The sequence below is a fragment of the Patiria miniata genome, unplaced genomic scaffold (genome assembly GCF_015706575.1).
Source record: "Patiria miniata isolate m_02_andy unplaced genomic scaffold, ASM1570657v1 HiC_scaffold_5, whole genome shotgun sequence".
NCBI lineage: Eukaryota > Metazoa > Echinodermata > Asteroidea > Valvatida > Asterinidae > Patiria > Patiria miniata.
The window spans coordinates 11964067-12025014 of NW_024037072.1; the positions used below are offsets into that span (position 1 = coordinate 11964067).

The following is a 60948-nucleotide window of genomic DNA, read 5'->3' on the forward strand; positions in this document are numbered from 1 at the left end:
AAATATCTTTTTTTCATGGGGCTTAAATTATTTACATTTATAAATATCGTACGGAAGTGCAATTATTGGAAAGGGATAGAGCAGTTTTGGATTACACTCAACCCCCTGTCCTCTCAGCTTCTTCCTTTTCGAGGAAACACTTGGCTGTAACAACTTGTTTGCCAATTACAGCCTTTGAGTAAACCCGGCACATTTGTTTCATGTGGATACACCCGACTTTGCCTTTTGCAGATCCTCCCGCTTTTAGCGCAAGTAGCCTGCCTCCAATCAGCCCGGACAAACATCCAATTTGCAGTGGAGCAATTTGCCGGCACCCATCCCGTTGCCATGGATACTGTCCTCCGGCAGGTGGCCTCATTGCCATGTCCAGCAGTAGGTGAGTTTTAATTGCGAAGGCCGTGCCCACAGGTGCACAAACGAGTAAATATACTGTGTAAACGTTACAGATCATTTTCAAAGAACCTCACATGCATGTTGTGACAATCAAAAAGATAAATTAATAAGAAAGCTTACTCTACAGTGAAAACAGCACAGGAAAAAAAGCTGTGAAATCCTGTTTTTCTTCCTAAAAGATGACTTATCTCAGTGTAGAGTTGGATAGATTCTCATCCGAGTGTGTTTGTGATTTGATTTTAAAAGTTACCACAGTGAAAATGAGAATTTGCAGGTATCTTTTTCATTTTCCAAATTGAGATTTAAGGTAAGGTGCTGTCAGTGCAGGTACTATATTCCTTCCCCCACATGTCAAAAGGTACTTGGGATGTTTTAACCAAACTGGATAAAATCTCAGTTCTGTTCTTTTTTAATGCAATATTTTGCTGACACATCTTGCCTTTGTTGTCATTTTTTCTTCTTCAAAGTTCAGGCAGTAGCATGACTGAGGGTCACTTCAATTGAAATGTAAAGACACACCTCTCTCATAAAATATGAAGGAAAAAACAGGCATTCTTGTACAGATGCAATTGTGACTAACTACAAGTGAAATTTTCCCCCTGATTTGTGTGTTTGTGTAAAGCAATTGGTTTTTGTCATGTCACAGTTATTATTCAACATCCCAATGTTAAATGCCATGTCACCCCCAGTGGGGGCCATTGGAATTTTATTGCCTACAACATTTTAGTATTGATGCCTGCCATCACCTTCATCAAAAGGCGATTCCGGATTCTGACAAATTACAAAAACCGTCTGTGTCTCATGACCTCATCCGTGGTCATGTGACAAGGAAAATAAACTTGCCTCACAGGTGTTTGGGTGCACACATCAACTGAGCTTGCACAACAAACACAGAGGTGTATTTTATGGCTCGTATTTGATGACATGAGTCGACCAATGAAGCATCAGGCATTATAGAGGTGTGATAAAAGGTTAGACATCAGTTTCGAGCAAACATTATTTCGTTCTCGGAGGCATGCTCATAAATTGTCCCCAGCCCGGCACGAAATTAAATTATTTAACGTGGCAAGTGATGGATTTACTGTGCCAACTTTTATCGTGTGCACTTTTTACGTGATGTTTAGACAAAACGACGTATGGTATTGGGCCCGAGCAGAATCAAATACCTGCTGTAAATCTCCTAAATCCGCCTGCGAGCTGGCTTAAACTGCTGTTTTCATGTCAGCTCTTTGGGTTTTTTTCTTTCCTTCTTACATTTTGCACCTGCACACTGCCTACTTATCTATATGGGAAGTGAATGCATTAGTCATGTCATGTGCACTTTCTCATGGAATAACAATGTGGATCTTGGCACTCCCAACAAGAAGAGCCAAGAGCTTGGGCAGTGATTTGCAGGATCTTCTCTCGATGTCACGTCTTGGGCTTGGCATGTGTCAAGAAAGAGAGGAAGCTTGGAGTTTGAACCCCTGCACCCTCAGTGACAGACGGAAGGGGGGAACTGAGAGATTAAAGCATTCCCCCTCTCTTCCAAGTTTCTCTTCCAAAGTTTCTTATTTTTAGCGAGCAACACTATCCAAAGAAGTTTGAAACATTTCCTGGGATCTCTTCTTTCTCCCTCAAGTTTCGAAATTGAGGTGCCTAGAAAAATTGTATTTAGCCCTGCCCGATGCCATTAGAAAATGGAGAATTGCCAGGCAAAAGTTAGCAATTAGTGATTCTGTGAACTGCATGATGATGCTACTCTAAGTTCAATGAAAGATTCTTTTGCTATTGATGGAATGTCAGTCTGTATCCGCACCTGTAAACAGTAGAATTCTGGTTTCTGCAAAACAGAATGTACATATTTGTCTTGTTTCTATGTAAATGATTGCGGTCATCAATAATGAACGCTGTCCAACAGGCTTTAGAAATGATGATGGTAGTGGAATATGGATGATAATTTTAGTCACATACCCAAGTGTAGCCTTTAACTATAATCCATGCTGTCTGTAAACCAACCAGTCGGGTTTAAATTTAGACTCGTCATAATATACTTGGCAGGATATCTTCAATATTGATCAAGAGTGGGGATTAATTGGAGTAAAAGAAAGAAAGGGGAAGAGAGGAGGTCTGGAGGAAAGGATGAGGAAACACTGCAACGGGGGGAAAGATGATATGCCACGCTCGGCTTCACCCCCTTCGTTTTTTCTTGATTGTGTTTGTGAAGGCTCTGGGGAAGTGCTTCAATTTATTCCTGTCCGAGAGGCCTGGATGGTTCAAGGAAAACGTCAGCTGTATTGATTGCATCTTCATTTGGATATTGCGGCTTTGTTGCCACAGATCCAGTGCGCGGGTACACTGCAGGTGGCCACACGGGGCGTTGCTTTGCATATTCCGTGCGTCAGATTTGAACTTGAGCTTGCATGATAGATCTTACAGGATTGACACTAATTCTTGGCAATTACTGTCACGTAAACTACATTTATATCATGTTTATTGATGAACACATGATATAGGTGTCAATTCAGTACATAAGACCCTGCGTTTTTATTCATTGGCCGAATTACATATTTTTAGGGAGGTGATTTCTTTTTTTCAGCATTATATCCTGGTTTTTTTTAAATTTGATTTGGCAAATTACAAACATAAGCCATTACATTAGGTCTCTGATTAATCACTGGTCTATATCTTGGAGAAGGGTACAAATATAATATAATATTCAGATTAATTTGTAAACATGTAATTAACTACCGGTACACTTGTATCTCAAAGGAGTATATGGCTGCTTCTTTTTCTTCCAAACTGTACAAGTCTCATTAACAATCAAGTAAGGTGGTGCATCCCACTACTGACATGTATTTGCCCACATGCATGAGTAAGTGGCACCGTCCCTTTGCGACAGCCTTCCCCCTATCTTACTCCTTCAATCATCAAGTTACCGTGCAGGAAATGGCTGACTGGGATGAATAAGTGACGTGACTGTGCGCTGCTCGTGGCACCGCAGAGCAGAATCTCAAAGCTTTTGTCTTCTGTCTTGAGCTCAGAGTTGACTTGTTAACTAGCTGGATTGGGGGGGGGGGGGGGGAGGAGGCCTGTCCATCCCCATCCTCAACCCCCTAGCTGCTGAGTTGTGACATTAAGAGAGTTCATTTTGGCGATGTCAGGGTACCCATGCCAAGTTGGTGGTTAGTGAGTCTCCAACAGAAATCCGGACTGTACCATTGTATTTAAAAAAGAAATTAGGTTTACAAGCAATACCAGTGTATGTGTCTTCAGTGAAACTCTTTTCAAATACAAGACTTCAAATTTGCTGCCACTGGTATAAGTAATTTTATAATGCAAACTCCATTAAACTTGGCTGGTTCTTAAAGTTGGCTTAATATCTACATGTACTCGCATGCAGTGGCATATAGGGTGTTCTAAAAATGTGTACATGTCTATGGTTCAGGAAAAAAACACCTTCCAAGAATAAGTGTAATCTGACCTCACGCATTCTATATGTTATCGTACCAATATCATTTATTTTGTCTTATTTATGTTGAAAATATGACATATAATATTATATTGTACTGAATAATTCTATCTTTGCTGTCGTTCTGTTTTGTCTAACTCCAGATAATATGACAGATGTAGATCTTTGTTTTTTGTATGTCACTTGGAACAGTGAGTGCCGTCAGCCCTATTCAACATATCTTGAAGTGTAACCGTAGTAAATTGTTGTTCTTTCCTTGTCACTTTGGTTTTTTTTTGTCTTTTGATGTTTTCGGTTCATATACTTTCAATTTTTGGGGATTGCTCGCTCGCTAACTGGCTAGCTATCTTGCTTGCTGGGTGGCAGGCAGACAGCTTGTTGTTCACTCTTTTCTATGCTTCACTCTTTTCTATGCAGTAAACATCTATCAGGATTAGGCCCTAACTTTATGATCCGACATTGGAAGTGCACACATGGAGAAAGCGTACACAGTACACTGCAAAAACTGCAGTGTTAAATTTACACCATTGGTATCTATATAGGACCATCTGGTGTTAAATTTTACTGGTGTCCTTTATAGATACCGAATGATGTTAAATTAACACTACAGTTTTTGCAGTGTACTGCTGTTGATCTGGTGTGTGCAAGGGGCAAGGACTAATTACAGAGATGCCCCGTGATCAAAACTCGCACCTGTTAGCTATTTATCATATTCAAATCCTATTTATGACAGCATCTGCAAATGTCGCCGTGACGATGATGCGCGTGCAAGTTCACCCAGCTTTTGTTGGTATTTAAGTTATTGTGAGCTGTCAGCTGCAAGTTATGATTTACTCCCAGCCGTTAATCTTGTTATTCAAAGACCTGTCAATGGCACAGCCAACCAAGGATGACATATTAATGCAGCTTATGCAGCATTGATTACCCAAAAGACAAAGTCACGGTTGGCTTGCCGCGAGGTCATGTATTCAATTTGTTCGATCATTCATTCCATTGATGGGTTCTGAATGGCCTGAACGGCCACCCCATCCCGGATCATCAATTTAACTTGAAGGTTTTTTTTTTGGTGTGCCCTCAAGCGAACACACTGATGTGAATAATTCATACAAAAGATGTTGGATGACTTCATTTAGGTGCCATATATTTCACTTTCTACGTTGACGGCATACAAAAATATAATATGCCCCAAATGTCTGATAAGCCTTGAACGTGTAACAAACTGTTTTATGAGCTTTTTGTGTCATGTTAATGACAGGATGTTGAAGCTGAATAAGTGGAAAATATTATTTAATGAACGACTACTTTACCAAAATGTCAATAATTATTGTATGACGCTTGTAGTTTGTGACAAATTGCCAATTAAACAATGCTCCCGCTATCTTACTTTTTAAAAGTAATTTCCTGTAATTATGGGCAGAGTCCTCCAGCTCGCTCAATAGATGAATCCCAAATTATCACTGACGCAGAGGCTCTCCCTGCTAAGCCATTGTATGAATTGCGGACCTTTTCTTTTTCAATCCTATCAACAAAAGACAGCACTGTCTGAAATTCCTCTATTTGCTGCAATGCAATAATATAAAAAAAGGCTTTTGGCGCCGTATGCAAATTCTTGGCGTGGAATTAGGTTGGAGTGCACATCCACCGACCACAAGAGTTTAGCGGAACAACTTAAATCACCGATCTTTCAGCGACCATTAGGCCGGCAAATTGGCTTCATTAATGCCCCGTGGGACATCACACCTCACCCGGTAAACCTATCCCGGCACCTGTTGTGGGGGCCGGCCTGGAGGGGATTGAATTGACCCCATTCTCGGGTGATTGCCACCCCTGAGGGTACAGCAAGGGACCCGAGGGGCTGTCAATCATAGGAGGAGTTGAGGGGCAAGGGATTCGGGGGAAGGGGGGGGGGGGAATCAAAGGAAGAAAGAACCCCTGCAGCTCTTGTGCAGATCTGCCTCTTATCTCCACCTCTTAAGATGTCACTCATGATGGAGGAGGAAGATGTGATCGGGTTGTAGGGGAGAAAGGACTCTGGTGGCCAGGTTTAAACCAGAAATAAGTAATGGTGTGCAATACTGGGTCTCATTCTTTGGAACGAAGAAAACGCAGAAGACATAACAAGTAAATGTAGATTATAGGGTGGGTTAGATGCTCAGGAAGCTTCTAAATGTATCCCCGGTTCAACCTTTGCATCATTTGGTTTTAGGGAGACTTCACTTGAAAGTTGAAATAATTGGCTATCGTCATTTATCTCGTGTACTGAGCAGATGAATATTTCTTGTCTATTCCAACAAAAATCTTTTGAACACCCCCGGCTTTTTTGGTGCATGCCGATCCCGCCCATCATAGCTCTGGCAGTGCTGAGGACCAATGTCTACCGTTCTGACAACTGATGCCGTTTTTTCTCGTGTGTAGGTGCACAGACGTTTCTCTTGCAACATACATTTTTAAATAATGTGTTTTACGTGCTATTTTATAGTTTCAATTGCTGTTTTCCTAGCAATGAAAAAAGTTATTCGCTATTGAATGAGCCATGGAACGGGAAAAAAATCAGATGGTTGCAGACGTTAAAACGTTCCCCGTTAAAACAGACATACAAATTGAAAAGTCGTTAGGAGACAGAAATCCATTTTTTTTTAAAGTACGGGGTATGCAACTTTAACTATGCTTTAGAAAATTTATGGGCTTGAAATCTGACACTGAATTAGATAAACGCCCATACATTTTCTTTTCATGAGATTCTGTTATGGTGAATGCGAATGTCGTTTGAAAGGCAATATATTTTGCCGCACATTCAGTGTCATCTGGACACAAAACAGCCGTGCCCTATCTCTCACGAATGCATTGCATATCTTTTTTTCTCCCTCTCTCAAGCTTGTTCAGCTCTTTCTCATGTTCCGTTCTGCCAAGAGGAGATAACCTTTCCAACGCTCACGAAGCCATTATAATGCATGCATTGCAGAACCCATTTACTCGGTCGAGGAACCGCTGCAAACTTGACTTGCAGATCAGCATCCCAAGAGTGTCATGTATCTTATGCCGATGCTTTTAGTGTCTCTTTTTTCTCTCCTCGTATCTTGTATCCTTCTTCTTTTCTTCTTCCATGCCATCCCATACCCGCAGTGGACATGTTTTATTCATGTTTGCAGACACATACGAGAGCAAATCCCAAGAATTCATGTACTTTAGGATTTGTGAGTGCAATCGGCACATAGGTATTTCCATATCACACTGAGATGTCATTTTCCAGTCTGATTCGGAGTTCGATTTTGGACGGCCGTACTTCAGCTTCAACTCGGGCATGTCACGCGTTTTTGAGCAGAGAGGAATAAACTCCGGGAAAGTCTTCGCGCAAAATGTCAGGTTGAATCTCTTTCTGCCCTGAGACTTCTGTTTTATGAAAGGTTTAATCCCAGCTGTCTGTGGCACCGGCCTTGTCTGAAAGGCTCAAATTGATTCACCTCTCTGGGATCCTGGGGGAATTTAATTTGTGGCTTCCCATAGGTTTGGCGCTCAAGCACCACCTTAAAAGTCCCATACACCATGGGCAATTTCCTGAAATTGCAGTGATTGGAAGTTACGGCTCAAAAATATCGCTCTTGACGTACGGGGCAGGATAAAGCTAAAATATGCGTGGTATGTATCATATCGCAAGGTTATCTTAAGGTTTTGGAGACAACAGAAATGAAATTTTTTGTCCCCAAATGCTGTGACACACCCTTTGCAGTATCAGCTCTTTTTTGAAAGAAATAGGGCACAAGTTTACTGGAAATTTTCATAAAAGAAATACTGTGCTTTGAAATATCTTCATTGAATAACAAACAAGATATGACGTGCCACAAAACGATGGGGGCGCCATTATTATGTCGTTCTTCCAAACATGGCTTTATTTACAATTTGAATTTACCAAAGCAACTTTTTATATACGCTGGCTTTATAGACCCGTGCATGCGAGGATGATTTGTACTCGAAAAATGCGCCGTGGCCGCATTGGAATTCCAAACGACGCATGGCGTCTCCACCAGGTGTTGTCTGGCCCGTCACCTAGCCACGTGAAATGCCAATCACCGTGATTATACAAGAGGGACCCCCAGGGGAAATGTGTCTCACCAATCGGGTGTATCTCACCTCGACCAAAATGTCAGACGTGCTTTCCACCCTACCTTGCCGAAAATTTCGGTCAGACCATGGAGCTATATGTTTTATAGCTCCGTGGTCAGACGGTAAAATCCAAATCCAAACACAATTGCATATTCTTAATTGCGAGAGCGACTGACACCGAAATATTTGGATTGGAAAAGCTTTTGAACTTGTTTCCATTAATTACAATTATCCCGCAATTGCGAGACAATGATGGGCTTTCGAACTGTTCCCAAATTTGTTTGTGAAAACTAACTGAAGTTAATGATGTTCCATATTCTTTAAATTTCACAGTTCATTTTAGAATCATTTGGGCTTTCGTTCCTTTTCTTTGCATCTAGCCATCACGATGTTGCTCGTGGCATGACACTGATATGGTACAACAACATGTTTACGAGCAAAAAAAAGCTAACGAAACTGTTAATCAAAAGCTCTGCACCAGTCTGCTCTGGACCCTTTGGGAGTTGTACAAGTAATTACACCGTTCTTTGTTAAGAACTCAGTCACGAACAAAGCTTAGAGTTCCCCAGCGCCCCAGTTTAGAAGTCCACCCCGGGCATATATTGAAGAAAAAAAGAGCCCGTGGTTCAAGGAGTCTCTCAAGTCGAAATTTTAGTTTGATCCTTGCACTGAAAGAGGATTCGCTGCTTCGGTTCTGTATCAGCTTACCAAGAAACTAGTGTATATTTTGTTCTTCCGCCATAGTTGGCAAACCATATATACTAAAATCTGTGTTTGTTCGTGGGGGAATGCAAGTAATGGGTTTGAAGTTTGAACCCAGCAACGGCGGCCTCGTTCAGGATTTTCCTCCTAAATCCTCCATTGTGTCATCGCGCCAATTGCGAGAATTGCCGCGCACAATAACTGTACTTTGAATAGCGGGGAGGTGTGAAACTATGTGTAACACCTGAAAGAGTTTCTTTTGAGCAGGTGAATTGCCGGCACATAGTCGAGAGTCTTTTGATCCTCGGGCCATACCGGAATTCAGAGAGGTGGCTTTCGGGCGTGCTGGTTGTGCATGATGAGATTAAAAACCCGAACACTTGAATTGAATGCGGCAGAGAGAGAGAGAGAGTCTGTTTGTCACACCTGCTTGGCAGGGCTCTGTAAACACGACGAAAAGGATTGGAAAATAAGGCTGGTTGCTTATGCATATTTCCCCCCAAAATGTGGAGCGCCCTGGATGTTCCAGATATTGTAACGGTGTGTAACTCGTGCGATGGTATTTGTGGGTTCAACCCTGACGGGAACACGGTGTTTGTGTTCTCGGGCAAGACATTTTACTACAATTGCCTCTCTCCAACCAGACGTAGGCTTATACATTATAAACGGGTATCTGTGAGGGTAGTGGCCACAATGCGCTGCATACACTCAACCAAAAAAGAAAGTTCCCCCCCCCCGCTTCCAATATTTTTTTTGTCTAACTAAAAAACTACTGAGCACCTCTCGCTCAAATAACGACTAATTAGTACAGAAATTCCTTAGCAATCCAGCCATACTCTTTATTTGGCCCAAAACAGTAATAATGTGTACAAATTTATGTAATTTATGACAAATGGTACCGAAAACAGTTGCACTTTTGTATACCTGCAAGTTGTGGTTCACACTCACCTTGCACGTATACAAAAGTGCAACTTTTTTCCCGGCACCATTTGTCATAAATTGCATAATTTTGTACACATGTCACTGTTTTTATGGCTGGATTGCTACGGAATTTCTGTACTGATCAGTCGTAATTTGAGCAAATGTGCCCAGAAGTTGTTGAGTCAGACAAAAAAGTATTAGGGGGGGGGGGGACTTTTTTGGTTGAGTGGCTTTGCCTGGTGGACAGAGGTAATAATCATGAAGTGCTTAAATCGAGACTTTGGTGTGAAGCACTATAAAAGCATAGTGTTTAAAAAAAGAAGTACCAGATCATGAACCCAAATACACACCCGTGAGTGTTCAAGAATCGAGAGGCAACCATGCCCTCGGAGAGACACTTAGGTCTGTGGGATCATGTATTCTGCAAATCAGAGTCGTCAATATTCCGAAAACTTTTTTTGTTTTCTGTATAGGCGAACGTAAGTTTATCTTTATATCCCAACATTAAACACCACGGAATCCAAAGTGTCATTTCAGCTGCTCTATTCACACCCACAACAGGCACACAAAAATATAACATCCCTCTTGAACCGTTTTGCCCCTGTTCCTCCCGACCGTGTTTCTAGGGCAGCCCTCCGGCGAGAGACGGTAGAAGAAGGGGATCAAGAACCCGCCCGCGTAACCGGAGAAAAAGAAAGGCCCACACAACATGGATTTTTCCCCCTTGCAAAGAATTGGCGTTTTCTTGTTTAGATCCCTTATACAAGGAGCTACCGCTGCCTGCCAGCCGGCAAGCCAGCCCCTATTGAATTCGCCTATTGAGCGGGGTGTCTGATGGAGATGATTCATATTCATTCCGCGCGGTGTTATGAAAACGTGGGGCTACAGCTTGCAAGCTGAGGTTTCTATACAGCAGTGAATGCGACCGGAGAAGGGCTTCGGGCGTATGGGGCATTTTGTAGCCGCATAGCTCACGGTGACAATTCCGCATCCTCGTGAAAGTGATATCGTACTCCAGAAGCTGTCAAGAAACTTGACCACATTTTCACCGTGAAGCCTCGGTGTTGTTGCAGGCAGGCCCCGAGCAGCTGTCCTTAAGGCAAATTTCTCATTTCAGATGGCAAAGTCTTTACAGGAACACTGGAGAAGGCGAAAGAAAAAGAAGAAACACCGCATAGATTTTGTGAAATTGTACCCATTGCTGAGATGCTGCTCATTTTTTCCAACTGTATGCTTAATCCATTAGTCGTCTTATGTCCGTTGTAACTTATACCTCTTGTTTCGTAGAGATGGGTAACTTTTCAAATTGGTATTGGGGTGCAATGCATGGGAAAGATCTATACAATCTTCGCAATGATTTGCCGTTGAATTTCAAACAATATACAAAGTGATATAACATATAGTGTTTTATAGGCCTGTTATGTTTTCAGTTATTGTTAATTCTCTGAAGCGCTCACAGTGTCATTGATGGCATCCAGTGCATGTCTCACCCCTCCTCCAACAAAAAAAAGCTACAAAATTGCTGCCTCTGATTATTCGCGATTGAAAAATAAAATTGTTGCGGTTTAACAAACACGTAACGCAGCGACCTGCTGTGAAGTCAAGCCAAATCGTGCAAAAAAAAAACCCAGCTTGCTATTTTCCGCAAGATTGATACTTCCAATCAAGCTTACAGCTTTGGGCCCGTTCTCAGCTCCCGTCCGTTTCATTCTCTCCCTTCCCTCACCTTTCTGCTACAGGAATATGGTCCGGTACCTCGTTTGCAGCTCGCACCTCCATAGGTCCCTGGGGGTTTTCCATCTATAACTGGCTTACCTGGGAAACCGGCCGTTTGAATAGAAAATGTCCCATTTTCCGCTCGGCTTATGACGGGGTCTTTTATTAAGCAGGCAATCATTGGAGATTTGAGGGTTTTTTTTTCGCTCACAGAATAAACGGAGTTTTCACATAATCCGGATCAGTTAGCGGGATGAATGCGTGGGCGGCGTGTGCGCTAGTCAATAGATTTGTCTGGGTAAATAGCTGTCCAATTTCATTGTCAGTTCTATGATTTTAATAATAGTTACACGATCAGATTTATGCTGGTTTTGTATACTGTATTCACATTGTTTTTTTTTTTTAGTCATAGTGATTTTTTTTCAAATGAAATCAGTACTACATGCTCACGGTAACAAGATGCCAGGGAACGGTCATCCCCAAGTTGAACTCCTGCATTTAAAATTCACACTCAATGCCATAAAATCTGGCGACTATTATCACATGTACGTAGAGGTGTTGATGTGCCACGCCATTCACCCGCTACCACATCCCCTCTGGTATGTTGATGTAGCCGAGCCATTTGTCATCGATGCGGCACCGGCTGAAAAATATACACGATTATTATCCGCCGTTTGGCAATAATGCACATTCCCCGGACCGAGGCAATTACCAGGATTCTCAATCAGCAAGAAAAGGGCCGCACTTTGCCAGATGAGGCCGAAAGTTCCAAGTTGTATTTGTACATCGTTCGATGTGGTGTCGTTTTCCTACGTTCAGCTGACCATCATTTGGAGCTTTACATACGATAATAGACATCACTTGTTGGAGAAAATAAGATTCAGACGGCTGAAAACACAAGGCAGAGTGCGTGATCTTTTACGCATGCAGCTCTGTTGAATTAAACAATAACGAGTTAAGTTTGTTGAACACAATCCATTTGTCATATTTTGTTTTATAACAGGACTATATTGTAGGCCTATTAGTTACAACTTCGGTAAATAAAACATCAAATCCTGTTTTAAACAATCCAGTTATTATCTGCGTGACTTGCTTGACGCATTCATTATAAGAAAGTGCTGCAGCCTGCAGCAAACCCTAACAGTCAGGAATCCTCCATATGATTTTTCACACAATCCAAGTGCTGCAGCACAATTTCTGCATTACCAATACCGACAGTTTATAAAATCTGTATGCCATCCTGGCCAATGTATTGTAATCCACACGTTGCTGTGAGATTCAAACCCATATATAGTCGCACCCATCCTAGCCATTTGACAATACCCGGGCTTGGAGTCAGCTGGAAATTTTCAGGGAATAAATGTCCTGCAAACAAACAAAAAGGTATAGACATTGTAAATCGTCTCGTCATCGCCATACACACAGTAATTTAGAGAAAAGGGGCAGAAAGTAGTTAGCTTGGTCAAACTTGAATTAAAAAAAAATCGACATTTTCTCGAATACTCCGCGGGACCCTCTGTCGTTGCTGCTTACCTGAATACATTGGTACTGATGTGATTTTTATGACTAATCGCACACTGAGATGAAGTGTACACGAATTGATGTATGGACACTTGGGTCTCAAGTACCGCGGTCCCCTTCCACTGCTCGGCTGCCCGTCCAGGTAGAAATGTGGGGATGTTTATTCAATTTCAGCGAAAAGATTGATCCGTAATTACGATTGCGGACAAACAACGATCTCCAAAGTTTGATGGATGGATTTTCCGGGCCGTGTAGTGCAGTATAATTTGAATCTACCCGTATTTTATTAGATGGAGAACTGGAATTCATTTTGGTGCGTGTGGGTACAAGTGCCGCTAAATCTCCCGAATCTCCTGTACTACACGCAAATTTATTGTCATCGTAATAAGATCATGTGGTGTGGTGAATTCCATTCGGCTCAAGCTTAAAAAAAATTGTTGATTAACAAGCTCCTCAAGTTTTGGCATTTCTTAACTCAAAAGTCTAATTGGCAAAATATTATGAACTGGGGTTGTTTCACTTTATCCTCCCCAGGCAAATTTTCCGTAAATAAATTATTCCGGGCTGACTATAGTCTTTGACACGCTTTCCTCTGTTATTGCATGTCCAAAACAAAAGCTTCACACAGTTGTACCCCTGTGCCTTCGCATGCACTTAGGGTACAGTCTACATGTATAAACCTGGTCACCACAATGATCTGATTTGATTCTGTGAACGAGAAAGAGCCTCTATAAAGTGGTACCAAAGCTACCTTTTTAGGGATACCTTTAATGTTGCCTGCACCGCCTCTTCCGCTATCTGATTCAGTGCGATCAACTTTCTTTTGCTTGATCTAGTACTACATGCAGTTTAAACAAAGTCACGGATCCTTTTCGATGCATTTTGCCCAGATGATCCTGATATAGTGTTTGGAATAATGGAAACTCTTTGGGACCCAGAACATATCATAACGAATGTTAAGTTCGTAGCGGTCGTGACAAGGTGACGTCAAACAGGTAACAGTACACGGTTTTCTTGTAGCATTCTGGACCCATGCCATAGCCGGGTTCCGTGCATAGGGACTTCCGAGTATCAACCCATGCCTGGACGGTGTCGCCGTTAATACCATCGGCAGTTAATTTCTTGGCATTTTAATTACGGAACGCCGGTCGCGTCTGCGATTACCGTAACGTACACCGCAAGATGCCCCTGTGCCATGACACCAATCCACCCATGATCACCCCTCCACGGTGTCTCGAAAGCACTTCATGACCTAGCCTCGCAGCTCTCGGCCGGTTTCTTCTTTTCAGCCCTCTGTGCTCTGCACTATACCTCTACTCTTTTTCGTCGACATTCAGAACCCAGCATCGCATGCGATTTTACCCCATTGTCTGTTCCCCCAAAGGAAATTTCGGAGCGGCTTGAGCTTATCGCACGAGCATCAGCAAGATTTTGTTGGAGGAACGGGTGAACGTCTTTATTTCCGATGGGACCCGAGGTGTTTCTAACAGTACGTGACTGTTTCATGATAACAGACCTGGGTGTATCTCCAGTCTCTAATAAAATGTTAAATAGCTGTATATGGTATTGATTTGTTTATACGTACGAATCTCTGACCTATTAATGCTTGCCACATTACCCACAATTTTGTTTGGTCCACAATCTTAAGTCATGGTTTGTTTCGGATTGCAAATCTTCTTAATGTGGGTTTCAACCCCCGAAGCATCATAGTTGTACTTTCTTCTAAAAAGTTTGCTGCCGTTGGGGAACGTCATTAGCATTGATGACACAAGGAAGAGCCACGGTGCAACTTCTTGTGCCTATTACGATTTAGCAAAAAATGGGTCCCAGTATCATCAGAACATTTGGGTTCTTGGATCCTCGGCTTCGATACTTATTCGTTCATTGCTTCTGTGTGCTGGTAAGAAGGGTCAATGTGTACCTGTAATCACGGTAAAGAATATTTATAGTTAAAATATGTTTGATATCTTAATTAGTGAGAAGTGTCTCAAGTATGTCATTAAGTGCATTAAGTGAATTAACTTTCAGTGAATAGGGGTTTGAAAAAAGAAAAACCTGGTGGTTTAAAAAGAAGTCGAAATGGTGTATAAAGTGCTCGTGGCCCCAAAGTTACAATTTTGTGGCAAAACAGCAACTGGGGTTTGGATCTCGGTCATGGTGACTTCTATCTGGATATTGTGCAGTGGTGTGCACGGCAAACATTCGTCGGGTTGGGAAGTCGTGCACTATGACGTTCCCGATCGCCAAATGAGATAGCGAGCAATCTGAAGTAGTTAGAGAGGCTGCTCCTCGGTCTTTGATCTGCCTCAGATTCCATCTTCCCATCCTTGCCTGTTTTTGTGTGTGTGCTGGATGCAAAGGAGTATGCATGCAGGGAAGTATTCTTCGGAATAACTTTTTTGCTCTCTCTCCTCGATCTCCTCCGTGTCTCTGGGGCTTCTCCATGTCGCCGCATCGATTGTCATCGGCGAAGTAGTTTGTTGTCTCGTTGTACGTTTTCAAGATTTTGCAGATCAGTGTCTTTTAGCTGACAAACAATATGCTGTTGAACAACCAACTGTTTCAGATATCGACCCTTTCATCCTAGCCCATTTGGTGTCTTGAGTCAATTTATGCCTTAGTAAGCGACAGTGCCTAATAAAGCAAGTAATACGCATTCTGATTTTAGGGTTAATCTGTACGACCTTTTGCTTATCACTGCAGACATCTGCCGCTTGACCACCGATCTTTTTGGACTCGACTTGTCGATTGCAATGCCTTTGTGATAAAAAGCGAATACTGTTGCTTTGTTGAGTATGACTGTTGTGAGAGTTTTTGCCAAAGGCCCTACCTATGATAGTAGGGTCACTGTCCCGCTTATCAGTTGCATACTATAAAACTTGTAAACACAACATTTCGCCTCTAAATGTCAGACTAAACGTCTCATTTCAAAATCTGTTGATCATAAACTGCTCAGAAATATCTTTCTATGAATTAAGACAACACATTCCAACTTTTGAAGTGTTTATGCAACGTAGACACTGCAGGTGTGTTTCGGCAATAAACGTGTTCGCAGCGCCGGATAGACGTATCAAGCGATCCTGTCACATTGATACGACATCGTGTTTCACGTCAAACCAAACGGGAAAGATTATTCTCCTCGTATATTAACCACGTTTATGGTTTTGTTATTTTGTGAAACTCGGATCCGCTTGTATAAACATGGAGCAGACGCAGCACCTGTGCATCACCTGAATGTGAAAATAGTTGCAGTTCATTTTTAAGCTCTGGCGCGGAGCTTCTACATGTCACTTGGTGATCGGTCGGTCGGTCTGTCTGTCCCCAGAAAATTGATCAAATGTGCCCCTAAGTTTTCCCATAAAATACTACTACCAAATTTGAATTTTCAGGAAAAAAAACAAACAAAATAAATTAAATACTTAGGGCCTAAAAACAATTCGGAAAGATGTTTACAAAAAGTTTGTAAATGGAGGCAAAATGTGCAGTAATGTTATAATCACGTGGTATTTATCACAAATTGCTAAAATGTATAAATCTAAAGTATGGTGTTCCATATGTGCCATCGGCGTCGCATTTTTGCGCCCGCATTTTTAAGTTCTGGCATGCAGGGATTATTTTGATAGATTTCATGCAGTACTTTCATGCAAGACGGCCAGAGCTTATTGTGCACTCGCACTTGTTAAAAATCACATAGCAATGCACACACTCACAAATCTCAGAAATAGACATTCACCCTTCTCCTCCCAATACTAAATTTCTAAAACACAGTTGGTTAGTGACGTTAGTTAGTCCTACATTCTGCTGTTGTAATGTGAAAATAAATTAATTGGTATTACTCAACATCGTTTCGTTCGAAGATTAAAAATTGATGCTTCAAATGATTGCCTTGTGATCACAGAGCTGTAGCTCCATGTAGTGATGCCCTGATGCCTTTTCCTAGGAACATCAGTACAAGCTTTTGGTACAAAACTGTGCTCAGCTTTAACCTGCGTAGGAAGTACCATTAAATCCTCTCATAGCTTGCCGTATTATTTTATTACTTTGTCTCCATCGTCAAAGCTGTCAGTGCGAGGCCCGTTTACAGTCTCCCGATGAAGTCAATATGTGAACCACAAGAAGTTTATTTGATGTTTGTGTTCAGATCGAGTTGTAATAAAAGCGGTTGTGCGTGCCGCGCCCGAGGCGGCAATAATAACGTTGAGCATAGTCGTCCGCAGGTTGCTAATAATAATATGAGAACTTCAACGAGAAACGTGCGAAGACTTCAAAGAGGTCATCAGGCCGTTTCGGTCTTTTTTGGCGGGAGTCTTATGCATATTTTACGCGCCAAAACCTCACGCGGGAATCTCTGTGCATGCAATTCTGCACTGCGTGCCTTTTTACGGATGCGTTAGAGATGGTGTTGTAAACATGGGCAGAGGCGCTCGGGCATGTTGTTCGCTTTAAACGGGGAGATCTTCGGTTTGGACCCGAATGCGACCTGTCACAAACCGATGTTGTTTTCGAATGTCTTCTCGGATCTAATCCATCAACTCGTGAATATGGGGCAAACTGGCGTGCGCGGGGTTGGTTTTATTGATTAAATCTAGTTCGGATTCCATTAATCGTCAGGGATTGTCGCTGGGCTGCATCTCTGCCTGATGGTTAAAGTGAAGAGGGTGTTCTTTAGGGTGAAAATAATTCCGAATGAAAATACGCACCATGGGTTCTTAAACTCGGATATATGTAGCGCACACCCGGAAAAGCGGTAACCAAGCATAATAATGTGACTTTTAAATGGGTTTAATATTAATTGTTACTCTATGATTAAGACATATTTTGATCTCAGATGTTACCGTTCTGTCAAATTGAGCCGGCCCAGCAATGTTACACCAACGCAGGAAAATTCTTACAAAATTTAACGATATATGAAAAGGAAATCTGGAAAAGAACCCCATCATTCAAATTCTGTTGTTGTATTCAAGTCTTCTTCAATTCAATTCAAAATCTCGAGGAAATTGAGCGAAACGAGTCTCGCAAACAAACAGTCCTCGGTTTTACTCAGCTGGCGAATTATGCATGTAGACCTACGTGCATATTACACCCAGGATAGTATCTAAAGTGTTGGTGAATTAAAGCCCCTCCTTGCCGCAGGGTGTCCTCCATATGGCATGCGAATAGTAGGCAGTCGCATTAGCTCTTAGTACACTTGCACTTAAGGTGGGTGCTTGTACATAGCCACTGATGAAGTAACGCACGTGAGAGGATTGAAATTCGGATACTTTCCGAGGCAGGTTATACGCCCCGCGGGATGTGCGCCATCCTCAGGCTGTGAGTGTGTTGGTTATTGCCGCTACTGATGCATGGGGAGAAATGCAGGGACACCGTTTTGCCCCTGCACTGTTGCATTAGATGTGGGGCGATTCTGTTCATTGCCTTTCACCAATTAGGAAAGACATGTGGAAATGTTGCTACTTGGTATAAGGCTTGCCTCTCTGTTGATGTTTTCGCAACTTTGTTTTAACTTTTATTTATTATAATTGGAGACTGTATTTTTTAAATTTGTTTTACGATATGCACTGGAAAGTCCTTGCTTTGCATGATATTACATGAATGGTGCATAAGAAAAAAACAACATATTTTAAAGTACATCTTTGTTCCTTTGCAGTCCCGATGCACATTTACTTTTCCTTGATGCGATATACAGACAACAGGTACACCGCTCGTAAGATAAATGACACAGTACTACATTATCAAGTTGTCGCATCTCTCAACCAAGACATTTTGTATTCCCCTAGGATGGGAGAGGGTTGCTTTGTTGCTTTTTAATTTGCTTATTCTCGTACAATCTTGTACAACCAAACTAAAATATTTTCACTGGTGATTTTTTAGTATTGGCTTCCGGTATTGTCGCACCTTTAAAATGGCGACTGGTACAAGTCTAACGATCACCCCCGAGGTTCCTCTTCTCGTTCGATTGAGGTCTGCGGATACCTCAAAGTGATGAACAGCTACACGTTTCGTAATGTTCACTGAGGCACCGCCTAAAGTTGAACAACCTCCCTGCCATATGCACACATTGTCTTGTTTTCTTTAATAATGTAAATTTCTTCTCCTTTGCCGCAACTCGATCATCCCTCGGAGATCGGGTTCGTGGGGAGAAAACACCGTTGCACATTATTGCAGCGATGGACATGCTAGGAAAAAAGGTTAAACTGTTTATGCAAGCAAGTATGGCATAATCTGTTTCAGTATATGGGGGTTTTTTTTTGGGGGGGGGGTGCAACTATGTATTTGCACAAACTCTGTCCCAGCTGTAATGCATGTTTTTCTTGGCACATATCCCTAGGATGAACTGCGATCTCGTGATTGGCTGGCCGATGCTTTCTCAGCCTAGCCATGTTTTTGTTTCATCCTTTGAGATTATCTGCTAGTATATAGAAATATTAAAATTTGTCTCTGTTTTAAATGACCTGGGTGCTATGCAGAAAAAGAAAGAATAGGCCTCACTGATGTGAAAACTGCGTAAAAAATCACCACAGAAGCTTCGAAAGTATCATCGATAAAATAATAGAAGAAATGACGAAATTAGCATTGTATACATAGTGTGTCTGTTTTGTAATCATTTACATTTTTTTTAGTTCCGAGGAAAGGTCCTCAAACATTTTTTTCATCGAGATTGATCTGAAATTTGTTTGAGAAATCACTTGTATTGTCGTGAGACTTGTGCGCAGAAAGCTCTTATTCTACCCATGGAGGAATAAGAACACCGAAGTTATATATACATCTGCCAATTTCAGCCCCCCCCCCCCCAAAAAAAAACCCGGGAAAAAAAATCTATGCACTTGTTTTTGTGAGAGTTGGCAATTATTCGTACGCTTCGGTTAAAACCAAAAGTCTGAAAGAAATACCTCGTCTTTTTCGACTTCGAATCGAGGTCAAGAGTGCGTTCTAAAGGGGCGGCAAGTTGCACGTTGTTCTTCATCACATCAATAGACCTTATGCGTTATTACAGGTATCTTAGAGGGCGGGTGCCGTTTATTTTAATTTTGTTACAATGGACACAATAATTTACAAGGTTTACTCATGCCTATCCAGGCAATACGATATTATTGCCGCGTAACTCGTACGCCTTAACGCATGATGTGTATGCGACCTTTACCCGAAATCGCCTAGACGCTACCCTGCTGACAGGAATACCAAGTTAGAATAGTGTGGATGGGACATCACTCGGCCCTCTCTTGCGCAAGAAGTGATGTGGCTCTATACACGTGTGAAAATCTGTGCAATTCATCATGGAGTCAAGGGCGCCGTTTAGAGCAGCCGCTGACAAGTTGGGCGGTGGGGAGAACGTGTCGAAGGGTCGGCGTCTGCCTTTGCAACTACAAATTGGCGTCGTCAACTTTGTTTGACGGCTGCGTTGGTGTGTCTGGAGGCCAGGGTCAGGGCTGGGCGCCATCTTCGTTTATGGCATGAGGTTTGGGAGTTTAAAGGGACTAAATGGTGAAGTATTGCCTACCGATCTGATGCAAAGAAAATAAACTTTTCTATTTCATCGTCAAGATATTTGTTGTGTATTTGTAATGTTTCAAAAGACCAAGAAGTTTTCAGAAGCACGATATGCAACAGTTATAACTTTTTTTCACATCCCGATAGCAATAAGAGTATAATGTATATGAGAAGACGATTCTAACAGCAGTTCAAATTGGTTTATATCAGTGGGTTTTGTTTGTGTCGAAGAAGTAAGAAGAAATTATCTGCCAAGAAATTGAATCGGTTCAGAAAGTTAAGCTTTATGAGATCCCTGTTGTTACTGTGTCGGATATAATCAGTGTTTTGTCACTGCTTTCTAAAGTCCTTAAGCAGGAGTTATGATACTGATGTTGGCAACATGCTGAGTGCCAAAGATATGCCTTGAAAAGTCTTTGATGTCGGCCGGCCGACTACTTTATAGTCTTAATTGGTACCAATGCCATATAATCATCATGTTTTGGACTCGCGCATGGGCTGTCCCGTATCCCATTTCATGTGATTATCACTTCAGTCCAGATATCGGACATGCTCCATACTTCTCCTCACTCATAAGTCATGCAAGCTGTGAAATACAATCTTCGATTGTTGAAGCGTGCGTGTAAGCCTAATGGGTTAATGTTAGCCAGTGTCTGCGATAAATATCTGCGCCAACTGATGGAAAAACACTCGGCAACATCTGAAAAACAGATTTTCTGTTGTGATATCCATCAAGTGTATAGGAAAGCTGCGCTGTCGATGTACGCATTTTTAAGGCCAGTGGGCGTGTGGGCTGTCTACCACGTAAACCATCGTGTTGGGACCTAGTTTCCATTCATCTCACTAGCGCCTTCACCGATGGGTTTTGACAGCTGAGGTCAGTGTGATTTACCCATCAGATATCGAAATGATGTAGTTTACACGTTGCGTCGTGTAGCTACATGTGTTCTCGTAATTACAGTCTGCACAAGGCGAGACACCAAGTTCACTTCCACTGTGAAAGGTATACTCAATGGCGTAGGACGACAACGTGAATTTCGTCGGAGTTCACAATACTGATTGACAACTGAATGTGAGAACCGAAAGATGTTATTTACGAAACAATCCAATGTGTTTGAACTCAAACTTTGTTAATTGCCCTTGTCATCGAAACGTTCACGGTAAGAAACTAAGAAAGAAAAAAATAGACATATCAAGCCTAGTAGAGCTGGCCCCTGAGAGCACCCAATTCTATTCTGTTGATTCAGTATGGCTATTCAGTGCCACTCTTAAAACAGATTGGTTAAAATAACCAATATTGGTTAAAATGTGTACAACCAATCCGATTGGTTGGAAACATATCAATCAATTTTTGGTTATTTCAACCAATGATTGGTTATGTTAACCAATCTGTTTTTAGAGTGATGGAAGTCTTTTCAAGCATCAGGTCTACTAAATGGGATTTTGCTTATTCATTGTCGTTACGGGGTAATCCTATATGATAGCACTGCCCGGCTCACAGTCAGTGCGGTTAAAGAAGTACAAGGAGGACACTAGGCTGGCCCTCTACATAGGACTAGAAAAATATAAATTGTACCAAAACTGATGTTATCCAACCATACATGCACATCAAAATCATCTACTTGCCTACGACGATGTAGAAATTGTCTGCGATATATTAATGTATTCTTGCGCAAAGGGAAGGGCAGTTATTCCAGAAAGAAAAACACTTATCGTTCAGATTTATGTGGACGTGCGCCAACTCAGCTTAAAGATTAGCGTTACTTAGGCCGATTAATCAAAATTTAAAGCGTCCATTAATGCGCCGCATGGTACAAATCAATTGATTTTATGTGCCGCTTGATTGTCGGTACTGACACAGGTGACAATCTTCCAAAAGAGATTTCCTTCATTTAACGATGGCCCATTCTCGTCGGCGTTATCATAGCATCGGGCGAGAATGATATTAAAACACCGGAGTGTTTATGGTTGTTTACTGGTTGCCCGGACCTCTAAGGGAGTCATTAACCTCGATCTCAGGGCGCGTGACGTCAATAAATACACGTCTCCCGCCCTTATAACTTGACACTTTATTTTTGTTCGCAGATTACTCACGCTTTATCCTTCTGTGCATGGAGAATTTGTAAACTGATGAATGAATCGTCCAATATCAATTTGTTAAAACTAAGATTTTGCTGATGACCATTCGGATATTGTATCTATTTGGGGTATTTTTTCTGTCTGATGCGAAGTCCTTTCAGAGAAACCATAAAGTGATGAAGAGTAAGTGATGTGTTTTCGACTGATGCATCGTCGGACGACAGGCTGCGTAAAATTCGTAGAAAGCCAATTTGAATTGATACAACTTTATCTGTTTAAACTTGAGTCCTTGTTTTTGTATGTGCTTATTTCAGCCAATTAATTGATTGCCAAATTGTATTTTTCACTTTATGTTTTTGTCATTTATCGTCAATTTGAAAAATTATCAAGATAAAACTTTTTTTTCTCAAGTTAATTGTCTTATTGGGGCCTTACGTGAACAGTTCAAGTTCCATAGGACCTTGGCGCTCAGTTGGCCCGATTGAGAGAGACGCGTCACGCTTCACTATCAGGCTTGAATTGTTGACTGAAATGTTACGCATTAATTTAATGGAGCGTGCAGAACAGTTAGGCCAACCATTATTTAAAATGATAAACTCAATATATGTACTTGAATCTGTCCGGTTTTCCTTGCAGAATCACAGGAATTTGAACTAAAGATTGTCAAAAGGCCGTCACGCACTCACTATAGGTATTTTTTCACTGATATAGAAGGATATTAATTTCCATGGGTTCGCCACGGAGCAAGGAAAACGGAACACAACCCACTATCGGTATCAGCGGGTTCTTTGTGCCTGCAGAGTGCAGGCACAGATGTTCGTAGTCCCAGCCTGTAGGAAGTAGGAACCAAAGCCGATTTCCCATTGTAGGGCCATTCAACTTGCACGGAAAGAAATATGACAATACTGACCGGGGACCATCAAAGAGATTCTATAGATTGTTGAGAAGAAATATCATTTCTCTCACTACTTCCCGTCATATTTTACTGCGCGAACCCCCCATAAAACATGGTGCCAAGGTGCATACCAGTGCCGCGGTCTGCACCCACTTTACACGTGTTTTACGACTTTTATCGCCCGGGTTTACAATGCCCAACTTCTCGATTTATGGTGCCCCGTGGCCGGTGCGTGAGGTTTTATTATACACGAGCGTTTGACACCGCCGTATTCAGTGTATCGTTGGGCGGAATATTTCAATTCTGACCCCAGAATGTGGCTTGGGTACGTTGGGTACAATGTGTCATCATCATGAGTGTAATAAAGGATCCTAATCTGTGTAAGGGAGAATCGTCAGGATTTATTTGTTTATACAAAAACAATAATAAAGCCACCGTCGTAAACACTTGTATTGGTGTGAGATTACTTTTCCCATGGCAGTTTTCTAAAGGAGGTTATCCTTTCTGTGAAGTTGCATTAGGCATGGAGCTATACGTTTTAAGCGACCCAGCTAAATCTAAATCTCGTTCACAGTTTCAGTCCCCCTTAGGCCTATATATAACCACGTCTCAATTCCGCCCCCTGTTTCATTCACAATTTTACCCTTATCACCTGAAAATGTCAGTTGGAATTGTTGAACGAATTTCTGGAGGTAGGCCTATTGGTTACCCCGGCCAGAATTTCATAGTTAAATCTTATATTTTCCCAACATTTGTATCTTTTCCCCAATTGATTTTAAGTACCGTTCGAATCACTGTTGTGTGTGATACATCTATCGTGGTTTAAAAATGTGACAGGCATTTTGATGCATCATTGTACCGGCAGAGTCCTAAAAATTAATGTACGACATAAAGGTTATTAGGTATTATTCATAGCGACATTGTAACTTTGTGTTTGTTCCACCTGGCTTTCGGTATGTCACCCCTATCATGAATTTCCCATTTTCTCATTTCTGATTCTGTTGTTACTTTGCGGACATGGACTGTCTTTGATCGTTACAACTTGTTGTTACCCATGGAGTTGTTTTAAAATCAAAAATTGAAAATTTTTAATGCTCGTTGGAGTATTTGTTTTGGTCAAGCTTCAGCTCCGATTCATGGAAGCTTTATCAACCACAGACCTTATATTAAGCGACTTTTTTGTGGACCTGCGAAATGAATAATCCCCATGTAGATGCAATTAAAAGTTGGTTAGGCCCTATACGATTGTTTTATGTGTTAAAGACACCCTGTATTTTTTATGACCGGCGACATCTGTGACTAATCCAATCCGTGAGTTTGATCAAACAGCACCCTGAAAAATACCTCATCACGATGATTATCCCCTCATGGCCGGCTTATCCGTCAACAATGCAGCTCTGCGGATTGCCTTCCCCTCGTCCCGTAATCCCGTCTTAATAAATTGCCTGACACGCGTTAATCCTGCTATCCCCACCCCAGAGTGGCCCCGCAACGTGTTGACATGCTAAGGAAATGGAGGATCAAAGCAAATGTGCACCCACTGGCTTTCCCACATGAATTCTTTGTAAGGTTTCCCAAGTGTAAAATGAGTTAGGCCTATGATGTGAACATAAGTTTACTTGCCACACAAAGCGATGTATCAGTGCACTATATTAAAACAGTCACATCATCAGACCCTTTGCATGGCAGCCATCTTAGAAGTGATACGCGGTGATGCGCATGAGCAGAGGTTTTGTGCATTGGCGCTAATTTAAAATAGTCAAAACACTTCCAATATGGCTGTCGTGTGCAAAGAATCTGTTCATTGTTGAATTTGAAACAATATATTTTACTTTATATCCGATTAAACAGAAAAACACATTTAAAGGGCCAATGTAATGTATTTTCTTAATGCAGTCCTTGTAAATGCACTTTTGTGTCTCAAATAACCTTAGGCCTATTTTCAATATTCATGTTGCCATGTTTAAGGGCATTTGGGTGCCTTTTTGGCTTTTATGCTAATGCAAAGTTTGCGTTTTCATGAGCAAAAGTGCAATGTCATTGCAGGCAGGAACCTCAATGTTACAGCTATTTTACCACCAAAATTTGCCAGATTTTGGATATTTTGCTGTTGTTTGTTGTAAAGTTTCTCTTCTTTGTTGATTCGTTGTTGTTTCAGTACAGTAGGCCAATGAGCAAAGTTTTCTCACAAATGTTTCAATGAGCAAATGTTTGGTTCACAATTTGGACAGAAAACCCCTAAACTGAACAGTGTCTTCCTGAAATGACATCACAGCAACAGCGCCCTCAGTTGTCAGGAAAAGCATGGACAATTTTAAATGTATAAAAAGGTGCACTTTTCAATAAAATCAACCAAAAAGGGATGTCAAATAGTTTTCATACATAAAGAGGAGTAGAAAGTTGCACAAAATATGTTTCCAAGTAAAATTCATGTCATGAACCCTTTAAGTTCATTACATGTATATCAGTTTGATAGTATTGCTTCCTTTTCAGCTCATCTGTAGAGGTTGAAGGAATTGACATCCGCTGAAGACAAATAAAGACTAACCCCGTCGAGAAACATTTCCTTAAAGCACTTCAATTCAAGCCAACGGCATTCGCTAAATTTAACTCTATATGGCTCTGAGGGGTTTGTTGCATGTCCTATCTTTCACTTGGTTTGCCGCTTGCCCTGAATTTCGTTCGAACATTTACAGCGCGAGTGCTTTCGGTGGGAACTCCGAGCACATTAGCTTTTAGTTGAAGAGGAAGAAACTTCATTCTCTAATAACGTTGAAGTTGGTCGAATTGGGCCTAACTCGCGCGTGTTCAAAGATAACAGGAGGCACAGCCGTCTCCTTAGGGTAAGCGATTTGAATATTGTATATTTATTGTATACCTGGGGTTTTAAATCCTCTGGAGATTTTTTTCTTCTGAATAACGTGTTTATTGCTATCGGTTGTCACCCTTGCACTATTCAATCCGATTTCCTTAATCTGACTGTAACAGAACTCGATTATCTCCGTTCCCGCTTCCCCTTTTCTTCGTTCCAATCTTTTCTCTCCCCCATAAAGCACTCCCGATCCTCGCCCAAAGAAATAGGTGCCGTAATCTGACAGCTTTCCCTAATTGCGATATCCCCGGCCTCGCGCGGTGAGCCACGGCTTGCAAGGGGGGTTGCACAAGAATGGGACAACAACTGCCCGCCATTGTTCGGTTTTATCGCTTTCTTTTTCAATCGGCCGATCATGAGTTCAATTGACGGTAGCGCCAACAATAGCCCCGCTTGGATTCACTTTTTTTATTCGCTCGAAGTGATAACTATACATGCAGAGACCCACATTCCGGTTGGTTGGGTCAGGCCAGAAAGTTGAAAAGCAAACGCGTTTGGGGTGTGTAATAATGATGGGCTAATGCCGTGTAGATCCGAGTAGTTGGTATGTAAGTCAGGATCTAACATCCAAGCCCCCTGTGTACGTGATGGGTTTGGACACGGCTTGTGGAGAAAAATAAAGAATCTGTTGACCCTGCTGACAGTGTTTGTATTTTTTTTAAAAGATGTAAAACACACTTTATACGGTGCACTTTAATCCAACATTACCAAAAATAAGGTATAAAATGACCGTGTTCTCTACACTCGCGAGACAAATCATACAGCAATCGTACCGTATGATCATTAAATAATTATTCCACAGTCGAGTGAAGTGCCGGTCGTTATGCAGGGTCTTCTAAACCCACGACGTAATATTAACGGACTAGAAGGAGTCGGCATAACTAACAAACAAAAAACTGGAAGATACATTAGAACCTTATGTTCACGCTGCCGTATAGACACTGCGCATTTGTAATTATTTTGGAACCAATACAACTTAATGTTGAATGCTAAACCACAAGTAAAAAAAAGTGTAAAGCCTTGATTGTTGTTCGCGTGGATAAAGACTTTCTCCCAATCGCCTGTTCGAAAACGGACACCATGTACTGGTACCCGTACCCTTTGCCGGAGTCTTTCCGTGTTGACTGGACCCTGCTTGTCCAAAGCGCCACCACGCGCGTTCCGGTATTCGACCATGATTCAACTAACCGTTCCATCACGTGGGTCGGGTCCATTTTAAATTCACGCTCGAGGGGTGTGGACATGTCAAAGAGGAGACCAAGTGCAGCGTGCATGTGAGAGGGTTCAGGATTGGCCAATTCTTTGCTCCGGTGCACTCCCACCAACGAGTTTCACAAATGTTTCGACAGCACTTTAATTTTTGAACAAAATAAACGGTTACACATTTCTGGGGGGGGGGGGGGGGGGGAGAGAGAGAGAGAAAAGCATCAGGCCTACCACGTGTTATTTCAAAGAAAATAGAATTTCCTCTAAAGTCTGTCAGATAAGTTTATCTTGTGGTTCGTCAAAAGCATGATTTTCCCTTCAGTTTGCATTACTGTTACAATATCTTATTGTTGGCCGGCCCACATTTCCAAACTCCAAATCAGGTGGGTGGCTTTTTAATGAAAACAAAAATGAGGTGGGCAATTTCTTTAAAAAAAAGTTTTTCATACCAGGACCTCGAAGTACAAGGCGAGAAAATGCTGCCTAGTGCAGAGATTTTCTAAGCACGTTAATTGACTTATCATAACAAGTTACCAACAAAATTGACCACATAATTGCCTGAGGCAAAGCCTCATCAGATTGTTTTGTCGAGCACATAAATTTTCTGCGCATTTTTGTTCCTGCTACATGTGTCCGTGAAATTGAGCCCTAACTGTACCTGTCAGTGTGACAACACAATCAAGTCGGTAGAGGCTGAGTGTGTATAGCGCTGAGGACACGAATCACAGCAATTGAAATGCATCCGTGCCCAGCCAGTCTGCTACCCACGGTTGTACAAAAATTAGTCTCGCCTGACTGATGTCGGAATTCGCCAGGAATACCTCAATTCATAAATCATAACCAGCGAATATCAATGATTAATGAGGGACCGACTTCCCTTCAGTACTCTGTACCCAGCCATGCAAAGGGCTCAGGGTTTAGGGGATGGAGGGAACAGAAAAAAAACCTCCAGCACCGCGTGCAGACAGATTAATATGGCTTGTGACATAGCAATAAGCACACCTGCATGCGCCAAACGCCACCCCTTTAGGTGTGAATGGAACGCGCTTTGTGTACACAGCGCACCAACGTGATCGAATCGGAGTGACTGTGTTGTTGAGCCACTTCGCTTTGCTCCCCAATTCAAAGTCCATTCTTAGCAGCGCAGGAACGGGCACAACAACCCACACCACAATATACAGTCACCGCAAAACTGGCTGATCACGCACACCAAAGAATAGACGCTGGCAAGACGGTGTACCTCCAACTGCTGAAACATCCCTTGCTGGTTTTACTCATTTATCACTAGTTCCGTCTACACAACTTGATAACTGCAGTAATATTTTGAGACTACGACATCTACTTAACTATATGAGTCTGGATTCAGCCTTGGATTTGTTATACCACCCGATCGACTGCATTAACGCCAACACACCATCGGTGCTGATCGCACGTGGACTTTCACTGGGGTCTGCCTTTGATTTTTCTCCCAGCGCCGCTGTATTTCAGCATCACTGTTTTTTCATGTTTTGGCTACAGGACTGAACGGTTATGGGAAACCATGGGTGAGTTTCAACTTTTCACAGTCATATCAAATATGTTGAAAGTACAACTCGTTTAAAATTTAGATGGGCCCTTTTAAAAAAGAATTTGCAACCTAACAAGATTGTTTGAATGCACCTATATAGTGACAAGTAAAGTGATATGCATGTTGGCTGCAATCAGATTGGTAGATTAAAATGGTATTTTAATTGGCCGTGGACTTTTAAACTTCTGCTGCAGAAGGTAAAATTGGTTGAACCTGTGTAAATGTAGCACCAATTTTTACAATGGTTACTGTGTACTTCACCACGGCATGCCGTCCTCGGCCGTAGTTTTATAGTTGTTTTTAAGGGCAGTCGTGGAGGCTAGGCTATCTAGCGACCCAAGCTGGTTGTTTACCGACTCCGGAATGCCCCCCTTTTTCTGTGGGGCACGGTGCGCCCTTTGTGTCCGCTCCTCTTTCACCAAGCCTGGTCCGAAGAAAACAGCCCACAGCGAAAAACGGGCTGAACAGAGGCCGATGCCCCTGCTTCGGGGCCAACCCCAGCACCCTGGCATCACAAAGTTGGAACTGAACACCCGCTAGGGTTAACACCAGACCGCGAAAAGAAAAGAAAGAAAATCTCGGTTGCTCCAAAAAAAATCTCGGAGGGGTTTTACCTCCAAATGCGCCGCTTTTTTGTCTTGGAGCGATCGCTTTGGCCTAATGTTCTGGTCTTGACAGACGAGTGGTCTTTTAGTTCTTATAAATAATTACTTCACTGACGATATCTTCGTACCCCTTCGGCAACACCTCAGTCCACACAAAACTTGATTGCAAGCCTTGCAAGGTTTTTGATTTTACTGTTTTTACTGACTGGGATATGTTTTCGGTAACATACTTTAATGAGATTTGTGAAGGTCGCTCTTATCATCTGAGGTTTATGACGAGTTTACAATTACATGCGTATACGGATATGTGAATTTGTCATACTTACGCAGTTATGATTTGAGTCGCGGAGAGTAAGAAATCTAACGGAAATTAGAATCGGTTGGTTTTTGGTCATGGTACTGGTACTGGTAGAACTCGCTGTCACTATGTTTGTTTCTGATCTTGGCCGATTTATGTACCCATTTCTGACTGAAGATCATCCAAAAAAAAAATTGGAATCCACCTTGTCTTCGTTTTGTTACCCATTGCTTGTCAACTTGCATTCCAACATGCTTAAAATCTTCGGGGATTATTATCAAGATTTGTCCTCCACGTTGAAGTCATAATAGTAATACTCGAACCAGCCCAGCCGGCTATGTGAGTCGGCTCATGAAACTCCGACAGTTGACTTCACATGTACGTTAGCTGTCACCTCAGTTCGGTTGCCCCATGGGCCCCGCTTCATGTGATCAGCTTTAATCCCGATCCCCTCCCAGTACAGATTTAAGGTCTTACCAAAATGCCAGGACAAGCAAGTTCTCTTCCTCCACAAGGGGCTTGTACTATGATTGAGCACACTTGGGCAGGCTTTAGGCAGTCCGTGGGCTTTCCTGTTGACTATGGGCCTTTCCCGGTGCCATGTATCCCGTAATTCGTAAACTTGAATGTTGCCTGATTCCCCTCTACCAACATTCATGCTGGCTTTCATTGTTCACGCCATAACCAGACAAGCGACACAAATTCAGGCCTTTAGTGTCATGACACGGCTAAACCATGGTTAAGCACTGCTGAACATGGAGCTGGATAATATTATTATTAGAACTTGAATCTTTGCTCAGGGCAGTTTCTACCCTCATGGTGATGTGGAATCATGACAATTGCATTTTCAACTAAGTTGTTGAGCTTGAGAAAATTAATCACAAACCAAGACAAGGATTCAGACTACTGCATTTCAGCACGCAGGGATTTTGGTGTGAGTCAGGGGAACTACAGAACAAAAAAAACCCAGTTTTAATATTCAAATTGTAAAACTCGGAACGCAAGCCTAACGTACGAAACCGTTCTTCAACACTTGAACATTTCTCTTGACTTTAAGTTGTGTGCTTCTTCCGATTGGTTCAGCACTTGTTTCAGATTCCAGACAGAGTGAACATAATTTACGAACATGAAAAAGAAAGAAGGAAAACATAACTGTACGATATTGGACAACATGAGGTGTTCCCCGCAGTGGCTTGCCCGACAAGCATGTCTTCGGTGGGCCACCGTAATTGGCTCCGTCAGCTGGCCTGGTCCATGGTGATAACTTTCGCAGTTTGAGACGGTTTAGTGTCCAGCGCCTGGCCCGCTGTCCCCGTAAATACCACCGAACCCCACGGCGCGGCGTCCTATCAAAAAGCCATTGAAAATGCGTGCGTATATGCGAACCCTTGTCGACAAGAGACGAGCTTGGGATGGAATAAACCTGTGTGGTATCTTCTTTGCAGAGTTCCTGCTGTAAAAACAGAAGTTTGCTTTGCTGTGCTCTCCCTTTAATTACTGGAGTTTTGAACATTTGCTTTGACGTTAACTTTGCTTATGCCAACCGGCGAATTCAGTGTGGCCTGTTTGAATTCTTCCAGCTGAATGGTCTTGTAAATTTATGGGTATTATTACACACCGCGACTTGCTTTTTGTGTAGGTCTAGTTGAAAATCTATTTTAATGGATAAGAAAATGTCAACGACGAAAGCTTCATCTTGTGGGATGCCCTTATGGTCAAAGTCAACGTTGACATGTCGGGCAATAATAACAACTGCTTTGTTGATAAAGATACTGTCCACAAAATAATGTTATTACCCTGGAACATTCGTAAAGACCACGCACAGTTTCCAGACAACCGGACTGAGATATACCAGACTCAAAACCATCGCCTGCACAACATTGAATGTATGCCTAAGTGACATCTCCAGTCACAATGTTTGCAAACGGTGCAGTCCTATTCCGGGGCCCCAACCTGCATCGATATAAGATTATTCAATCCGTGGATCTGTATTTAAGCCATAAGGCCAAGGACATGGCAGTATCAAAGCCCCTGTGTAGTGGAACCTGCGTGTGCGTGCGTGTATCCTCGGCCGTATTATGTGTACACGGAGGCTTCCCAAGGTGTTGTTTTTGGCGGCTCGCACAAATCTAATTAACCTTCCTCAACACAGTACGCTTGAAATGTCACACAAGGTCTCCGTCTATGTTACTTGCCGCGTAGGCGATATCCAAATGGATCTGTACCTACCCATGTTTTCACGTGGGCATATCATACAATGCACACTCCCCCTATTCAGCATAATACCCTTGTATAACTACTTCATATCCAAATCTATATATATATTTTTTTATATACCTCTACTTTTTTTGAATTATCCAACAGTGGTACGACGAGTGTGTGTATACTATAGGGCCTATATGTTGTGATTGCCTAGCCCGCGGGGGGATTTCCATCCATGCGTTGAGGGCAGAGGATGAATTCCGGCCCGCTCGGATGGCTGGGGAACCGCGGGCGGTTTTTTGTCCCCGGCAAAATTGGAGGTGTGAAGCGTGAATAACGGGAATAAAATATGTCGGATGCGCGTTCGTGGGTAGCTACAGCTTTTGATAAACCCGAACTTCAGCCGCTCAGTACATGCTGACTTTGGCTTAATCTGTGAAGTTTCAGGAAAAGCTAAACATGACGTATACAACCCATTGTGAATACCCTCCGGTAATGTGTAGACTCATTTTCTGTGGAAAGCAGTTTTAGGTGAATATAAATATGTAATGACATCCAAAGCATTTGCCCCTGTCGCCTTTATGCACTCGTAGCTTTATGGACCAGTCGGCTTTTCTGGGTATGTAGGCCTATCAATGCATCCACAAATTTTACCCAAGAGAATCAAGAATAATCATCACGTATAAGTATGTCTGATCTCGGACCCCTTGGCCATCTGGTCCTGCATTATTCACCCTCTGTTCTGTCTCCTTTCCTCAAAAGTTTGTATCGTAAACGCTTAAATACTCCAGAAGCTCACCTAGCTTGCTGTGAACTTGGAACAGTCATAATAAGATAAAACATTCATCTGCACAAGGTTCCCCATCCGTTCATTGATGATTCATAGTTTCATGGGCACATCAACACTCTTGCCACATCCAGTCTTGCATCTCTTCTCTCACCGATGCATGTTTCGAGCCGTCTGTCAAATCCTGCAAGGCCACTGAAAAACACAAATATCAATACTCAACCGCCGAGTATCAGTTCTATGAGACTGATGCAACTGCCATCACAGTTTTTATTTGAAACAAAAATTGTAAACTTTGGATGATTTTTCCAGAAGGCCCTGAAATAATCACCCAGCCCCACCCAACTCAGCTAAACCCACCCATCCCTGAAAATCACAAGATGGCTCCGACCTTTTTCATCTTTCGGAGAAATCGGCTTATCAGGTCAGGTTTTGTCAATGCGTAAAAGTTTCTGTTTTGGTTTTACGGCGTGGCTCTGGCTTCTGACGGGGCGATTGGCACGCTTTATGGGGTGGTTACGACACGGTTCCCGGTCCCGTGGCTCCTCCGCGAGACATTTATGCCCCTCTCAAGGCTTTCTTCTAGCAAAGATTCCTGTCCTGGACGATCCCCCGGCCTTGGAAAGAATAACACTGATTGCCAAGCACCCTGAAACGATGGCTGTTAAAACGGCCAAAGTCTTACGACGAAAAGCTGGTCAGCAACAATGTGCCAGGAATTCACAATCAGGCACGCTCGCAAGACGTAGTTTGAAACGGAAGACCCAACGGACGAAAACAATGTGTAACATATGGTATTCGCGGTGTTTGACTCCACTGTAGTCCCTGCGGGGAAATATTGTAATTGAAATCCTCCCTCTCTGTTTGCTCCGTGACATCCCTCTTTCCATCTTAGAAGTTGTGATTTTTGACTGAGAGATTGTTTAGTGCTAAGCATAATCAAGTGAAAACCAGTTACACTCATATTTACACCCAATGCAGTTTTGGCTGGTAATCTGTTTTTGCTAAGCATAATCAAGTAAGAACCAGTTACACTCATACACCCAATGCAGTTTTGGCTGGTAACCTGTATTTTGCTAAGCATAATCAAGTGAGAACCGTTTACACTCGTATATACACCCAAACTGGTTTTTGCTAAGCAGATATTTTCGGTGCTTAGCAAATTTCCGTGCCTATTCCCCAGGTGGACGCCATAAGTGTCACTGTACTTTTACACCATCAATGAATTCGATGGTATTGACATTGAACAAGTGCCAACGGCCCTGTACGTGTGTGACCATGCACAGTCCTGGTGATGGTGTCCTGGTTGAGCATGATGATAAATTGCACACGGTCGATGACCGTTTACTCTTGACCTACGTACATTCATATCCATATTGAGGAACAGCTGATAACCCATTTACCGAGTTTGCATGGGCTCTGTTCTGCGCTTGCACACGGCATCATGACGCATGTGGTATAGATGAAGCATTTTCCTGTAACTTTCTTTTTATTTAAAGCTTCATAACCCGTGCTCTTCAAAAATTGATTGCTTTTTTTCAATTTGTATGTCAGGTTTTTACGGAAAAAAGTACTTCATTCGGATTTCGAGTTGAACTCGAAGCGAAAGTAGCACTGGCCGGGAACGCATTTTTAATGTATTTCTTTTAATATTGGCCCACTCTACCCATTAGATCATGCACATATTCGATCAATTTTTGAACCACTTTAATTTAAGAAGTTCCAATGCTGGTCATTGTTTCCATCGACGCACAATCAGTACTCACTTGTCGCTCCTTATATTTTCATTATGCCTGTAATGTCGAAACGACGTCACTGAGTGTCGTGAGCGTTAAAATTGTCCGTAAATCTGTGTCAAAATGAGTTTATGTTTCCCCTCTATGTGAGGTCGCGCTTTTGAGTAGTCATATGACAACGCTAATGTGGTCAGTAAATCTCTTCTCTAATATCATGCATCGACACAATGCAACATAATTGTGTGTTTTTACTCTATAACCCAGTTTCAATCCATTGGAGTCCCATTTCGGGCTAACAGAGAACATCAAAGTATTTTAAAATCCAGCTTTTTTGGCCCAGGTTGATAGAAGAGGTCTGATATGCATAGTGACGTGTGATATTCGATCGGTTTTTCGTTGTCCAACACACTTTTAACTTGATTATCGAGCGCGAGGTTTATTTGCTCAAAAGTACACCGCACATGCCTCGGAGCTTCAAAAGATGAGAATGAATTTTGTTGGCTATTGAGTAATTTTTACACCGGCTCGAGTGGTTATTTTTAGAGCACACACACACACGCATACCAGGAGTATGCCAGGTTCACTCTGCCAAGCTAATATCTCGGCCGGGAAACACGCTCTGAAGTCGGGCTGAAGTCCAAAGTAATCGGGAGGGCCAAAAATGTGTCAATTTATTATGATTACAACCACCTTGCCGCGGCATCACATCCCAATGATCGTGTGTAATAATGAGCAAAGTTCAGCCCGCTGAGCTTGAGCGTGAAAATTGTGACCACCAGCAGCGCCGAAGGTATTCGCGTCTATTCAAGAGACGGCCCTCAATATCGGCCTATATAACGCCGTGGACCGTGTGATGTAGGGCATGATGACATGCCTGTGCACACTTTGATTAATTACCGTTCTAATTTAATGTGGTCTTCACACGCGACTGATTGCACACCTGAATCACACCTTTTTTCATCTTATTTCATAGTACAGATCTATCTATGTAGTACCGTTCACCTCGCTAACTTTGACATAATAGCGACATTATCTGTTGACTCATTCCGTGTGAAGCATGTTGTACTGGTGTCCAATACTCAGTAACTTGTTTTTGACAAACAAAACGTTCCAGCATTGCAAGCTGGCTGGCAATTGAAATGGAAGTCACGATCGCTGGTACTCTTGTCGTCTCGGTATCCAATCAGCAAATGTGATTGTTTGTATTAGAACAAGTTATTTTGTACGACCTGCCAAAGCAAATACATTCCTTAAAGAAACCGACTTAAAAAAAGTCATCATGCCCTGTATTAATGGTAGACGTTATATTATGGGAGAGATACTAGGAGCAAGACTTTTAAATGAAACTTGCCTTTTAGCAAGACGGGTCAGTGTTGACTCTGCTCCGCGGGGCCGGGATAAAGAAACAATGTTCCATTTTACTCCACTTATATCGATCGCTGTATGGGTGGGTGTTCAAACAGTAGCGTAACAGGCAATAAACAGCGCTTTTATAGAATCGGGCTACTGACAAAAAGGCTTGGACAAAAGAAATAGCGGGAAGCAGAACAAGACATTTAACCGTCTCACACGCATTTAATGGATGCTGTGTACATGAAGATACGCGTACATTTAAAATTTATTAATAAGTATGCTATACTTTTTCATCTTGGCAAAAAAACCCCCAAAACATAGACCCGTTATGTGCTTGTCATCAGGTTTTTGACTGTCAGTGTCTATGAAGTTACCGTAGACACTCTGATTGTTGGATAATGTGTGCTTATGAATAACGTACCACTTTTAATTCTCCCTCAAAGGTTAAATTTGGACCATCATTTGTTGCCGTGTACGCAAAGGGACTGGTAATTTTCACGTCTGTGTTGGGTATCATGAATATACACTGATTGTTGAGTAATAAGGTTTGGTATAGCCAAGGAGGTAACAGACAGTATAATGCCAACCGTGTATCGTCCATGAAGCTATAGCTCCATCGCCACTGCATTCCAACAGCTATCGGGAAGGACTTTCGCCAACAAATTGATTGTTAACCGCAGTCGCCAAATTACAAGCGACTCAGCTTTAGAAGTTCTCTTTTTTATTGCCTCATTTTGTCTACTGCTTGGGTAACCTTCAGCGGCCGGACCCGCTAGGTGTAGGGCCGGGACAGAGTGCACGAAAGAAGGGGAACTCGTTGTTGAGAAGACCCGCTGATATCACCTGAACAAAGAGACGCCGCCCGTAGCCAGAGGGTAGGCTGTCTCATCACCTGGGACTTTCATTAGATCAAAGAGCAAGGAAATTGTCTGCCCAATCGAGATGTGAAGCCATGTTCTCGCCAGTACTTTGGGTTCTATAATAACAGTTATAATGCTGCTTCATTGAATACGGCACCAAAACTATGTACAGTTGACTCTCGTTAGTACAAACTCTGTTAATACAAAATTCTGGTTATAACAAACATAAAGCCTTGGTCCCGACTGTGCATTTATATGCACAATGAATGGGACTGGTGTTCCTCTTAGTCTTAATACAAAATTCTGATATAACAAACAATTTGGCTAGGTCTGAACGAGTTTGTTATAACGAGACTCGACTGTACACGGTTTTTTACTTGTCTATGTTGCTGACACTGTTTCTGTTGTCTGTTTTGCCATTTGGTACCTTCATGTGACTGGTTGTCCGTGTTTTATAATCAACAATTCATGCCACAATAACTCGGTTTATTAATAGTCTATAAATAGAGGTCGTTCCATCACCCCCATTCTCCAATATTGATAAAAAATAACACGATCATTTTGATTGGAAAGCGCTCCAAATGGCACTTTGCAGATATTATATTTCATCGCTCTAATTAATCGCTGCGTGACGACTGTATTAAACTGTTGATTTTATGAGTCTGATCTAGCAGGCAGGCCGTCCTCTCCCAAGCATTATATTCATTATAGGAAACATAAAAACCCGCACGGCTCGGTTCGTTCCGCACGGATGCCCACCGAATCAAGGATGCGTGAAACTGCATTTTTTCTTTCTTCGAACCGTCTGTATTTAACCGGCTGCCGTAATAAAGTTTTCAGCTATTTACATGGATTACCAATTTACCATTGAATCCACTTTGCGCACGTTCTATGATTGATTTAGCGCCGTGGTTTAATGTCATCGCTTGAATGCCTGCGTTTTTCACCGTAGTCATTAGCGAAAAACAGGACTGTAAATCTTCTCAGTGATAGTTGATGACGACGTCGCATTTTTCTCTGTGTGGGTTGAAAACACGCCGCACTGCGGCCAGTTATTTTGTTTTCGGTTCCCATCGATTGTAATTGATTTATAATTTGCCAAAGCGGAATGTTAGTCGTGGAAAGTGAACCACATTTTCATTTTTGGTTTATCCCATTGCGATAGCCCAAAATAAGTCTCATTTAATTAACAATATGTACCCTTAAGGAGACCTTTTTTTGTCCTTAGAGAGACAAGGTAGATTAAGGAGACATTTCAATGCCTTATGTAACAACCCCTTTTTAGAGGCAAATTTTTAGTGTCGCCAATAGGCTTGATCGATTGCTCGTGGTCCAAAACATATTAATTGCACCAAAATTTCGTGGTGGTAGGATAAGGTAAAATATCGGGTCGTAATAGTTTGACAACTTTGTCCACAACCCTATGGGAATGTCTCTCTGATGTCCCATTCTGGGTAATAATAATTTATATAAGCATACAAATTATGCCAGTATAATAAGCACTTAATTCGGATCAGTTGCATTTTCATACTGCTTTAGCATTTCGAATACACACAACTGCTGAAAGTGTGTGCACGCTGTAGTCTCATATAGGGTAATATTCATGGCAGGTGAAGATAGAAATCACAAGGTTTCTCGACAGAATATCAGTGCTGCCGATCCACTAATTTCCACCCACGTACAGTGCGTCAGTTTCTGCGCTTATTTCCTCGCATGTCCAGCAGCACGCTGGAAGGCAGGAAAACATTCTCAGCCTCGCCAGGTGGCCGCGTTTAGAGGAAGAATCCGCCAAGCGTGAAATGTTATCTCTTTTGGTAATTTCTCTCCTTCGAGATCGTGAAAGCAATACCGCTAGATTCCCCAATTGTCACATTTTATAAATTGGAAGAAAAAAAAAACTTGATTACGCCACACATCTCACGCAGCGCTAATGAGGATTATTTTAGAACTGAAGCCTTATTCTATTGCGATGAATTTATTATTCAATTATTACAGTTTACACTTCAATGACTGAACAGTCTTTTTTCTCTGTTTTAGCCACTGATCATTCCTCACTAGACACTACCTTCGCAAACTAAAGAAAGCAGCAGTTTTTATTAGTTAATCTTGGTGGAAAATATTGTATCACTCTTGTACCATGCTTCATTGCTTCGATGTATTATACAGTAATGAATTCGTCCCTCGTACAAGAGTCCATCCGATCCAACTGCAAGTATATTTGCATTATATTAACCAATCGTGCATGTGGCAAAAATCCCAGCCAATAGTAGACTACCGTTTGAAATATATTCACGGACAGGTTGATGAAACTGTTTGTGATTGGATCACGCGCGAATTACGCGCTAGTGACAAACTGCGCGTACTTAATGCCCCCCGCCACGCCAATCAATAACTTTGACGGCTTTACTTCCGATGGTATGCCAAAGAAATCAAGTGCTCAATTCCAAAAAATAACACCTACAAAAATACGACGAAATGGGATTACCACTAAACGAGAATGTGCGAACGGGGAAAAATATTTGGCGAATTACTCACGAAGGCAGAGTGGAATCCGCATGTTTCCGGGTGTTGATTGGGTAAATTGACAAGAATTTGGCAGATATTTTTGTGTGTGACGTACACAATTCACCTCAATTTCGCTTCATTTGTATGATGTTATTTTGGTCTTTATTGCTAAAGTGAACCTTACATGCCAGGGCTACTTTTCTTATCTAGAATTACGCCAGTTTCCCATGTTAAGAATACATAATCGCAATTTGAGGAATTCGTCTGTCACTCGGCTATTGTGAAAGAATACACCCGCACGCTGAGTGAATGATGAAGAACTGCTAGCAGATTGGTGTGTGAGTCATTCGGTACTGTTGAAATGTGCCGTTGCTTTCTCGCGTTACCAATCGAGCTTTTATGGTAAACACTAGTTACCATAAATTTGTCCCCGGTAATTTGGCCGTAATAAAAGGGCTCATTCCCCGTTGGCCAGTGTACTTTGATGTTGCCGCTGCAGGTGACTTGAGTTTAATGGCAGTGACCATGTTAATGCGCAGCATGGTTTAATTGACTTTTTAGCGTGTATCAGTGGTATTTCTCACCTCGGGTAACCTGCTTTTGTTTGATCAAAGGGATGTGTTACCCTTGACATGTTTACCAAAGCTAGGGCCTATCTCTAAGCAGGCATCATAAAACATTGTATGGTGCCGATCAACCTGTGCAATTGAACTAGTCAACTAGTCAAACGCTTGTGGTATTTGGCCCGCGTGCCTACAGCTTTCCAAACGTAATATTAAACATGGACTGCTAGTTAAAATATATTTTGTTCCTTGATCTGATTATGTGAAACATTACACGATTGCATGTACGTGAACACAAAATATCACCAGAACCCCACCATTTTGGATTTAGGCAAGCAGCGTTCTGTATAGCTGGCTGGTAATATTCGGTTTCGATAAAATGTGACGGGTATTAGTATTGTGAACAAGTAAACTTCCATTTGCTACTTCACTCTATGTTTAAGTGGGCTTACCGTGACCATCTCATAGAAGAAGAATGCACTCAAAAGTCTCTGTACTCGGACTTTCGTGGAAGAAAATGCTCTTAATTGTTGTTCTACATTGTCACAACAAAGTCCCATTGTCCATTTCGCTAAAGAGTATTTGCTGCACCTGTTTTGCACGATGGCATTGGTCACTCAAGGTTTTGACTGCACGGTACACACCTTAAGTGCTTTCAAACATGGCGACTGGGGCCCTTCATGTTTGCAGAGCCCTGTTCCAGTGTTTGCTTCTCGGCTATTTGTAAATGGAACAGGGAAAAGAAGGAATAGTGACCGAGGTTGCGGGGAATGTTAGGTGCATGTAAGAAGGTTTGATTATTGTAGCGGTTTGGCTATAAAAGCAGCTCGCTTTGCGCACAAATTCCAACTAAATAGCTGAAGCAGGCCGTACCAACATAACGATTGGGTCGTTCGGAAGAGTTTACACAAATAGATCAGAAAAGAATCGCCGATGAAACCATTTTAGGTTGATTTGTATAGTAAAACTTTTCCTCCCTACACAACTTCCTCGATTCCTGCATATAATGTACTACATATGTGCACATGTAGCAGGCAATTGGGCATAGTTAGTCGAGTTAATGGTGATCTGAAAGTGCGCCCTCTGTTGAAAATAAGCAATTGCTGGAATCTGATGAATGGTCAAACGAGGGCGCCTTCGAAAGGAGTGGAATGACCTATGTGAATCTCTTCCACCGAGGCAAGGCTGCTTCTGATCAGAACGCAGATTTTGATGCGATCTTAAGCTTTGAATATAAGAACTGCGTCATTTTGAAAATTTATGGATGCCTAGTTAAATCACATATTTCTTGCTCACTTCAAGAGTGTGTTTGTCACCACGTTTAGATTTCTCGTTAGAAGTTTTTTACAGTTGTGTGCACAGTCGTCTCGGTCGACTTCAAAGAATAACTCTCTTTACTAGATGTAAATTTGAACAGATCTAATCATAACTAGTAACATTCTTCCTTGCGTATCCCGCTGTTTAACATTCTTGTTGTTCACACTCGCACAAATTCCATCAACGCCATTCCGGCATGACTGCGCTCGATCGAGTGAAATAACATTCAATCAGCCGAGCCTTTTTTACATGAGCTTGTGCAGAACATGCTGTACCGGTTATGAAAACATGGCATTTGACCCCAAGCGGTTTCTTCGTGCTGTTGCCATGGTTCGGATAGCCCTGGTGGCGGCAATGGGTACAGAAATACCTAGCAAGTCGCATGATGGTATTTTATTCCATAGAACGCGGATACAGAGCTGAGGTTGAAAGGAGTGTTTTTTACAATTACAGTGAGAGCAGTGCGCGTTTCCATTTTGGCCATGCTATAAATTTAGGGTTCAAAGTGTGACATGTTTTCCAGTCCCTGTTACCTCTAGCTCTGTAGATGTTTAATTTGCCATTCAAGTTTCATTAAGAATGACTTCAAAACGCATTATGTTGGGTTGGTAGCTTGCTTCGTACGGTCTTGGGAAAGACGGCATTGAGGAACACTGCAAACTTTGTGTTTATCAATTAAACACTTTCTTGCCGTCACTTTGTAAAATTGATGAAAAGTGTGTAATGTATCAAGTGAACATTGATGTTTAGGATAGCTTTTAAATATGTTCACAAATAGCAAGATTGTGTTTAAATTGCTAAAAACAGTTTTTGCAGTGAATGCATCCATATAACTTACAAAGGGACAGGAAAAAAAATGAACCCCAAATTGATATAGAATGTCCCACTTCCACTGTCCATTAAAAAGCGCACCTATATAGGCTGCTATTATCAGGCTCCGTGAGTCTGAGTGTTGTAGTTTAGCCGTTGTAGTTTGGCCTGAACTGACGCGGATTTCATGACACTGCTTAGCAGAGAACATGCATCCTGTGACATTTTAGCTGGTGACCCATTTTTGCTAAGCACATATTTTTCTGCGCCGTTTAGCGAATTTCAGTGCAACTAAGTTCAAGGAATGGGCCCCTGGAATCGACCACGCACAAGTTAAGTTTCTAGTTCCTCGTTTCGTGCTGTTGTGACCAGGATGGGAAACACATTCACGGACATCAGAGTGTTTGACCATGGTTTGATCAAACATACATCTGCCACTTCAAAATAAAATTGATTTCTTTTCGAGTATTTCTCAGTCTCGTTTCGAGTGCCATCAATCAGCCACTTGTCGTGAGTAATTGTATCCCTCTCCTTTCATTTTCTAAACCACGTCCTTTAAAATAGAAAGATATCAAATTATATTCTTTAACTTGAGTTGTGCAGTTTTGAGTCAAGAAAAATACTTTACAAATTTTTAATATTTGGCTCAAGCGCTTCATTCTGACGTGGACTTCTGCGGCGAGCTTCAAATTACAATTCAAACTGGATCTGCGTAGTTTTGAAATACCAAGAGTATCGTTCCAACTTCCAACTCCCTACATTCGAAGACAGAATCGTTGCTGGAGGGACTGGGAACCAGTTTACCAAGGGTACACCTGCGCACGCAGTACACTGTACATGTAGTTCATTTTCATAATCCGATAGAATTTGCCCGCGCGTCCCCCGTGTGTACGTCAACGAATTTTTATTGTACAGTCGGAGAGTGAGAGAGATCGAGTTGATGTTATGTTTCATTTCAATATCTCTATATTTATCATCGCCTCAGACGCACAACACTTGAACTCTGTGGCATGGCCAGGGGCAAGGCCTGGACAAGTCTCCCCTCTCTCGACGTGCTGACAACTTGATCCTCGCGCTAAAACCCCAGATTGATTTTAATGACTCCGTCACGAAAAGTTGGCGCGAAACTAAACTTGAGGGGGTGGGACAGAGGAGTTACCGACTGTGCTACTCACGTGCACTGTTATTGTGATCATGTTTTGGATTGGGTAAATAAAACCTGCAAAATAAATCAGTGACATCAATTGTAAATGGCAAATTCTTTGGTGATTGCGAATGCAGTTAATGATCCGAAGTCAGGTAAATTTGGGGCAAGCGCAAAACATATATATAGAGGGAAAGTACTGGGGAACGCATTTGGGTGCTAATTATAATACATGTAGGCCTAGTAGGAACTGTACTTTTTAATGTAAAGTTACGAGTGTATATCGAAAATCCCATATCTGTTACATGTACTTCCTCATTATTAGGATATCAAACAGGACACAATAACATTCTGCATCGTTTGGATAGAATCATTTTATTGTTTTGATATAATGATTGTGAACTTGAAAATTGTACAAAACTACATAATCAGTACAAGTACAGAAGATATATATAAGGCCTGGGAGTGTAAGGGAGCGGCTGCTCTTGTTCAGCGATAGGCCTATGAGGAACTGTTGGGTTGCGAACCAAACAAGTTTCGAAACGGTGAATCATCGAGGAACAACTTGCTACTGAATGGCCTCAAGCTCTGCATAGAGTGAATGCACTTTGAGGCGCGCGTGTCTGGTGTTATGCGCGAATTCACATTATCTTGAATGTTGGGGTCAATATCATTCAGCTTTGCATTGTACCAAAACCTAACTGCACTGCACCGTAAGATCATACAAGGGGACTTGTGGTTAGCATGGCCGGAGGTTAGTAAAATCTCTAATAAAATTTCTCATTCCAAAAACAAAACGCCCGTGCCTATAGAAATGAATGGTTCTCTTATTTCTTTGTTCACTTAAATATTGAATAATTCTGCGACCTGAATTTTTCGAAATAGAAATAATTAGAAATGAAAATGTTTTTTTTTTTTATAAACATGATACAAAATATGTAAATGCTGCCCTTGAAGTCGACTGCTTCTTGCCACTTTCTGCCTGTCATTACCGTTCCAGAGGGGAACCTGAGTCTTTAGGGACATGGTATGTTACATTGATCGTTCAATACGCATTCCCACCGGCAAATCAACAGACACCCATTTCTTTGTTGAAATGGTACGTTATTTGTATTAAAGCTTTTCAAACATTCCTTATCGGTGTTTTGGTGCATGTTCCTGCATCAAAGTTCGCACCTGGACTCGCCGATATCTTTGTTATCGACAGTGTTTGGTCAACAAGGACGGCGCAAATTCGTCAGCACTGATATCATCGATAAATAGTTCAAACGTTGAAAGAAATAAGGAACAAACGATGTAAGAATATCATTTGAAAGAATATCATTCACTGTTCAGCTATACATGCGATTTTTGTTTTCCCCCTAGTTTTTTTGGGAAGTAAAATGATTTCAACCGAACGCAGGAGTATTGAACTGTGGTTATGTAGTCACATGAAGTTTCGTACCTTTCTAGCTAACTGGGAGACGTTTTACGTAGGCTTATCGTTTTGATATTTTAGTGTCCCCACTCCACAGCTACAATAGAAACACAATTATTATTATTCGAATAGTTGGTATGCAGCTATGTACGGAACATGACTACGTACCGGATTAGCTATGAGCACTACACTCAAGTAAGTTAAAATTCTGAAATATTTTGGCCGTTCTGAATATTTTTTCGTTCATGTCTTATTGCATTTGTTAGTCCTCCACAACTTGGATGATAGCAACTAAATTGTACAAGACTTGTTTTTTTTTTCAGTGCTGTTTCATGGCAGCATGTGTCGTAAGACAGGCGCGAGAACACAAGCCGGGGCACCACACTGCGACCCGTATCGCCTGCAGAGACAACTGTTCGTAACATGACCCAGCGCCGCGTCCGTGTACGTCCAAGCTGACATTATCCAATGCTGCGCGTGTCGTTCACCCCCAATATCAACCCAAAGGGCACATTCAGTCTACGACATAAACTCCTCTACACAGCTACTGTTATAATTGTTTCCACAAACCCATGCCCAAGTTTACGTAGCTGTTCAGCAGAAAATATTGCTTGACAAATTTCAAAAACCATCTGCATGGGAACCAGTCAAATGCAATACACGTCCGTGACATATTGGCTGGTAATCTATTTCTGCTGAGCAAATGATTGTGCACGCTCAGCACATTTCTAGTGCTGTAAGTATGTTTCGTGACTTTCTGATTGATTCCAAGAGCGGTTTCGTATAATGCTTTATAAACGTGTCCAGTGGCTTTGGTGGTTTACGGTCGAGGGATGGAGATTGAAACGAAGTATCAAGTTATGTTTCCTCTCGATAGCTTGTCATGTATGTTAATACCTCGGCATCAAGAGCTGTTTTTTTTTTACATAATATTTCTTGGCCCCCCCCCCAACTTAGCCTAGCCTGATATCTGAATAATATAATCTTTAAGTATAGAAGTTTGGGGAGTGCAACATTTGCATTATGGATTATTCTAGAAGGCTCGCCCAAAAATAGAGAAAATATTTAACACATTCGAAGCTGTACATACAGATACTTCATTCACAGACTGCATATGATAAATGGAGGCTCATTATTGCAGGAACATTAATGTTTGTCGTCTGTCCAATCCTCACAAGAATTCAGAGCGACTGAGATGAAGTCTACCACTATCTCCCCACGTCATGGGTGTGAGGTTTTTTTTCTTTCAAAAAAAATGCTCGCGCTGTCACCATTACCGCTATCATAATGAAATGATATTAATGCACGCATAAACGGATTAGAGCTCCGGGTGAAATATCGCCTGGGGTATGTTTTATCCAATAACTGGTATGCCCGTGTGCTGGGTATAAATAGCCTTGCTCGTGTAGTTTGTGGTTACGGAAAGAATGCTATTTTATTTTGTCAAATTTAAGCGGTATTTTTGTTTTTGGGATTTGAAAACGTGTACAAATCATGAACTTTCTCATTATCCACATGTTTGTGTTTTGATCTAGGAAATCGACATGGCTGCATTTTTTTTCTTTTCAACCTTTGTCGTGTTTTTACAAAATGCTTGAAATTTCAGGGGGAGGAAATACAGTTCCCATTAGGGACTACATCGTGAACCTCATTGTTCCCCCGCAGGAAAAGGAACAGCCCCGCAGCTCCCAGTGACGCATTTCCATTGGGCCTTGCGGGTAAAAAAGCTATGGCGGTTGGTGAAATTTTTAAGAGTGGGCCTGTTATGGCAGCACCTACGCAGAGTTCCAGTAATCGGATTTGAGACTGGGAATTGGTCCGGAGCGAGCAGATCCGGATTTAGAGTTTAGACACCGAATTGAAATGAGGGCCATTGGCTAAAATGGCAGGAATTTCGGCGCTTGAGAGAGAAAGAGATTTTTGTGGACGTTGAAAAGAATTTAGCTTTTTGTTGATCCTATTCAGCTAGATGTGCTAGGAATTATGCTAATATTGTAACTATTTCAAAATGGTGGGGTTTTTTTAGTTCAGTTTGACCTTAGCCAGTCCAATTTTAAAAATTAAGTAACAATCGTTTGTTATATTACTGTATGGCTGCATTTAATTTGTTAATAAATTATCGGTTCTAATTCTTATTGATAAATGGTGGACTGAAGATGATTTTGTTCTTACGATTTGTCAAAGCAATTCAATGCTCGATAACATTAACAATGCAAACAGTTGTACTTCCTGTATTTCCACGAATATACTAGTTGTGCACCAAACCTTTTACACCATTTTGTTCAAACAAACGTTCGTATCCAGGCTTTGTTTGGGGTCATCGAACCGTCCTCCCAGACCACATCTTGTTTAGTCAGTTACGCAACTGGTTTAGCACCAATTAAATCCCCAAAGCTAGCGGGGCATCGTCTGGCAGCCGACCCACAATCCGCCATTGCAAGCTGTGCGTTACGTCACGTCCGTCCCCGAGCCATGGAGCAACGTGCCATGGGACGGGGGGAGACGACTGGGTACCCACCGTATAAACCCCAAGGTGCACCCATGGAGCTCCTTGGAATAACCCGTGCGCGTCTCTGCAGGACTCACCCCTTGCTCTGTCAATCACACGTTGATTGATTGCGACTATTGTGATAACTTGATCGACAAGAAAGCCCATTCTTTCTGTTTGATTATCCTTCCATTGTCCGATTGTTGTTAGTTCAGGCAGGGACAAGAAATCTTACACTCACGCTTCTTAAGTTCTTCTGGAAAAACTGAAGCTTTGTGATGAAGGTTTACTGGATGGTCGAACTATAGGGAAAGTAACACATGGAGCACAATATAAACAAGTCGTCCTTTTTCGTAAATTTGTTTTTCGGGTTTTTTTTCTTACCTTCACTCGTTCTTTGATTGTGACAAATATTCAAAAACCTTTATTTCAGAAAATGTTTTGTTTACAGATTTGCTTGGTGGTTCCCACTTTTCCGTGTATACTTTGAGTTTTGTAAAAACATTCCTCCATGGTAAAAATGAGCACACACCTTTAAAATACGTCTACGACATCAATCGGAGAGTTTCGGGTCTTCCTTCATTTCTGTGAGCACTGGTTTTGAAACTATTACTATGACAAAAGAAAGTCTTTTCAAAAAAAAATCCGCCTTGAAAAGAAATTGTCAGGAAAAACTTGCAGTTCTGTTACTGCTGCTTGTTTCTTGGCCGAGGTCTTATTAGAATGGCTGGTCAGTACTGATTTATGGGCTCTGCATACGTGTCCAGCACCACAATAAAATATGGAACGATTAGATGTGTATGGTTTGTAGATACCAAGGCCTTATTCCCAAGTGGTACGTAAAGGCGTTTCTGCAGTGATGTTATACTAATCACGGACCTTCAGTGCAACAGAAAACGTCTGTCAGGCCCGCCTGTGAATTTCATTCGGCGCGGTGTTGGACTATGATGGATGGCTTGACCTCAAATCGGACATCGCCCATTTGTAACTCGACTGTAGCCATTTGAATTTACAACGCGAATTCGATAGTGTTGACATCCAAAGGCGGGGGGAAATTGATGGGTCTTCTCGATTGTTTGTAAATTATTTATTGATTGCCGATCAAGAGGGGTGTTCCGCACTTGAATTCTCTGTTGTCAGATTCTCAAATTTCGTTGTTTCAGTGATGGAGCACTGATCGTGATTTCTTTAAAGGATGCGGTTGTCAACACGTTATTGTATTTCCTCTGGCTCAGTTTCACATCGTTTTTTTACATCATAAAATACTGCAGCATTTATGATACAAATTTGGATCACAGAACTGTAAAAGTTGTGAAATAATTATTGTCAGCGTGTCTTAAATTTCCAGTACATTATCACACTTCAAAATTGCTTCCTTGTCGTCTCCCAAAATCAACACGATTTTGTCATAAAAAAAGAATAATAGTCGACTTTTAATACCCGATGAAATCCCGTAAAGATAATTATAACAGTATTATGCCTAAGTGGATGTAATAACAGGAGATGCGTGTGCTTTTTCTGCCCATTCCCTCCTATCCTGAACGGCCAATTTTCTAGAAAGTCCCCCATCAATTAGTGCTAAGTGAGCCCACCTGCTGGGACTGTTGGTTGGGCCCATTAGGCTTCACCGTGGATCAAGAAACTCATTTTCCCATGGCATATCGCTGAGCTGTTGATGCAGATGAACTTCCACATGCGTGACTCAGTGTTATTGTTGAACTTGTACGTTTTATCCTTAATTCGACTAAAGCATGACAGAGGATTTTTATTTGAGAGTGTGAATGAAATTTTCTGTAAAGATTTGAACTTGACTAGATGAAAAATAGTCCAATCTCTATGGCACAACCCTCAGAAATTAGAACTTAAGTTAAGTGGGGTTGGAATTGCACGTGTGTCCCTTCTCTATGATGCAACAGAAACAGCAAAACTTGCTTCATTCGTTTTATTTCGTCGCGTCTCATCCGGAAAATAATGATTTTTCAACTGCAATTATTTTCTTTAGAAAGTACATGTAGTACTGGTAGTGTCTTGACATAACCTTCATCAAGCAAAGATCTTGTGATTATTGGATCATGCCGTTCATGTTACACCAAAAGGGTGGTCCACTGGATCGATAACCTCACCAAGGGATTCCTTTGTTATCCCCACTGAACAGCCCCACGGGCTGTGTGCTCTCGCGGGCCGGGCCGGGCCGGGGCAGAACGGGCGTTCACAAGTCACCACTCAGCCGGAGAATGGCGCATTGAGCTGGAAATTTGCACAATTTACCGGGACAAACGCGCCTGATTTCCCATTCACTGGACGCTGATCCTCTGAGAATACGCCAAGCGTTTTTAAGAGTGCACTTGGTATCGGGCGGGGGCTTAACAAGTTGGTTGTTTTGTGCGTGCACACCATAGCTGCTGCGGCGCGGGCAGTAGCCAGTGGAGGTCCAATAGGCGAGAAGCACATACCGTACGGTGTTTATTTTCTATTAGGTGTGACAGCTGGCAAGAGGTGCACAGTGTGTTGCGAATATTCAGTCACTGCTTAGATAGCGAACAGAGTGGGAGAGATTTGTGTTTAGTTCTGACTATCTCCCTGCCTGCTGAATCCTGGAAAACGGATCTTGGGATATAACTACCTTAACAGCCTATTCCCAGAGCCACGAGCAGACGGTAGAGCAGTTATCGTGAAGCCCTCTGCGGCAATAATACTCCTCTATTCAGTCGTGAAAATTGGGGTTTTGGAAGGCCAAGGCCAAGACACGATGTTAGCAAAGAGCTGTCCGGGCCGAGCTCTGTTCAGCTCGCCGCCTGGCGTGACAGCATGATTGATGTGTGACTATGCCCCTCTATTTCCGTACCAACAGAGTGAACCGTGCTAGCATCTCGTCATCATCGTCATCAACAGCAGCAGCGGCAGTTGTGGTAGCTCGACCGTCGGAGCCTGGCGAGGCAGCAGCTACATGGATGGTTATGGGGAGAGGACAGCGCTTTCACCGCGCGTCGCCGGCCCAAGCCACGGCCGTTATTCTCTACGTGCTCCTAATCGTCGCCATGTTGATCTCCACAGGTAAGGGTCTTCTTTTTGATTTACTGCCGATATTTCACGGGTAGGCGATCAAGGGAAATTGTCGGTCCCATTGTTGGGGAGGGAGGCATGCAATTTACGCTCCAGACTAAATTGAGTTGTGAACACTGTACAGAGAAAAGCCGAAGGACGTTTTTCTTTTCTTTTGTGCAGCGGGTGCGCCGATGTATAGTGTTAAGTGATATGGCCATGTTGGTTTGTGTGAATACTTGATCGCAATTATATACAATGATTGGTTAACACTTGGTGATGTTTGATCGGTCGTGGATTGGCGAGCACATGTTGATATGATTCTCAATGAAATAAACTGTGTATTCTGCTGCTGTAACATTTTGAAAACGTGACATCCCAATTTTTGATTGGAAATCTTGGATTGTAAATCCACACCATGCCAAATGCCGCCCACAAACTTTGACCGAACCGAACATACCATATCTGTGTCACCTTACATGCCTCATGCCGAAAACAATAATTGTTGGTATAATATGGTCATGGATCATTGGACGATGGAATGGTACAGTTTATTGAAATCAATGGCACATTGTACACAATCTACTTGCTTTTATTGCTTAGCTGACACTCGGTCAATGATCCTTATGGTAATTGGCATAATGAACATGATTAATACGACTGAGAAAGACCATTTATATACTAAACACCGATTTTACGGTGAATGAACTAAAGGTTATCAGAACAGGGAAATATCTTTAATACATACAGTCCCCTTAAAAATAGATTGAAAGCAGTGTCCTGACACCAGATTTCGCACCATTAATGGTCAGGCATCACAAATATGTAGACAAAACATGAATTGTTTCTCAGAAAACTTTCAAAATGATGTCAGAAAAGGCACAAATACATGTCGTTTTTAACCTATTAGTAGGAACTATTATGTTGTACAAAATACTGATTGATGTGTGTGTCCCCTTTTCAGTGTCCTCCGAGTGTAAACTGAAGAAGTGTTCCCAGAGATACTCGCAGAAGCTTTCCGAGAACGTGCGCCGAAACCCCAACCGGAGATACTGCCAGGCCCTGGTGGACTACAAGAAATGCGTGATGGACATCCCTCCCCGGTCCTGCCGTGGGGAGCTGAACTACCATTCCACCCTCTCCATCATCCCGGACTTGATGGAGCAGAATAACTGCGAAGCCATTTTGGCCGAGGCTGAGGCCACAACCACCCCGTTGCCCAGTGGTGCAACCCCGCCAGCTCGTCGGGGCACCGCCGTTCCCCCACCAGCCCCGGAGTTTTACGATACTTGTGACTATCACGGGGAGAGGTCCTACAAGAGCTGCAGCCTGTTTGGGGACCCTCACCTCAGGACTTTTGACGGGTACTTTCAGACTTGCCGTGTGGCTGGAGCCTGGCCCGTCTTCTACAATAAATATGTGGCTGCCCAGGTGACAAATGTCCAACTTCTCCATGGATCAGGTGCTACAGCCACAACCAAGGTTTGTATTGAAATGTCATTGATCTTGCAAAACCCCAATATTTTGTTATCTCAAGTAAATTTTGTCCTTCCAAAATTCCGTGCTACTGCATGGAAAAGCCATCATCTAAGAATTTTAATCGTCCATGAAAACCAATTACTAAGCATGACCGAGGATACACGACCAAAATAATCCATACTATTAAAGTAACGACATTCTTTTTTTAATACTCAGTAATAGCAGTTGGTGTCGGCCTGGTTTGCTTACCAACATAACATGCCACGTTTATTAATGGTTGACAATAAGAATGTCCCCAAAATCAATCATTGTCACGAAACAAACACGCTTTCAAAGTTTGACGAAACAATGTAATCGCATGTTTGTACTTGTCATTCAGGACATTTTGTTATATTTAACAGGAAGGTCGTCTTCTCTTTTCGTGAATAAAACGTTCGTGGTAATCACAAACCTGGGAAACTTAAAAATCCATAGGCCTAAGCTTTCTTCCATTCAAAAATGAAATTCAAAACTGGGAACTGAACAACAACATCGGGAAGAAAATAATTGAATTCGTCTACTGGTAAAGCTCTTATAAATATCGGCCATTATGAATAATGGACTTGGTGAGATGAAGTTGGCCATTCTGACAGCCATGCCAATAAAAACCAGCACGGCACGCTGGTGTATTCGCCATGGCGTCGGCAGTAATTTCTCACAGCAGCACGTCGCCCCAATTCCATTCCCAGAAGGCCGCCTGGGCTAGCCTGGCGCTTGGGGTAAATGGTGCGACCCTCGAGCAGGTGAGCGGGAGCCGCCTGGCTCGGAGTTGCTGGCCCATGGCCCAAGCTAGCTTGGGCTCTCGCAAATCATTCCGGGCCCGTCTGCAATATTGCAGAGCCATCTACATTCCGTCACATTAGGAGCAATTTGTTGACACTCTCTCCTTGTTCTGTCAAGGGCGGGAGGGGAAGGTCAAAATCTGGCTTCTCCAGCGCCATTTTTAGAAAGAGCTGCATGCATAGTATGGATACGGTCAACCAAAAAAAGGGCGCTCTTCAAAGTTCAAGCTGTTAGATAGAACTCAAGGCAGTTGACTTATGAAACTTGCATATTATTTCTCATCCAAAAGAGAATTTATGTGGATCAAAATGATTGGTGAATACCAATTGTTGTGTTTTTATTTAGAATCTTTCGCTTCGATCAGTCACAAGATCAAAGCAATCAATTTGGCGAACTTTTTTTCGAATCTTGTTCCCATGTCCACAGTTTATTTTGCGAATTAATAATATGTCGCCACTCGTTGACGATCTTGTTTGCAGTAATGATCATTCAGGCAATGTTCATCCTCGGTGTATTGTATTGACAAGACATTGGCAGTTATTTATTGCGTGGAATGATTTGCCGTTCATAGAGTGATATGAAGTAACTTATGGAATGCACTTATTCCTCTCTATGGTAAATTGAAGACGATTTGTTTTGGAGTTGGTGAATCGTGGGTCCTAGCTCTATGGTCTGTTTTTGATGAGAAAGATTGGAATTTAGTAAAACTTGTGGAAAGAATGTAGTATCCAGACGCCGCCACTATACGTGTTTACACATGTCATGGAATCGAGTGCATTGTTAAAGTATGTTCTAGCAAAATTGGAAATGTTTCTCAGTCCCAATGTTAATGTCTTTTGTTAATGTTAATGTATTTTTGCAATGACTGACCGTCGTTGAGTAAGATATGATGAAAAAAGTGGCGTCAGGATGCAACATTCTTTCCAAACTTGTTTACCATGTTTTTAAGTTTTGGTCAGACACATTCACGGAACCACAGGTGCAACTTTGTTTCCACCATCCAAGTAGTTTAGAAAGGGTCAGTGGAATATGCTTCAAGCTCTGCATGCACGATTGACCTGCCCGTACTGACCCCTGTCAACACCCAACCGATCCATTCCCTCCAGCCTACCAACATAATCCCCCAATTCACCGGACAAAACCTGCCTTGCTCCAACGCTGAATGCCCATTGTCGGCGCCAAATACCACCGTAAATACTAGCCCAACAAAACGGGCACAAAATCCCCTCTTGTGGCCCGATCGGCCAGGCAAACAAGGGCCCACCCTAAGCCGGCCAATCTAAAAACCGGTTGTCAATTTGGAGTTGTCCATTGTGCGGCGAGGCCCCGCGCTGAGTGTTTTCTTTTAATACCTCCCCAACCCAATTTGCTAGCTTTTGGGCTATGTTCTGAAACTGTGTTCTCTATTGTTGTCGCTCCCCATTCTCCCATGTATGACAATACTCCGTTGGTTGGGCTCAGGATTTTTTTTGTCCTGTGGTGTTTTTGGCGTGTGGATATATGCAAATTCACTGCGCGAGATGCTTTCTTGGAATCACTATAAACGACAATCTGATTTACTCAACTAGTTTTTTCCCGAGACAAACAAGATCGACAGCCGGAAAGACTACTTTGAATTTACTTATGTACATGTAGGTTCAATCTTTGGGGGGAAATCTAGGAAAGAGTGTAGTATCCAGACGCCACTTCAGCGGTTGTGTGCAAATTTATGGAAAGTCAAGAAAATTGTCTGTATTTCCTAACAAAATTGGAAATAGCAGCATGTACATATACTAGTGTTACTTGTAAAATTGGAAATGTTTCTCAGTCCCAGATTCATGTCTTTCAATATTTTTGCAATGACTGGCCTTTGTTGAGATGTCTTACAACGGGGGTGAACTAACGCTCTAAACATAAGTACAATGTAACGTATAACAATGAACATGTAGGATCAAAACCACAAGTGCAAAATTCAACATACAGCATCAAGAACACCTCACATAACAGTAGACGTGCATGTATGTAAACCCTTGAAAATACATGGTAAAAATGTTGAGGTCTGTACATGAGACCATGGAGCTACCGTGCATTAGTATCAGACCATCCAAACACGATTTGTCTGAAGAATCTTTACCTGCGCTGCCTTGGCAACCCACCTCAGCAATCATGCATTTACCCCAAGGGCTTTGCATGTTTTGTCAATGCGTCAGGACACGATTTTTAAAAACCGCTTCAGCTATGGCGACATTATCATAAAATGACAGTCCTTTTGATGTTAAAATGATCTCTTTATTCCCGCCTTGCAAGAGTATTCTACTTTCTCTAGTCTCTACTGGTTTCCCACTTCAGGCGTCCGTACCGTAGAGCCGTGAATATCAAGTCGACCTTTGACACTGTTTTGATAAGTGCTCAGGGATCACGCTTTCTGCCTTGACAAAATTCACTCCACTAAAGAAACTCGGTGACTGTGTCCCCACATGACCATGCACAAGCCTGTTTTACAAGGAAAGAGATGATAAGATTGTTTAAAGATGATAAAAAATATAAAAGTGTTGTATTTATGAGAAGTTGAGAACACATCCGATGCGTTGTGTGTTTCCATATGCACATCGGTTGTGGGCTTAAGATGTTATTGGTATATTATACGTATCCCAGTGTAGTTTGTCGAGATAATGGGTTTGATCCCTTGTTCCGCTGTTCCATTGTCAGCTGGGAATTGTCCATTGATTAATATCTCCAACCTATTAAGTGTTAAATTGGGTCATGCATCGATCGTTTCCGCGACTGTCATCGATTGATCGCGAAAATCAATTTTCCAGCGTCAACTTTTTGACCACTGTGAATGTGATGTGACCATTATAATAACCAAACCCTGGGCGCTGCGAAACATACGTCGCCGCTACGTGAACTCGATTGTTCATCTAACACCACAGCATCCCCCCCCCCAAAAAAAAAATCGAAATGAATTCACAGTCAACTAAACATCAATAAACCACTGGCAGTACACCAGTGCGAGCTTATGGCGCGGTACTTATTGTTTACTTTGCGGTGTTATTGTTTTCGTGGTAGGCTCAACAAAATCCCGACACCTTATTTTTTTTCCTGACACAAGCATCAATGTACATGTATATGTACATGTATACCAAAAGGTCTATCGAAGTTCGAAGTGACAGTGGCGTTACATCGTTGTAAACAATCCACCATTTTTTTTGCTGGTTTTTCATCTGAAGTTTTCGCCATCTCATTTTTTTTTATTGGTATACCACAACACAAGGCAGGAAACTTGGCTGTTAATGCCGCACGAGGCCCCCGCTGCCTTTTCCCGCTGGTTCCACGCATCTCCTTTGTTCCCGGCCCTACTTTGGTGTGGCCTGGCCAGCACCGTCCATGCCTCATTTCTCGCTTGGCTGGCCCGCAATTTTTAGCCTGAATATCCTGTTTAACGGTTAACTGAGCAGAGTCGGTCATGGCTATCGCTGGAGCTTTAATAGATGTATGCGGCACCGTACGTGTAGATCTATGCAGGCCATTTTCCCCCTTTCGTACAACCATAATGTATTACTGTGGATGAAAAGCCGTGTGGCTCAGCATAGAGCTAGTGCCTGCGGCAAGGATTATTCACTTAAACCCCCTGCACAACTGCTGTGTGATTTACCTATGGAACAAAATGGCTGCCGAATTCCACAGCTCAAACACACTTACACCCACACAGCACTACATAAAGATCGAAAAGTGTTATTTGTTGTACAGTACAGTGCATGTTAAATATCATAGGTTGGTGTGGATATTATTGTACATATCCACACGCGATCTAATGGAGATCCAATATCGCTTTTGCTGACAGAAAAATTTGGTTGTCACAATTCAACCGCGTGCCGCCATGCCCGGGTCAATGAAGTCCCCCACAGAATTGCAAACGTGCGCAGTGTGTGAATAAACCTCTTGCTTTACAGGCCGTGTTTCACACAAAGGCATTGCCACGTGTTTACATTAGCCGTGTGGGCATTATTAAAGAGACGTCATTAACATAAACTGTTTTCTTATAATGAGTTGGGTTTTGAAGTGGAAGTCCCTTGAAATTTAAAAGTTGATAACCATTAAATGTAAATCACTACGTATGGCGGAGTAATTGGTGTATTAAATATTGTGATTTGTGATGGCACTTCGTTGCGTTGATTTGTATTTGAAAATATTAGAATGGGCAAATTCAATCATACAAATCACAATTAAAATTTAAATGTACAAAAGTAACCCATGAATTATGATTTCCCACCAACTGCCGTGGATGCCCTTATAGCAAGTCATCCGAATATCTTTCATAATCGCCTTCCATAAAATACCTGATTTTTCTCCTTGCATGACATAATTCAGGCTTGCAACCATAGTGATAATTGTCGTAGAGAGTGATCACCAAAAACAACGTGAAATACTTCACCTCTAAAAAAAATTTTTAAATCATAGAACATCTTGTTCACGCTCAAAACATGTTTTCGAATATGTGAAAATTTGTTTGGCAGATTTTCTTGTGAATGGCAGTTACAGAAACATTTCAAACACACACCACAAACAAGATATTGGCGTGAGCAAATTAAAATACGCTGGGTATCTGTATATTTTCAGAAATTTGGAAGAACAAATTTCTGAACATACATTTCTCGACGTCATCCGTTATAGCTACGTTAGGTTTCATTTTGTATTAGTGACAATTTTCTAACCTTGTTTAACACCATGACCAAAAAATGTTGAAGTTTCCTCGTACGTCATCACAGAGACTATTCAATTGTTACTTATGATCAACCGTTTTGTCGAAAAAATATTTATTTCAAATCGCAAAAGTAGTATTTCTCTACAAATATGCAGCAATGAGCAAGCCTCAGTCACATCATGCCGCAGAAAATAAAGCAACCTTTCCCCTGCATTTAAGCTTTTCAAGAACGTTTAAACCCGCTTTGTAAATGGACTTATAAATAGTGTTCAAGAACTGTTTATTTAAACCATGGCTTATTACGTGTGCCTGCCTTTGTACGCATCGGTATAGAATTTATTATCCAGGACGCACGGCAGTCCTGCAGATGCACAACGCATTACACAAATTAATCAGTCCATTTACACTTGGGACCAAATGCAATTAGACCCACTTCAGCCGCTGAAGATTTTAATCATACTGATTTTCCACCTTGATCTATCGCATCGCCATACATATTCATGCTAAAAAAAAGAGCACCGCCGGCCCTTTTTTGATTAATGGGGATTTTCCAATAATGACTCGTCATCCCCTCTGTCTTGTTATTTTCACAGTTGTCCGTGATCATCAAGGGACATCATGAGTGTGCCGATCGCAAGCTGTACCTCGCCCAGACCGGCAACCTCCCCGGGGCTTTTGTGGACGGCACGAAGAGCTCTGGTCCCGGAGGCAGGGGTGTGGTCGTCTATGAGATAGTGCCCGACAAACACGTGGAGATCCACATCCGATATATCGGCACCGTCATCATCATCCGACAGATCGGGGAGTACCTTCTTTTCTCGGTCCGCATGCCTGAGGAGATCATCAAGAGGCAGGGACCGGAGGACCTTCAGCTGTGCGTCCGGGGATGCCCCGGGAGGGAGAAGATCGACTACGTGGAGTTTCTTAAACAAACCAAAGACGTGGACAAGGAGAAACTACAAAGCGCCATTGCCAAGTGCCGGAAGACCAACGTCATCGACGTGTACCTGGACTCCTGTGTGTTTGATTTGCTGACGACAAGTGATGACAATTTCACCAACGCGGCTGAGAACGCTCTGCGAGATATCTCGCGCCTCCAGCCCAACGCATCCCTGTCCCTCCACAACAGAACTAGTGTCTTTGAAGACAATAAAATACTGGCAGCTCTGCCTCCGAGGAGGAACAGCGCGCCCCCAAGAACTCGCAGTTCCATCACTGCCTACACACATTTTGCAATAGTGTTACTGGCACTTTGGGCGTCGCATCGGTTAACGACGTGAACAAGCAAAAGACTGTAGCATAGATGCAACTTATTTCTGTTAACTATCAATATTATTTTGCAAAACTTAAACAAAACTTATGATATATATATTGTACATAGAAGTGTACATAACTATACAGAAGTTAAAATGCTAGCCACATTGTACCACCGTTTATAATTATTGCTAAGATGTACATAATGGTCAGGATAAAATACTATATGATCTGAAGTGTATTTAATTAATATTTTGCAGTCATTGTAAACAGAAGAGACTGTATTACAGCAGACGTTAACGTCTCTTTATACAAGATATGAAAGTGTGTTATTAATATTATACAGAAAGCAAGCTCCGAACTGTAAATGTGTCATCTTTGCTACCTCATTTGGGAAACAAATATTTAAAATCCCACAATGAGCTGAAATTAGAAATACAAACATGTACTTAAAAATGGCAACTTGTAGAACGCATAAGTAAATTACGAAAATCCTAACCAGTCTGCAGTGACTTGTGTCAACATGATAAATCACGAGAGGACGCTGTTTCAATTGGAGACTTTTGAGACGCTGGGTGGTGGCAAACACGGTCCTTTTCAATTGTCAGCTAATGTGCGCATGTTAAAAATGACCAAACAATTCAAGAGGATTGGTGTGTTTTGCTGCCACGTCTCACAAGTCTCCCATTGGAACATGGGTTGTCCTTCCCTCTGTTTGGGTTGTCATTTCTTGAAATGTCTTCCTTTTTTCGAAACACTCTTAAACTAGTCCAACATTTTTCATCGATAAAAGGAAGATATACAGACATTCACTTCTATAACCGGCGCACAGAATTTATTTTTCTTGTGTAGGTGGTGCATTGTTACTTAACATGCAGACTACTCTCAAACAAACTTGTGTGCCCGATCTGACAAGAAAAGTGAATGCATTCAAAACACATTTTTCGAATTGCTTACAAGCAAAGTCCACTTTGTGAAGATCCACTGTTAAGAACTTTCTTTCAATTCAGGAAACAGTGAGTTGGTTAACCGTGCACGCTTGTTGCGCGTGTAATTTCAATCTCCACACAACATTGAGCGTTTTTGGTACTAGAAGACGCCGTGTTTTTTAGGCCCAAAAAACGCGTCTGTATATCAATTCAGAATTTCATGTGGGCCTCAAAATCACTTTATTCGCGACATTGGTTAATCTGTGCACAATGCTATCCGCACCAACGAAATGTTATTCAATTGTGCTATTCTGTTCTTCCATTTTTATATATTTTTCTTGCTTATTTTGGTAAAAGTATTCTTTGTCACGGCATATATAACATAATTATTTCGCGTGAACAGTTACTTGAGATTCCAGTAACACCTGTAATAGTTGTAATGCATTCAGATATCCATTGACAGCTTGCTACGTGAATAGTACATTGTTTTCTTAGTAGGAGTCAACTCGATAATCCGACAAAGTTCCGGATGAGTATTTGGGGGAAAAATTGCAACCTGACGCCACTTCCGCGATTGTGTACAAAGTCTATGGAGAGTCAAGAACATTTTCAAAGTATTTCCTAACAAAATTGATAATGTTTCTCAATCCCACATTCATGCCTTGTCAATTTTGCAATGAATGACCTTCATTGAGATGATATACAATGTATGAAGAAAAAAAGTGGCTTTAGGTTGCAACATTTTTTCCCCGAATATTTTCCCGATAGGGATCGTTTTGTCCCTTGAACATGATCACTCTGGAGAATCTTGTAGGGAAAGGTTCATAACATCCATTACTTAACTGAGTTGAACTGATTTCAAAACAGTGGTCTCGGAATATCACGGACCGGCAAATTATAGCAAGCTCATCGGGAAAAAGTTTCAACTTTTCTTGTATTTATTTTTGAGATGACACCTTGGCATTCATTATTTTGAGCATGAACAAAATTGCACCGCATCATGGTATCAAAAACAGACAACACAGTTTGCGAAGGTACATTATTATCCAGGGGGACTTCTGTCTGTTGAAAATTAACAGTTTTAGTGAAGATTGATAATTATTATGTGAAATTTATTTATGTTTCAAGGTCTACAACGGAGACCTTCCCGTGGGTTTCCTTGATTGTGTGGCCGGGTTCGCCGCAACTCCCAACCCTTGCTTCAGTTTAATCGAAGCTGTATTTAAACGGACTGTACATTTTAATGGCAACTACATGTATACCCGTGGCTTACATGGCCATGTTATGCTGATGACAATGCTGATTTTTTGCAGTTTCTGACAGAAATAAAAATTTATAAGTAAAACGACTCTATGGTGACGAACGTTTGTTTTCTTTCCATATTTGCTTTGGAAAAGCAATGTAGGCATTCTGATGTTTCTTTACCATTCGTGATGAATTGTTTGATCGAAATGCCGGCGGCTATGGCCCATGATAATCGAGTCATTTTCAACTTCATTTTCTTCAAAGGAACACACAAGGTTTGGTAGCCTAATCCTTTTGGAGTGGTTTTTTTTTTAGAGAGAGAAAGAGCAAGATCGCATGATGCATCAATCAGACTTTGGTACTTAAAACAACACGTCTGTGCTGGTCATTTGCTGCAGGTTTATTCCATGGATAAAAGGTAAAAAGCAAAACAAATATTGGTTCGGGCTTGTTACGTACCAATTGGTCCGTTTTGTCGCTAAAATCATTCTGATCA

The 60948-nt window shown here is 41.9% G+C and overlaps 1 protein-coding gene across 3 annotated transcripts; it reads left to right on the forward strand.

Annotated features, from left to right (window-relative positions):
* Positions 1-28460: 28460 nt before the first annotated feature.
* Positions 28461-60555, forward strand: LOC119740390 (repulsive guidance molecule A-like). Of its 3 annotated transcripts, none has more exons than XM_038215670.1 (4): positions 28461-28889; positions 49849-50051; positions 51004-51521; positions 57618-58304. In XM_038215670.1, exons 1-4 carry the CDS (start codon positions 28876-28878, stop codon positions 58302-58304), a joined length of 1422 nt encoding a protein of 473 aa, XP_038071598.1. In that variant the 5' UTR covers positions 28461-28875. The 3 variants fall into 3 exon arrangements, with proteins under 3 accessions (XP_038071598.1, XP_038071599.1, XP_038071597.1); XM_038215671.1 differs by lacking the exon at positions 28461-28889 and adding an exon at positions 49196-49451 and having other exon boundaries at positions 57618-60555; XM_038215669.1 differs by lacking the exon at positions 28461-28889 and having other exon boundaries at positions 49458-50051; positions 57618-60555.
* Positions 60556-60948: the final 393 nt, after the last annotated feature.

Excerpts from the sequence above, each read along its gene's own strand:
- LOC119740390 (XM_038215669.1), top strand. The coding sequence starts at position 49,823 with ATGCCCCTCTATTTCCGTACCAACAGAGTGAACCGTGCTAGCATCTCG. Across the intron at positions 50,052-51,003 it reads CGCCATGTTGATCTCCACAG|TGTCCTCCGAGTGTAAACTG; the intron begins GTAAGGGTCTTC and ends TCCCCTTTTCAG. Across the intron at positions 51,522-57,617 it reads GTGCTACAGCCACAACCAAG|TTGTCCGTGATCATCAAGGG; the intron begins GTTTGTATTGAA and ends TTATTTTCACAG.